This window comes from Styela clava, chromosome 10, assembly GCF_964204865.1.
Source record: "Styela clava chromosome 10, kaStyClav1.hap1.2, whole genome shotgun sequence".
Classification (NCBI taxonomy): domain Eukaryota; kingdom Metazoa; phylum Chordata; class Ascidiacea; order Stolidobranchia; family Styelidae; genus Styela; species Styela clava.
In genome coordinates, this window is record NC_135259.1 from 16577523 (window position 1) to 16649611 (window position 72089).

Genomic DNA, 72089 nt, shown 5'->3' on the forward strand with positions numbered 1-72089 from the left:
CACATTCTATCACTTCACGCTCGTGTTTTTATCTTTTTCTAGCTGTGATGTCCTTATCATACACGCTTGGTCTTATGTTTGAGTGGTGGTATAAGGGTTGTAGATAGTACAATATTGTTCCTGCAAGGTTACTAATTATTGCAACTAGGCGAGCAGTAGAGCTATGTTGGTTTCTCCCCTTCAGATTTTAATTTGCTGTGGGTCATTGTAATTGGATGTGGTTTTTATATCATTTATGTATGCATGCGTTTTATGTTAAGGCATGGTGTTTGAGTTGACTTGTTGGCCAAGGTATAGATAGTAAAATTTTGTGTGTTTTTTGCATGGTGTGATAAATTTTTCTCTGTCCCAAGCAGAATGTCATCATAGATCATCTATCCATCGCTATACAATGACAATACATCCCATTTAATTAAACAATTATTTTTTGCCTGTAATAAATAGTTCAGAGCGTTCCCCTTCACCCAATCATTGAAACATCTACTCGCAGTTTTATTTTTTGTTTTTCAGGTTACTTCAAAGTGATTAAATGAAGTAAAACACATAAGAAAAAAATCAAAAAAAGACTCCGATATCCTGTGAAATTACAACCTTATTCCTATATCCTTGTCTGAAATCAATACCCAAGAATGAAAAACCTCACTTACACCCTTTGTAACCAATTTATTTCCACATCCTACTTTACTTAATTATAGTAATTTTAGTGTTACCGGTAACTTTAATTACTTACTACAATCTGGACTATAATTTGGCAATAATAGGCTCTAATTTGGGGAATGAAATGGTCTCGCCCACCTCTTCATGCACCCAATTCTGGCAACTTTGGTTGGGCAACTTGGCATTTGACTCCAACTATAATCAGCTTGGCAATATGTTTTCAATAGAATCTTCCTTTTATATCTTAATTAACGATTAGAAGATCGATCAATTTGGCAATGGCAATCATTACAAAAATATCAATATGGTGTGGCAGAAAATTTTTTTTTTTTTCTCTTCTTGTATTTATTTATTCATTTTTTTTTGTTTACTGTATAGTATACCCTAAATTTATCGCGTCTTATTCTTACTTAAATAAATTCTCAGTGGTTGTGTGTGTGTGTGTGTGGCTGGTGGGTGCATGTGAGCGTGTGTGAAATAACTTAATAATTTTAGGTGAGTAAACACGTACCACTTCCTCTCGGCAAAACCTTCCATCTTATATTTTGTACGTTATAAACCTTATCTAAGGTTTGGTTTGCTCCCCTGATTTCATAATCAGTTTTTATTTATTTGTTTTTATCTGTCAAATGTATTGTTATGCTGATTATGGAGTCGAAATAAACTTATACTTATATACTTATTTTGTCTCCTGTGACAGATTGGATATCCATACTACTTAGTTTCGGCCTTCTTGTCCGCCCAGAATTTGAAAATTTTGTCTCCTGTGACAGATTGGATACCCATACTACTTAGTTTCGGCCTTCTTGTTTGCCCAGAATTTGAAAATCGTGCTCTTGTTTTATTTCTTATGGTATTGCTTAGGTGGGTATGTTTTTTCGGTAAGATATGCCGAGGAATCGAAAATCGGAATCCATAATTTAGGAATCTGATAAGAATCGAATACTTGTAAGTACTCATACTTGGCATCCTTAGTAATGACAAGAACCTACATTTTAATGTAGATAGATGGCAGGAATAATCACACCAAAAATACTTAAGCCTATATAACATAGTCAAAATTTAAAGCCTGCCTACAAACTTTACAGGACGGGCCGCGGTTGGGCAGCCTTGGTCTATCTCTAAAATTTCTAAATTGGATTCAGACTGTTAGTGTAAAACCAGTCAATGGCTCATCTGAATCCTCAAGAGCAAGGATAACTCAATAATTTTGGAAAGTAGCTTTAATTTACAAAAAAGGGTTTTTTAATAATTGAAATTCTACAAAACATGGAACAAGGTCTTTTTCGCTAGTAACATCTACCATAGATAAGAATGTTATACACAGCAATTAAACGCGGCTCATGATTTCAAGCATAGGAATATCCTAGTATTCAATTCTCCAAACCCATTTTGACAACTTCAAATGGAATCAGTAACCATAATTAAGATGTGCACGAAGTTGATAAGCCTTGGCTTCCTTTAAAGTTTCTTTTTTCAACCAGCAAAACCCCCTGTTTTTTACATAATTTGAATGTGCATGGTTGATTTTTACTGGTTGAAAAAAAATTAAATTGGTCAAAAAAGGGTCGATAACATAATTTAACAAAACCACCTGCAAAACGAATAGGCATGAAACCATGGATAGTTGCATTTCCATGACAGCTCAAGCAGTGAATCAGGTATATATACACACAACGCATCATAGCTGTAATATTTTGCTATTCACTTTCGATGGATACAAAAATAAGACCATAAACTTCAATATGATTTATGCCAAAGAAAAGCATTTGTTTTTTGGGCTTGATCATATCTAAGGACATAGAATCACTTTTCTCTATAAAAAAAAAGATTTCAACTTGGTGCAAGATAAAATTTTGCATCATAGAGACAAGCCACTTCCCTTTGTTTCTCACCATTTAAATCGATGTTCGTTCCCAACCAGTAAAAAGATTAATTTCAATTTCACGCTCAACTGAATTGTACAAATCTCATGTTTACATTTGCACAATCAGAAAATATTTTGTGCCAAGGTTAGGCAGCAATTATTGTCATATTGCCTATCATTGTAGCAAAATATATATGTACGCAATGGCAGTTTAATTTCTTATTTCTTCCTTCCTCCTCTCTCCTTCACTTGTAGATTTATAACTGACCCATTTGTCATGTTATAAAATGCCAGAGAATTTGAGTCTTTAATAAAAAGTCCATCAAGTTGTAGTTTTTGTTTTCCACCTGGCATTCCAGTTGCTTCATGAATCTTCGCTTTTATCACAGACACTTCATCAGTTAATGGGAGTGTGAATGTCAACATTTGGCCCTTTAGGTTCCAGTCAGCTCTATCAGCAGTCGGACATGCGACTCTGAACATAACAGGTCCATGGTTATGTGCAAGGAACTGTCCTTCTGGAATCAGATTAGCTTCAGTGCGTTGCCGTTTTGAAGGTGGTCCCTCAGGTTCTGGTTGGGAGAACTGCTGTTGTGGTTGATGCATTTGTTGCATCATTTGTGGTGGATTCTGCTGAACTAACATCTGTGGAGGGGGTTGCTGGACTACATGTTGGACTGTCATTGGCTGTTGAACAACAAGTACTTGTTGTTGTTGAGGCACCACATTGATCATTGGCCGCACAACAACCGGAGTTAAAACTTGACGTTGAGGCACTTGCTGTATCTGAACCATTTGAACTGGTTGTCGATGCTGCGTAACTTGTACTATACTCGGCTGTGGTTTCGGCACAGGTTTTGGTGCATTGTTTGGTTTTGTTGTTGATGGACCAATCGAAGACTTACTTTCATCCATGATGATTCCCTGTGCTTTTTTAATAGCTTCAATCTGATCATCAACAGTAACGCCTTGAGCAGCTTTTCGTTGTGTACTTTCTGCACTGCCGGAATGTCCATCCCACATGACTCGGTCTTCCGGCGCTGCTTCCTCCTCACCGACCTTCTTACCAATAGCGGTTTCTTCCACGCCAAAAATATCTGTACGCCGCTCGGCAAGGCCTTTCAAAGCGTGCTCAATATCAGTACCACCAGCAAAGACTTCTTCATCCTGTTGCTTTTCAGCAATTTGTCGTTTTCTTTGTTCTTTCCAGTTTGGATCTAGAAGACCGTACCTCATATGCTCCTGGAATTTTTCAGCTGGAACACGTTCTCCAGTAAGAGGTGAAATCATCCATTTTCCATCTGAGGACGTTTCAAGATGATCAGGTTGCCTCTGTTTCGGGTCATAACCTCTGCGAATGATGACATCTCCAGATGTTGGTGGAAGAGGTTGAGGCTTCTCTACATCTTCTTCATCTGAACTCTCTTCCATGTCCATATCAACAAGTTGTGGCTGCTCAGCTTGAGGTTCATCCCGTTTTCTACTCACTGTTTCCATTTCCTCCTCGCTTTCGTCTTCGCTTTCACTCTCATTTTGAGTAGGTTCTCGTTGAGGGGCTGGTTTTTCTTCATCATCTGAAACATCCTTATCTCCCTCCTCCCCATATTTTTCATATCGTTCTTGTTGCAGCAATCGGGCGCCGAGTTCGTTAATTGTGACCGGTGAAGGGAAATTCCCCATTTCTGTTGGTTGAAAATCAACAGTCTCTACCACCACAAAATCATGCCAACCGATTTGTGAATACGCTAAACGTTCTTTTTCAATCGCTTCTTTCTCACGAGCTTTAATTCTGTCTTCATGTTTCGTCCATTCAACACGATATTTGACATCATCCAGAATTTTTTTTGGATTTTCACCCTCAATTTTCAATTTTGCCATCAAATTTTTTGGGGGGATTAAAATTTTTGTGTATTGCTCAACTAGTTTTGTGAAATACTGGAATAAAGCATGTTGAGGACGCAGAAAATCAAACTGATAATTTTTGGTTTCCTTTTGCATGAGCTGGGTTAGAAAACTCCGCCCATTTCGAGCTACAAATTGTGCAGTCAAGCGTACAACATCTAAATCATAGGCAGAAATCGAAGGCGGTTCAGCAATGAATTCAAACGATGCTGGAGGGTCCTTTGGAATGAATTGATCCTGGACGGCAGCAACAGCCGGCTTAACTGTGCCTTTGATAGGTGCTTTAGGCGCAGCTGGTTCCTGCCCTTTGCCTTCTAAAAATTCTTTTACTTTGTGGCGGTAGTACGCATGGTATGGATCAGTGGGGCTCAAGAAATTGAATTTAGAGTTATTAGCCTCATTTTGACGAATTCTTGCTTCAAATTCAGGTCCATTTCTTGCGACAAAACTTGCAGTTTTGTCTACAATGTTTCTAACTTCGGGAGGTGGATATATGATGCCAATGATTGGTTTTGATGCTGTCGCTTCTTCCTCTACTGGCTCAGGAGCATCTCCTTGGATACGAATTCCTTGTTCATCAGCTCCTTTTTGTTGCACTTGCACAATTGGAGCCATTTTTTTAGATTAGAGTTACTTATGTTTGCTGCATTTTGAAATGAAATAGTTGTTGTATTAATGTAATGAAAACATCTAGTTCAGTGGTTCTCAAACTTTGTAAGCCCTTTTTAGAAATGGCCTCGCACCCCACCTCAAAAACAACTAGCTAACAATAAACTACAAATAAAGATAGTAAGGCGAATAACAGTACGTTTCATTCCAAAAACATGTTGAAAATACGGGGACTATTTTTATTTTCAATTACCGGTAGCTCCACGCCCCCTCAAAAAGTTATCTACGGCCCACTGTTCGAGACAACATACTGATCTAGATTATTGCGATTTTTTTGTTTTGTATTCTTCTGAAGCTATCACCAGCAATATACAGATATACAACTAAACTAATATGATAAAAAAAAACAGAAAAGCGGGCAAAATCATGTTTCAACGTAGGCTACCAATACAAAATAGGGTCTAGTATAGTTTAGTAGTCTACCACAAGTACTTCCAGTGGGCGTAGCATAACGATTTTTGCATATGTTATTCCTAACCCTCACCTGACTATGCCATCCAAAAATGATGTCACCATCACGTCATAGGGATTGCCAAAGTATAATTACGATCGCCCGAAATGGCATTTGCGCCGCCGATAAGAACTTGCTAAAGCCGGCGATCTCTCTTCTATTGTGATCGTTGCGACGAGAAAACGAGAGAAATAGCTTGCTCGATTTCGGGTTATCGTCTGCGCGTTTTGGACGACCATCCGCATACTTCGGTGAGTCTTATTACGCCACTGTGACGTCGGAATGACATAATTTTTCGGTGACGTAGTCAGGTGGGGGTTAGGATTGACATATGCAAAAATTGTTGAGCCAGGCCAACTAGAAGTGGATGTGGGTACTAAACTATACCAGACCCTACAAAATACAATTCGCCGCAGTAAATTTCGCCGAATAGAAAAAAGGAATACTGGAATAGGAAAAAGAGCCTTATGTACCCTATCGTAACTCTGCATACTGTTTTTATCAGGAATACTTGTTTTACAGCAAAATGCTCTTGCGGCGATTTTTCATGCTATCACAAATAACTGTTTTAATTCCTCTTGCTGTCTTGCGGCAAATTTTCCTATGTCTGTATATGGAGAAATACGGTACCGTATCTTGCGACGAGATTTCCTATCTGCCTACGGCGAAATTTCAAGCGCAAATTTTCCGTGAAAAATTAATACCGCCTGCCGGTACCGGTACCATACTTCAAAGTCTGAAAGTCAGCTACCAGTACCAAACTAAAATACGACAGAAACGCATTAGAAACGTTTCACATAAAACTTTCAATCAATCGCTAGATGGGACTAGTGAGCAGTAATGTATCACCTGACACGTCAAACCACTCAAGCATAAAGAGTCAATATGATGTAATAATTAATTTACAAATCAGTTTAAAAATTTTGGGACTTCCCCGTTCAAGTGTAAACAAAAACAAACTACTTTACTGTTATTGAGTTGCCATTGAAAAATTCAGTTTTACCATCACACAAAATGCAAGTCCCTTCATTTTCTCGTGCATTGAACCGTAACATTCGTACTAAATCCCAATCACCATGGATCCCACGCGCAATTGAACTTATAATCCATTAGAAGTTAGAATTATTTAGACGCTTAGATTAAAGTTAGAATTTATAATATTTTATGCAATCAAGAGTAATGCTGTACGTTACAGAAATACATTTGTCTGTTTGTGTTAGTGTGCAGCAGTGATATGATCTTATTGTGATCGTATAAATGATGGTGATTATGGAAATCACGGAAAAATGGATGATGACGATAACGAATTATTCCTTGGATGTAGACTATAACTTGTTATTTTTTTATTATGTAACGAAAAAAAGTATTTAGGCACAATATCGCGAAGTAGTCATGATAATACAGTAATATACGGTACTTTTTGTTGCCTAATGGTTGTTCACATACCTGCATATAGTCTGATATAGACATAACTGCTACTTGGTGACGCGGCGGTGTGGCTCATCGTGCTAAGCGTTAGGAATTCACTCGCACCGCACCTCTAATTACTCTGCGTGGGTTCGCAGGTTCGAATCCCATGCGGGATGGTTATGTGCAAGAGGATTGCTGGACTTCTCGCCGCCGTTGGGTGGTTCACGTAACCGCTGGTCGGTTACGGCTTCCTCCACCATCAAGTCCAGGCTTCGGAAAAACAACCAGTGTCCATATGGTTAAGCCGTCAAATCGGCTTTCCTTTCCCTGGGATAAATATGTATCTTATCTTATCCTGGTTACAGCTTCCTCTGCCACCAAGTCCATGCATCTGCAACAAGTAACTGGCTAACTAATACGATTGGGTCGTCCTATCCTCTTTGCTCTTTACTGGGATAAATATTGAAATCCTATCCTGAAAATTTCAAGATGACATTCAGAACATAGCTCATTTGCTAAAACACAAATAATCATGGATAACTTGTTTTTGGTCTCTACATGATGTTAACAGTTTGCTATTTCAAAAACATTTTTGCTTCTATCAACTATTTGTTTACAACTTCCAATATCGGTATTTATTTTGCATTTGAAAATAATTTATAATCTGGCAGCATACTTGACTTTGAATTTTGACATCCAGGTTAATCGTAGTAAAATTGCTGATTTGATACAGTCATTCATAAGACTATGAATAAACAATAGCACTTGCAATCAGCAGTGAAAATCTTTGTGTGATTACTCTTGTAAATTTTTTCACAAATAACTTAATCGTGAGATACAAAATGGGGAATTCACTTCCAAGAACAAAATTTTTTATGAAAAGGCCGACAAATACGGAAGGAGTAGAAGCTGGCAGAAATGTTGATCGGCAAGCTCAAGCCACAGAAGAAATGTACAAGGTAATGAGAAAACTTTAAAAAATTTTCTAATAGCCTACATAGCTGGCCAAAGTGAGATCTCATCTAAAAATAAGGAGAGCCCACTTCCATGCTAAGAGCTCAATATAGATTCATGCTTGCAATAAAATATCTATAGATTTAGGTTAAAATAATATAGTTACTTATATATAACTGACATAGTATAGGAACGTTCTTTTCTTCGGCATTGTACCAGTGTCTTGTACCATTGTACTTTTCTCAGGGGTCTGTCGACCTTGTTGATCTTGAAGTCTTTCCCGCCCCATTCCGATTATATTTCATGATTGATGTTTGTTTATTCTTACTGCAATATGTACTTATATGTAATGAAATATTCGGAAATAAATCATTATCTACAGTATATATCATGAGATCATATCCGAGTAACTGAATCATTGTTTTAGTATTTCACTGATAATCTATGTTGCCCACATTAAAACGTTTTTTATTCTTGTCAAAACAATCATAGAGCTTCATTGTGCGAAAACTTATCATGTATAAAATTTTAATTTTCTTTTGATTTTTGACAAAACATGTAATAACTGAATAAAATAAAACTAATTACTTTTTATTTGAATTCTTAAAATATTTTAGCTTGTGAAGCCTCCTAATGATGCTGCTGGTCAAAAACGTGGAACTCTTGTTGAAGCAACAGCTAAAGCATTTAATGAGAAAAACTTTGAAGATCTTGATAATTTAATCAAGTATGGTTTGATTAATACTTATAATCATATTAAATAGAGCCTAGGATAGGAGGATAGGATGTACATATTGACATGGGGAGAGGGAAGCTTAATCATATATTGTACCATGACCTCTCGTTCGGTTACCAGTCCATGTGGGAATAGTAAGCCAGTTATTTGTTTTCAAATACATAGAATTGATGGTGGAGGAAGTCATAATCGACCAGGGGTAACGTGAACAACCCTATGGCGGCCAGGAGTCCAGCAATCCGCTCGCACTTATATTTAATCTTGCATGAGATTCAAATTTGCGAAATCACGTATGGTAATCAGAGGTGCGATAGCGTGCATATTCCTAACGCTTAGCACGATGATGTGCCACGCCACTGAGCCAAGTATGTAAAATTTTTTTTTTTTAAATTATTAAAAAGTTGGGTGCGATGGCCTGGTGGTAAAATCTTTAGACTTAACTATGTTGGCATTACAGGTTACATGGTTTAAATCCAATGCCCATCACCTCGCCCAAGGTGTGATGAATTGAGTAAGCAATTCTGTAACAAAAAGCTTACTGTACGAAATGGTATCTTCTTACATATCATTCCATATTATTGGATGCTTGTTCAGGGCCTGTTTCAGAGCATGTGCGAATATGCATCATATAAATAAATAGAGGATTGTAACTTCTTTACTGTGCTATGTCATTATGCTTTCATCAAGCAGTCGAGGATGGACTGTCTTATATAGCACCACTTTTTATATATTTGATTCATACCTGGTGATAATATGATATTGTATAATATTGCTATGGTTCTGAAGGGTTTTAAGAGGTTTCAGAATATCGAAATTAAAAAAAAAGTATTGTAAGTCTGAGGTGGCCTCCACTAATTTGTTATAATTTTTTCTACTTTATACAACTCAATGACACATACGCATAGGCTATACAGCTTGCTATTATGTTTCCCTCCATATGGGTTGTAGTTATTTATTTTTATTCATAACCCTCATGTATAGAGAGGAACTAGAAGACTATTTGTATAATGATGGAGAAGGATTTGAATTTCCAATCAGTAGACTTGTGGAAATGCGAAACGCAGAACGAGGGAAACAAATTGTTGCGAAAAAGCAAAAAGAACGACAAATATCATTAAGATCATCTATCAGACAATCAATTACTCACGATGAAGAGGAAGTTAGTAAGGATTTCAAGTCATCAAGTAAGATTTGGTAGATTGAATAAAATTTATATTAATTACCAAAGATAAAAAAATGGACCACGATCGTCACATTCAGTCCTCCATTATAAGTTTGAAATCTTATACTGTTTTTTGCAATATCTTAGGCTCATATATTGTATGTTTGTATGAGGTAGTTTTTCTCAGCATAAAGAACATAATATAAAAGGTGCCATAAGACATTTGGATATTGAAGATAAAAGTTTAGAATTTATTTTGAACCTTCTGCCATGTTACAAAACATACAATACAATTTTCTACTGTTTCGTTTAATGATTTATGTTTGTAGTTTGTACCAATTGGCTGTTTGCATATCACACTAAGTCTTTGAAAAAATATACTCAGGAGCACTCACTCAGGAAGTAAACTGATCTATGTGAGAAATTTTTGATAACCACTTGGTTAGCAAAAGACACAGAGACTTCAAAGAATTATAGCGTTAAATTACATTTTTGTGTCTTAATTTTTAGGCAAGGATACAAGGTTCTGTTGTTGGAGAGTTGACAAGCGGGGTGCAGTTGGTGAAACTATTTTACATTTATGTTTTCTCAACAACACAAGAGTGCATTACATTCTTGCTGAGCATTTAATAAGGATTTATCCCAACTTATGTAAGTTTAATCATTTATAAGGTTTTAAGCTATTTGTCAAAAAAAATACGATTTTATGTTGTGAAACGTCAATCCAAATGAACCTGATTTGAAGGTCAATCATTATCGCTAAAAATGGAAAGAATAAATATATTATTTTGAGACAATATCATATATTTTAAATCTCATAGTTCATTATTGTAAGCATTTGACTTGATTGACCAAACTATTCTGCGTTGCAAAATTTGATTTCTATCAAATTACATTGATTTCTGCAAATTTTAAATATGACTTAATTTTATTCAATATTCTGTTGAATTGGAACATCGGTATTCCAAAACATTTTATCTAAAATATATTCTTAATAGTAAATTATTCATTTTTGTTCATCCCCTTCTTGGAATGTACATTTTGGATTACAACCAACTTAGAAATTTTTTCTTTATTATTCAATTCTTCTTTGGTATAAATGCAATCCTCTTTATATGGCCTATATTGTTATTTTAGTGCATGATATATACCACAGTGAAGAATATTACGGGGAGTCTGTTCTCCACATGGCAATTGCTAATGAGAATATACCAATTCTGAAACTAATGTTGGAATATGGGAAAAAGGTATTTTTTATTGTTTTTGTGTTTAGTATGTTTTTAAGGAATGTTTGACTTTGGTAAGGTTGAATAGGTTAAAATATGATTTATTAATTTTGAGGAAGGAAATCTGGTGATAAACCTGGCTAAACCTGTTGTGAACCTAAGCTTCTCGTTGAACTTACCATTCAAAGATGGGCATGGTAATTTCCATTCAACAGCTAAGATGTGTAGACATGAATTGGGTTGTGGGGCAAGCTGAAACACACCCAGTTAAGGAACGATAAGAACAACCCCTATTTCCACATTATCATTTCAGAGATTCAAACCTTTGATTAGTATTGCGGCGACATTGCATGATTAAGCCATCTTTCCTTTTCCTAGAAAAAATTTACCTTTATGTCAGTAAAAACTGCTTTAGAATAAAATTAATGAGTTGTTTATATGCACATATTGTTTGAGACTGCATAACTGAATTCACTTCTTTAGATGTATAAATTTCGTGAAACCTAGTTTTACAACCAAGTAAAAGTAATATGAATCCTGGGATATACTCTTGCTTTCTGTTTTTTTTTTAAATTTTGGCTTCTTTACAGGTTGGTTTGAATCTGCAAGAACGTTGCTATGGTAACTTCTTTTGTCCTGACGATCAGAAAGCAACTCGATGTGACGATATTAACAGTGAAGTTGTGGTGGTTGATTATGATACGGATTATAAAGGGTATGGAACGTAACTAGGCCTACTGTATGTTTTTAGATTCTATCGTACCTGGTATCTAACTTTGCTCTGAAATCTGAATCACTTTACTAAAACAGTATATTTTGTCAAAGGTTACATTGATATTATACTTGTCTAATGTGGTTAGGATAAAATATTGAAATAATGAAAAGTGAAAATTTGTGGTGTCCTTTTATGATATCATATTTTGTATTTTACACAAAGTGGGAAAATGAAGTGTGATATCATATTGTCGTTCCGAGGAAATGCACTATGACCATAGAATTAATTTTCCCTGTTTTCCAGATATGTATTTTGACATCCTAAATACATCGGCTATAAAAAATATGAATAGGCTATAAAATTGCAGTTGTAAGTGTACTTGGTAATAAATCCTCAATTTAAAACACATTCAGAAGCTCAAAGCTGTAATCGAACTTCACCGTACCAGAAAAATGATATAATACCCATTTCTAGTTCAATAGGCATAACCTTAGTACACTGGGCATTTTTACAAAATAATATCACTAATTTTAATAGAAATCGATTGAACTTTGTTACTCATTGCTTTTGGATCGATCAATCACCTTTAATGCTTTTCAGGCACACATACTGGGGAGAATTGCCCTTATCATTTGCAGCATGTCTTGGTCAGCCTGAAGCAGTCAAACTACTAGTTGAATATGGAGTTGATATATTTGCTTTTGACAGTAATGGAAATAATGTTCTTCATATGCTGGTTATTCATAATAAGAAGGTACTGGGAATGATAAACTTGGATAATGGAAATGGATGTTGACTGGGGCAGTTTCATTTCATTGTTAAGATAGGATTTTATCCCGGGGAAAGCAAAGGTGATAAGAGTAACATGTGGGATTAGTTAGCCAGTTATCAGTTTCAGATGCACAGACTCAATCAATGGTGGAGGAAGATGTAACTGGTCAGCAGTTATGTGAACCCAACAATGTAGTGAAGATTCCAGCAATCCTCTGACACATAATTGTCCTGCGAACCCACACAGGGTAATCAAGGGTGGAATGGTAGGTGTGTTTCTAGCGTTTAGTGCAATGCACCAACTGACAGTGATGAGCAGCCACATAGCCAAGTGCTGGCCGGTGGAACCTCATTACCGGGCCGTATGTTTTTTTCGAGTTAAATATCTTCGAAACATTTTGAAACGTTGGACGAAGTTGTAAAAAAGGACAAAATGTTTAAAGAGGATAGTTTGCTCTAAAAAATTGAAAAAAAAAAATCTTTTTTGAATATATAAAAAAGAAATAATAATGTTGTTTTGTTTTTAATAGAAAAAATGTTTACTTATTCCAATGTTGCTTCTAATAACACATTTTAGTATATGTTACATCTTTTTCATAAAAGTTTAATATGCTCTTTCCCTCTCTAGGACATGTTCAATCTTGCATATCGTCTCAGCAAAGAAAATCCACATTCAGGAAAGAATTTACTAGAGAGCAGAAACAGGTCAGTGTTTTCATTATTTTTTAGAATTTTTGATCAAATTTTCCGCATTCTGTTCAAGCAGTTGAATATTATGTTGGTTGTTTGTTTGAAAGCTGTCAGATATTTATTCTAGAAATTGGTAACTAGTAGCAACAATGATAGGATAGGATTTACATGCTTATCTCAGCATTGAGAAAAGCCTATAAAACACTCCAATTATATGTCTAACAACGGCCTGTCGTCCGGTTACCTATCCATAGGTATTGGAATTCGTATGGGATTCGGAATCCATAACTGACCAGAGGCAGCGATGAGTCCAGCAATCTTCTTGCACATAACTATCCCCACATGGGATTCAAACCCTCAAACCCTCGTAGGGTAATCAGAAGTGCGGTGGCAAGCGCATTCCTAAACGTAGCAGGGCGAGGCTCCACACCGCAAAGAATATGGCTTATGAGCCATAGTCTGTGATGTTGGTTGTTTTTCATTTTATAATATTTTGATATAATAAGTGCCCCTTTGACTAATCACCATTGAGGCCTATTTCTATGATTTTTTATCCTCCACACTGTATTATTATTATTGAACATAATAATACATTTGTGATCATCTTCCAAAATACAATAGAATTGGAATGCTGGCTTCTATTGTCACCATGAATTGGTCAATTTCTCCTTGCTTTTACCGGATAAGAGTGGCTTTATGTGGGCTCCATTAAATTTTGTGGTTTTATGGACTTAAGGAATTATTCTTGGGGATTGGTATTGTGGTTTATAGGGAGTATTATTCCTGTTACAAAGAAAGAATAATTTTAAATTTTTTTAATTGAATTCCTCTTAGATCCTCAGCCACATATATGATTTGTCATAAAATGAATTTTAAATCATCATAATTTGAATAGTTTTGTTAACTTTTTCATTTATTTTGTAATTTGGCTACGAATCCAAGTGAAATGAACTACTGAAACAGATATTAATATAATAAACACTCAGTCATCTTTAACCATAGGCAAGGCTTCACTCCATTAACACTGGCAGCCAAACTTGCAAATAAGGATTTATTTGATCACATATTGGAACTGAAGAGCAGCACACTGTGGGCGTATGGTCCAGTTACTTGCAAAGAATACAATCTATGTGATCTTGATACAGTATGTTACTTGTATTATAGATGGTAGTGTCCCACTTTATGGTGGAAACTAGAAATTTAAAAAATGATCTGCTAATTCAGGCTAAATTAAAAATTTCCGTACTTGTCTGCCAAACTATTTAGGAAAACAGTATTTGAAATAATTTTATTTCAGATTACTTGAAAAAATGTTCATTTGAAAATCAGAACATTGGTGACATCGTTCTTTGGACAGATTATCAGGCTGTAAAAAAATATGAGACATTTTAGTACACACATGGCTGAATAATGTTTGAGAAAACTGATCTTGCTTACTTATTTATTATATGATAATTGGGTTGAACCTATTACTGGAAAAAACTTGAAGAAATTGAAGAATATTTGCCATTGTTTCATATAACACTTATCAAGATGCATTAGCATTGTAAATTAATGAGATAATTCTTCCAAATCTCTTTCATTTCATAATAAATTACAGTGTCTTAGAAGAACACTAATAACTCTTTTAAAAAATTCTGATTTTTTTTGTATGAGATACAGCACAGGTTTAAAAATGTTAATGTCAATCCATTTTTTGTATCATTTCTACTTTTATTTGAAGAGAAAAATTGAAAAAATTTTTTTATTCTGATGTTGGCAAGAAAAAAGTGCTGTATTAACTCCAAGTTGTCCATATAAAGAATATTGTGAACTTTTCCTTTTCAAATAATAAACATTCAGATTGATTCAAAAGATGGCTCAATCAACAGTATGTCAGCTCTGAACATTGTTTTGGCGCAAGATAGCAGGCATCATTTGGATATGTTGGACGGACTACTATATCAGCTGTTGCACGACAAGTGGAAATCCTACGCAAAAATCCGTTTTTATAGAAGGGCTGGTGGATTCTTTATTTACATGGTGTTGTTGATAACAGCAGTGTACCTGCAACCAGGAAATGTCAGTTTCCTTATGTTTTCTGTTTTTCATTGTTCTGTCAGTAAACCTGCCGTACGTTATTCAGCTATTATATTGTATTAAAAAGAGTGCATGCGTCACAAGTTTGTAATGTTTGAAGCTATTCAAAATGTGATCTCCATATGGTTCCTATAATATCAAAGTTCCATAAAGCATGTTTGCTTATATAGTATAAACTGAACTGTTTTCACCATGTGGATTCCTAGTCATTTTCATAGTCTTGATTTTTATTCTCTGTAGCCCTATTTTTCTTTTAAATTGACACTCCATTTCAATTTTTGAGAGGTTTTGTTAAATATGTAATTAGTAATCTGGAATCAGATTTACATGAGTATCTGGGATTGTTATACATGGATTGAATTGATTGAAAGAGGTTCATTTCGATGTTGAATGGCTCTAATTAAACATCTACAAAATTTGCTGGGTTAACAACAAAACACGATTGTTTGAATTCTCGATCTGTAAAAACATACAAATTTACTCAGGTTGTGTCGATCTAATATTCTGGGGATTTATGTATTCTCAGCTGATACCAAAATTTTTAAAAAATATTCAAGTTTATAATCATAGATTATAGATGCAAAGAATATTTCTATATGGAAAGTGGACAATTGTATCAGGGTTACACTTTTTGCATTCCTGATCGGAACCACTCATTTTTATTCCTTCAGGGCAAACTTTATTTTCTTGAGAGTGATGAGATCTTCATTTTTTAAACTTTTCTTTCACAGACTGTGCCCATAACAAGTCCAGGTCTCAATATTTACAACCAGAACTGTTCAATACAAACATTTGCAACAGCAACAGATTATGCAAGGACAGTGATTGAAATCATTGTTTATTTTCTTGCTGGTGTCTTCATCTATTTTGCTATATCAGAAATTAGGTTTCAGGTAGGAAGCTAAATTTAATATCAAAATTGAATATTGGATTTTTGTAATTATCTTGGGGTGAAGAAAGGTGATATGACGAATCAATCATAGGGTGAAGCCTCTCATCCAGTTACCAGTCCATGTTGTGCATGGAAATAGTTGCACTTATTTTTTCCGATATAGATACTATGGCCACCCTGTATAAAATAACCATAATTTTTCCACTTCTGCATTGCCTATCTAATTTCTTACACTCTATGTGAGTTGATTGGTATAGAATTTGGGGTCAATATTTTTTCAACACAGTTAAGTCTATTGTTCAACCACCAAGCAGTCACGTGCTACTTTTGATAATATTTTCAATATTGTGTAAGCCTTCATAATAACGAATTTCTATTTTTTCACAGTTTGTATTATAGTGTCGCTTTCCTCGTTTTGGTGCCCTAGTTTCTGGTTGTATTTGATCCAATATAATGCAATGCATAATGTTTGGCTAAATGTAGGGTTAACATAATATTACTTCTAGCAACATTATTCAAACCAAGTCCATGGATCTTGAACAAATAACTTTTAACTATTCCCAGACCTGACATAGATCGGTAACCGGATGAGACGCTGTGATCTACCATATGATTAAACCATCTTATCAGTTTTCCGCTCACTTGGCATAAATATGAAAATCCTATCTTATGCGTAATAGAAACCCATCTAAATATCTCTTTTGAAATTATATTTTATTAAAGGGTCTCAGGTTATTTGGATGGACATTATACAATGCACCAACAAAAGCAGGATTTCTATTTTCATGTGTCTTGGTTATCATCGTGTTGCCATGCCGACTGACATGCTCTGTTGCTGCCGAAGATATTTTGATATCTTTAGTTATCTGTACTTGCATTCCATATTGTCTCTTCTTCTGCAGGTATGGCATTTTGTTTAGGTGCAATTTTAGGTGATTTTACACTTCCTGTTTGTTTTATAATCCATAGATTTTCAAACTTTTCAAAACCTCCACGTAAATACGACCCGGAGTCAGGGATTATTAAGATCTTACCCATCTAAATATTTTTTCACATTCATAATTTTCTGATACTTTATACGAATAATATATTTATAATCTTCCACCTAATTTTAATTTCTAAAATCAATTCAAAAGTTCAATAATATTAAGTTTAGTTAAATTGTTGGATTTGGGCCTGAAAGTTTTGAGATATGCTTTTGCAAAACAGCATTCGGCCCAATGTTTCATGATATTTTTCAAACTAATAACCTGAATTGCTATGGAGCCGCAGCTGGAGTTGAACGATGATGTAGGAATAAAGATACTCCTTAGATGAAGCTGGGTCCACTGTGATTCCAAACCAGGAAAACACAACTGCTGATTGGTTACTTTTTCTTTCACTATCAAAGTCCAGGCATATTGAGTTTGTCGTATCCAATCTGGATTGGTGACTGTATAACAAACTGGTATCCACCACATGTATAAGCCACCCTATAGGCTTTCCTCATTCTTCACTAACCCAACACCTTATTGGATAGAAATATACTTGCCTTGAGAGGTCTGATCTTGGTTATAAAAAGCCTTACATTGTGTAGCAAAAATGATGCAAAAATGAGTAATGCGAATATTCAAGAAAATTTTGTATTAAGAAATTTACTCATTTTTCCATTTTAGAGGATTCAAGCTTGTTGGACCATTTATTGTGATGATTTATAAGATGATTGTTGGAGATTTGCTTATATTTCTCATCATTTATTCCATATTTTTACTTGGTTTTTCACAAGGTAGGATATGTGAACTGTATAATATGTGTTTGCAGAGCTTGGTTTGTAAAAGGTGCTTCTTTTTGGCTGGGGTGGAGGCTACAGGTCATAGAAAATCCTTGGGATTCACAGCAAATAATTTTTGGTAGCTCAGAACGATGATATTATTAGTGATCTTGACTCTTGATTACCCGCTGCAAATGAATGTTTTTGACATATGCTCAGTATGCTTTCTGATTCATTCTTTGGTGACGGTTTTTTAATGAAACGTTGACAAAACCAGAGTTGTGGAGCCAGAGTCATATTATCAAACTCCCTAGAGTGTTAAATATTAAATTCTCAGGAGTCCAAAGTCGGTATTTTAAACTTTTCATGGTGATAATCGAAGTCTCGATTAAAAAAGTGTTTTTGACAGTCCATTAAAGAAGGTCTGTCTAGCCAAATTAGCACCAAACTGGAGTCAGAAGCTGGAGTCGCTGTCCAAACGTTTTTCAACTTATAGTTGGGAGTTGATTGTAAGTTTTCTCTGACCTCCACACCCTTGGGTAGAAGAACTTCATGAGAAGTATATACTGAATCTCGCTTGCTTGGTTGAATTTACACATACGTCATCAAATACATTTATACTATGCTAATTTTCTTATTCTTGATTTTCTAGCAATGTTTGTTATATTTCGTGGAACTCCGCATGAATTTTTCAGTGACTGGTTTGAGTCTATCATGGTAATGTTTCTGATGACACTGGGCGAATTTCAAGACACTTATGAAACATTTGATACTGCAAGGAACCCGTCAGCGCCGAAGGTCAGCTACATTTTCAAAAAGTGAAAGAATAAAATAGGATTTTAAATTTATACAAAGTAGTATCAAACCGAAATGCGAAACATCAACAATGGAAATAACAGTAATCGAATAGTGAACATTTAAATTCGCTGACATTACAAGTTGTTTTTGAATGCTGAAATACCTTATTTTATTATAATTAATATTATCAAGTCGGCTATTCATGCTTATACATTGAATTATCGATGTAATAAACGAGTCAATCATTTCAGATTGTGCCAATTTTGTTGAGTTATATAATTGTAATCAAGGAAAGGTCTTGTGGTGTGTCTACATGCACCTCATAATCTATAAGATCAAGTGAAAACTCTGCGCCACTTACTTTAGTTTAGATAAATGTTACGCTGTCCTACCTGCAAAAACCACGAAAAAACTTGCAAAACCACCAGAAACTGTGCAAAAACAGTGAAAAATGTAAAAAACTAAGAAAACCCTTGCAAAACCACCAAAAACCCTGCAGAAATGTGCAAAAACACGGAAAAAATGCAAAATTGACCAAAAACTTTGCAAAAACGTGCAAACACAATGAAAAACCGTCATGCTTTCGAAACCATAATAATCAAAAAAAACATACAATGATCTTGATACTTGTGTTTTTTCAGGTTTTGTTCTTGTTCTACATGGTATTGGTTTATATCTTGCTGTTGAACATGTTGATTGCTATGATGGGGAATACATTCAATAGAATTGCAGAAACACAGAAGGAATGGCAGAGACAGTGGGCTAAGATTGTTTTGGTAGGTCTTTTTATAGTCTATATAAAGTTTATTCTAGCCAGGAGTGATACCAGAACCAGAATGATATCGGCCCTTTCAAAATAGAGTAACTCCGAAATATATAAAAATGTTGACGTCTGTAGACGCTGAATTTATTAATGGAAATAATTATTTTTGTGGTGAAAAAATTCATAATTTCAAATATTTTTAGACATTGTTCTCTAGATGATGAGTGAATGAGTCATTCAACATTTCCTAAGATAATAATGTTCCCATACAGTGATACCTCGGTAGTCAAACGAATTGATACTAAAACAATTCATTAGTCGACCAAAAATATCTAGTCAAAAAAGCTGCGGTACTCGAAAAGAAATTCAATGCTCGAATACCCGAGCTCCTTACAGCAACTGATACAAAATTCTCAATAATTTATCTGAGTGTTTGATATTTATTGTGCACATTTGAATAATTATTGTTTTTGTTCACACAAGAACGAAAAAACAATTTATATAAACATTGTTTCTAATGGCAGAAAAGTTTCGGTAGTCGAACATCAATCCTGAACGAATTATGTTCGACTACAGTGGTATCAATGTACCTGATTCTAGGTATTGACACACAACCTGAACATTTCTTTATGCCAAACAAAACATCTGGACAATATTATTTTAAAACTTTCAGAATTTGAGTATTAATTTATTATAGTTTGGAATTTCCGATTAATTTTTTAATTCATTATCATGATAATAAACTATTATGCAGGTGATGGAACAGTCAGTTTCTCCTTCAAAACGTAAAAGTAAGCAACGAAGATATTCACAGCCTACAGGTGAAGATGGAAAAGAAAGAGCCCTAGTGATAAGAACACGAACTAAGGTATTATCAACTATTGGGCGGAAATTTAGTTACTGTTTTCGTTCTTTATTATTTATTTGTTATTTGATTAAGCCGTTTTATTTAGTACATTTACTTTTTACATTTAAATTTTTTTTTTTTTGTTTCATATTTTGGATTTTTTCCTATAAATTTAAATAAAATTTTATACCCATTTTATTTTTTTTTGAAGAAAGAATTTTTTGTATTTGTCGAACACCCTTTCTCTTGATTATCTTTGTCACTTGCTGGTCATTATTTTTTGATTTGTATCTTTGAGTTATAACATATCCAGCCCAAGTGTCTTGTCTTCTGCAGTACTTTTGATGTAACTGGTGATACTCGGTACATTCCCTCAAAGCCCTTTTTTCAAAATTTTCCCCAAAATTGGGTGATATCGTGACTCAAAAATTATTGATCAGATTTTAAAGGTTGTATTTACCGTAATATTGATTTGTTGAAAACACAAAAATACCTTAAAATTTATCGTGGCCGAATATACTTTGTATAATTTAATAAAAATCATTATTTTATTTAATTATTTGAAATGAAAATAACATCGATTACCATACGCCCATCTACATCAGTCGTTTTCAACCGGGATTCCGGGGCATCCGGGGTTCCTACAGTACAGTGCAAGGGTACTGCAAGTCTGCATTCAAATTTGAGTTTCTATATTAATATATGTATGTCACTATTATTAAACTGGCGGCACTGTAAAGCTCGTCCTCCAGGTCCTCTGTATTTTGTTTGTCCGTTTGTTGTTGTTTTGTTTCTTTCAGAGTGACCAAAATGAATTGATTGATTGATATTGTTTTGCCAGTATTAGGTTTTATTTTATATATCTTTATGGTTTATATAATTCAGACAACAAAAGACAATTTAACTTTTGTACAGGGATGCTTCTGGAATGTGCCACTGGGGTCCCGCTGTGCCAAAAAGGTTGAAAACCACTGATCTACATGTTTGGAGTTTTGTGTCAACTTATTTGAAATAGGGGATGGCCATGGATTGGTAGTTTCTTTTGCAAGCCAAGTGTTTCGTCTCAAGTTGAATATGGAAAACCTAAATTATCAATTATCTTTTTATCAGGCAACTGGAGAAGAAGATGAGAATACAATGCGTCAATACATCAATAAATTTCAAAAAAATAAAAAAGTTGTTGAGTCTGAATCGAGTACGCCTTCCCCATCACCAGCGAATGAACAATCGTCAAATATGATTTGAATATTTTGAAACTTCACCCGTCACGTTCATACAAGGTGCAAGTATGCAAGTAATGAAGAAATTTTTAAGATGTTTGGAATCTTGATATTTCCTATTGTTAATTTGGAGACATTATTCATTATTGATAAAAAATGACACTTTCCAGCATAGTTTCTTATCATCCTTGAATCGAGTATTATGACTCCAACTGGAAGATCCAAAATTGAAAAATAGAAATTAGTATTGAATTTCAAATAGAATTGTCATGATTACTGTGATATTGGTCAATTTTTACCAATCAAAGTACAATTTAGGTTTTGTTTATGTTGTAATTATGTACACAATTATATAAAATATTTTAAAAGGGATTTTACGATGACAGTGACTATTCTATGGTCTCCGCATCATTTTAGACCGTATAAGTCACCTGCCCAAAAATCTGTCCTAATATAAGTTTCATTTCATTGATCTAGGCTTCCAAGGTGTTTGGATTTTTGTATTGCACTATTTTATACACCTCATTCTTGCACAAATGTCTGTTAAATGTTTCCTGTTTTGGTTTTTTCTATGTTTACGGCCTGTGATGTGATTCAAACAGATTCTTTTTTGTATCAAACTTACTACAGAAAACTTTCCTCATTTTACAAAACCGTGCCAAACCTACGGTAAATTGCTTTAAGAACAATCAGGTTGGCTGATTATCAAAATATTCCAACAATGCGCTCAAGTGAACCCCCCAGTAAAATACAAATTCCACCTCTTCTGACAACCCACCTGAATAATTGTCTATAGTATTAGTCTATTGCAGTTATTAAAACATCCTAAAATGGTTACACAATTTCCTTTTCAATTTTTTAATGTATTATACTTGACTTATGGTTTTATCAGGCATTGCCTCAATTTCGTTGTAAGGTAAATCAGGTGAAAAAGTATTTCACACTTACTATATTTTTTATAATTATTTTTAATATATTTAGTATATTGCACTTATTAGTTACACATATGCATACACTATATTTGCACTACTTTTAAATTGTTAATGTTAGTACCATATTATGATTACTAGAGCCAGGCAATTAACGATATCTAATAAACCTTAATTCCGGAAAATAATGATTCTTTATGAATGTCATTGACTTATATTAAAGTAAAACTGTATTTCAAGGAAGAATATTTCATATTTAATTGCCAATTATTAAAGTATTTATACATAGTTTATGCTCATTACAAAATTTAATTACCACAATAAAAAAAACCTGCCCTAGAAAATTAAGCTCATATCCTCTTCCTTGATTTATACAGCATTTTTTGAGTCGTCTGCCAATATTTCAATACTCACATATACATCAATCTTCTGTAAAAGTAGACCAGTGGTTCCCAACTTTTTATGACTCGTGGCCACCTTCCCATGGCTTTTAGGACTCATAGCCTTCTGTTTATCATCTCAGTCGTATTTATAGTTTTTTTATGATTGGAGTATTCATAATCTTATTAGAACAATTCATGCTCAACAAAGTGAAAACACCCTGTAAAATAACCTTATCAAGCAATGAAACTAGGAAGAACCGGGAGTTTTCTTGTCAAGAGAAAGGATAAAATCATTGTTGCGCCTAGCATTGTGGACCCCTTCGACCGCGCTGTGGCCCCTTCAGGGGGGTGGGGGCATGGACTCGTGGTTTGAAACCACTGTTTTGAATGTTAAATCTTTGGTCAAACGCAATTTATTAGGATATGATGATCGGTGTTAAATATATAAAATTGTCTAATCTACTGCAATGGAATTGCAATATTGTCAAATTGCACCACAAAGTTGAGTGACCCATTGTGAAATTCTCTGATTATGCTCACACTTACTGACCCATTTATTAAGATCGTGACAAAATGTAAAGTATTATTTGTGAAATTCTATTAATCACGACAGAGAAAGCTCATCTTTTCCAACAAAAACTTTGAAAAATTCCACAAATATTTATCTGTTATACTATTACATATTTCGTAGGCATTATGCACCCTTAACGGACGAGTATTTCTTGTGAATTTTATTATAATGCACCATCTGTTTTACAATAATATAAATTATAGTTCTTGTTCAAAGTTTGTTCGTTTTTTTTTCAACTTTGATTTCGTTGTGAAGTTGTGCATTCGGTTTGGGATATCGCTTTATAAGATTTTCATATCCAAAGCTGTTTAAGAGAATAATCATCACTTCGGTTCAGCGTCACGTCAGGAGAGGTTTAGGATGCGCATTCCTTGTATTTTCTCTTATAATTCCAACTACTCGCTTAAGCAAACATGTTTTGTCAGTATTATGAAAAGGAATCATCGACGAAATTTTGTCCAAATATGAATACTTCTGTAGCTTAGAACATCGTTTACTTATACATGAGGACAATGTGGACAAACACGTATGTGCACATATTTATTTGAGAAACTTGTGTGAATAACAAAATTCTTTAGGAGCAGAGTGGAACCTCAAAATCGTGATTTCGGACGAAACAATAGTAACTTTGCCTTTTTGATAACCGAACAGCACTGACTGAAAAGTCAAATAAAAAAAATTCTGCAGTCCGCTTTTCGGCGACTGAGACCTTCTGGTCTAAACGTTTTAGCGACTTTTCTGTCTCCGCACTAAATATTAGAATATCGAAGCATGTAAATATTCAAATGAACTTCGTTTGTGATCGTATGACAAAGATGTTTGTGTGCAGTGACATTATAATATACAAACGACCGCTCATAAGTAGGGTTACCATATTTTTTTGACTTCAAAGCGGGACACCTCCGAGTCCGAAGACACGACCCCTTAGCTGTGATCTTGTAACTTTACAGTGTCCGTTTTTACTACATATGCCCACATTTAAAGCCATCCCGACTGTCTCCATTGACCATATTGTCATCGAGAGTTCATGCCCATATTATCTGTCTGAATATCGGGTTCAGTTCGAAAAACAGAAAGGAATAGACGCTAACGATACAAATGATCCGAATTTAGATTTTTTTCATGTGCAGCAAAAGGAATGAAGAATAATGAAATAGTCTGCCGTTTTCAAGCATTGAGAATTTACTGATTCGCCCAAGCATGCTTTTCTGTAGATAACACCTTCAAAAAGACATTGTTTAATGTTACATTCACCTGAACGTCCGAACAGGACCAATTAGAAATGATTTTACATTTGATACGTTCGCTAACAATGTTTGCGAGAACGAAACAAACAAAATAACACATTCACCTTCAGTAAGTAGGCTAGCGTTGTGCTACACAGCAACAATAGTAACGAGAACATGTTCGTGTATTAAGCTGGATGGCTGAAAACCAAAGCGGGACTTTTGGCTGACTTGTCGGGACGGCGGGACAAGGCAAAAGCGGGACGTATGGCAAGCCTACTCATAAGCAAAGACGCGATTGCAATTTTGTGTTTTTCTCCGTTCCCCAGTTAAATTTAAAATTCCCAATCTTATGCTCTGCTAATCTATACATTCATATGAAAATAAATGCTGTCCTTGCCACTCAATCCAGAATAAAAGCAAACAGCTGGGTCTAACCGCCCAATTGTCTGATACATTTCTAACCGTATAAGAAAGGACTAGTCAATAAGCTATTTTATTGTTCATTTACTAGCCGAAAAAAAAATTAGATAGTTTCAACCGCAATTACCCAATAAATATTTGAGAAAAAGTAGTAACACCAGAAGACTAGGAAAATAAATCTAAGAAAGATCTGAAAGGATGAGCTTTAGATTGATAGATAAATTTATGGTTTTGTCGAACAAAAACAAATAAATAAAACACAATAAACAAAGACAATATTTTTTAGTAAAGACTGGATGATGCGAAACGACCATAGAGCCATCCAAGTCAGATTTCTCCATAAATGAGATTTGCGTGACGAGGCGGTTCTGACTGAAGCTTAATAAATAATTCAGACCAACAAAATTATAGCTTTGGTGCGGATGTTCACGCATTCAGTAAAATTGAGGCAGACTTTCCACTAGGGACTGCCACAAACTAACATGACACTTAATTTTACCAAGCGTCATCATTATTTACTCCGCTGTGTAGTATTTTTGATCGTAATTTTCTAAGTATACTATCAGTCCTTATTTGCTGAAGTACACGGTTATCATTTTTATAATGCAATGAAATTTGAGGAATTGAGTTTTCAGAAGTCCAACACAACTCCGATTTTGAGTTAAATTTGATTCATTTCGTCGGCATTTAGACAAACACATATCTGCTTAGTCACATTTGTATTCACGGATCATTTGAAGAATAAATCCTCAAAGATTTTCGAATACTGGCATTACGTTACAATTCCAAAATGGTTCAATCTGAACCGAGCTGCTCAATGAGACGCCATAACGTCACCGCCAACGCTATTTTATGATATTTCAAATTTTGAATTTTTTTGCTGGATTGGTGGTTAAGCGTGAATCAGCTTGCTCAACGTCGAATACATTTTGTTCGACTATTTGACATTTTTAATGGTAATATACATAGTATAATACAAGACACAGGAACTAGACTAGGTAGCTTTGAGTGTTTGTTGATAAGATAATTAAACTTCACAAATGGCTTGACGGCGCATATCCTGAAAGTTGAATAGATAGTTGAAGTTGCTGGATGGATCCTTGTTGACGTGTAAGTACACCTGGGTAAATGCCATGTCCAGTCTGGGACTATCTAATCGCCACAGAAATTTGGATTCAGATATAGCTGTTCCATTACGAAGGTAAAGTTGTCGCGCCTAAAATATATTAAAAGATACAAATTAAAACAATCAAAAAGCGGTTGAACGCGACTCTGGAATACTTTTTGGAAACTTTCTCATTACCGCAGGTTTACCACAATATATATATATATATATATATATATATTGCAAAAATGTGGTTAACCCTTTGCTTTAAGTCCGGTGGATCCGCCACTATTGAGTTGAGTGATACAATATCAAAAAAATAAGAAAATATGCCATATCTTTTTGTATTTTTCAAATTTCATAGGAATATATTCAGATATTTACAATTACAAGACACGATTATAAATTACATTCAGGGTCTTAGAACTTAATGAATAAAAAATAGAAATTCGTTTTTTTTTCATTCATCATTCAAGTCCTTATGAATATATAATTAATACATTATATATAAGACTCAATCTCGTCCAAATCTTAAAGGCCTTTTACTCACTGAGATGTCATAGGTCATTCCAAGGTGGAAACGGTATACTTCGTGCAGTCTTGTTGCCTTTTTCCTGATGTATGACATAGTCTCATTCATTTGCGTTTGGTCGTAGATGTTTGCCAATGCTCCTCCTATTTCTTGGCATTTCGCTTGTGCTTCAGCTTTGTATAATAAATTATTGTCGGTTGGCTGTTGATGTATGTATATTAGTGGAATAAATGTCTTGCCGTTGTAGGAAGGTGGGATATCGGCAGTAGTGTCATCTGAGCCTGGAATGTTATGTATGATTAATTGATATATGATGAATCGTCTCTTTTCAGTGAAACTGATTTCTTGGATGATTTCGCGGAATTTAAATACACTTAACAATAGCATATATATATATATATATATATATATATATATCTTAGTGAATACACTGTGGATTAAAAAGATCTTTTTCTTGACTCTAACTAAGATACGAGAAAATACTTTACCATCCGTGGTACCCTGGACGGCTGTACTTGGTTGCAACGCCTTAGTTGTTTCAACGATTACGGTGCTGCTAGTGTTGTCAGAAGTTGGGCCCATTTGTGATGTTTGTTCTATTACTGTTGTTTGCGAGCTGCCATGGGTGCTGAGACTTTCCGCGTTTTAAAAACCCACAAAATAAATATAGTAATAATAACACATTACTAGACGGCTGAGAAGAAGAAATGATGCAAAATGATATTCGCTTTTATAGCCCCAATAAGAACTGAAATAAAATAAAGGGACCTGGGATTGTTGATTTTATCATCGAGGCGGCATATAAAGTACAGAAATAAACTTGCGTATACTAAACAACTCAAATTATTCACTACAATAAAACCTAAAAGGATAGATACTACTTTACACACAAAATAGTTCATACTTTTGTCGGTTGTCGTCTCCAGGGTTTTTGTACTTTTGTCGGATGATTTAGTCGAGATTGTTGGGACGAGAGAAATGGCAATATTCTTGGTATTTTCGCTCCCTGTCGTAGTATGGCCTACAGTATCTGTTTGACAATTAATACAAGATGAGATTGGGTAAACTTTGTACTATGCTATTTTTGATTCAGACATAATGCATTTATACTTCAATAATACGAAAATAGTTTTCGTTCTAAATTATACAGCGCGGGTTATTATTCTATTTCTCTGGCTTGCGTAATCTGCCGGGAAGTGTATACCCACAATTGAATAACATTTAGTGGGCCTAGATTGAATCTGTGTACCATGATACCTGGCCTGGTATTTGTTTACAAAACGAAATAAAATGTAGGTAAAGCGACGCCGCATTTGTAATTAGCTTTCATGCAATAAGCATGAGACACTTACTTGTAACTGCTCCAGTTGCAGACGATGTTGGCGCTCCTTTGAAGCCACCCTCAAGATTTTCTATCAGTTGTGTCAGCCTGGACAAATCGTTCTCAACCTCGTCCACTTTATCTTAAATTGTGGCATATTATATCAGGATTAGAATACGTTAATTCAAATACAAGAGACTGTTAATTCAAAGATAGGTGACTGAAATTTTCAAGATCATATTTAGCATTTTTCAGAGAACCATACGGACTGTATGATTTTGACGGCTGAATGCATCTTTGACAATGCAAATATCAAAAATGCCGCTGATGTCGTCTTTTAGTTTTCAGTATATTACGTTCTATGCTATACCTAAAATATATTTGTTTATCCATATGAAAACAAGGTTTTATGCTTACTTTCCAGGTCTTCAAGTTCCTTCTTCCATTCTTCATCCTAAATTTTATTTGCTTTAATTATTATTAAATAAATAATTGGGTAATTATTGGGTAAATAATTATTTATTTAACAATTTAGGCAATCAGTATTCTATTGAAAGATTATTCTCATTAAGAAAATAATCCTGCTCAACCCTATTTGTTGCCTTATAGCAGGGGTCTCCAACACGCGGCCCGCAAAACTTTTTTAACGGACTAGAGTTTGTATGCTGTACAAAGTCCAGCAAACCAACGCAAAATAAGGCCAAACATCGAGGCTCTCACCGCTACAAAACGGTGCCAAATATCCAACACAAGTAAACGAATATGTTTCATGTCTCGCTTGGTGTGAGATTCAGAGTTGGGTAATTTTAACAAATATATTAGGATTTACTTTGTTAATTTTTGTATAACAATTTTGTATATAATTAGTTAGTTTGCGGTCCGCGTCGTCAATAAATTTTAAAGAGTGGCCCGCGACATATTTTGTGTTGGAGACCCCTGCATTAAAGCGATGTGAAAATGTACGCTTTTTCCGCAAGCTGTAATTTTCTTGAATTAGAAGTGCGATTCCATTAAAGAAATGGTTCACATTTAATCACTTTATCGTAATTGATTTATTTTTAGTTGTTTTGCAGCTCTTATATAGACAGGGCCGAAGACCAAGGGTGCGAATGTATATTTAACCAATTTTGGTTTTCGCGACTCCTTTCACCTCGAATTATCCGTTTTTGCTTCTTTTTACATTCCGTATGCATTTAGTGTATTTCATGTGTGGTGAAAAAATAAACTACTGATTCAATTATTTTCCCAGTATTTTTCTATACACGGAAATATTGGAGAGTCCATATGAGTTTCTGAAACTGAATCCAGATATGTCAATATTTATTAATTTATACAACATCATAAGAATCATTTAGGAGTCTAAATGAATTTAAGGGAAGTTTATTTCACAAGTCAACAAATTCTAGTTTAATTTTGATTCATCAAAGATATAATAGACAGTGGCGTGCCTAGAGGGGGGTGAGAGGGGCGGCCGCCCCGGGCAGCACGTTGTAGGGGGCAGCAGAACCAAGATGTTGAGTCTGCGTTATTACACATATGCATATTTTTTTGTGGTTTTATTAATCGAAAACTGATATTATGTGTTTAGTATTGTGAGACTGACTGTGGTAATAATGAGTCAACAATGGATGTTTCCCCGACCCTCTCTACCTAGATTTTTTAATTGCAACATTTTTGGTGCTCATTTTAAGGGTGGTTTTGCTAGTTTACGCCTTGAACTGTTTAATATATATGTCTCAAACAATCATTTCACTTCCAAATAGGCAACCGTGTTATTAAAAAGAACCGATCTATATCACAGCTATATCTAAACTAACTTTTGATTATTCTATTCAATTCAAGAGTCTTGCTGCACACGAACTCAAATATATTGCTGTAACATTTCGTCGAATCTACAAACATCACAAAAAGGACTTCAACAATTTGAAGAAAGTTACACTGAAAGAAACCAGACTACAACAACCACAAGCGGAGCCTAAAGTGACATCTCCTAAAGGTCTCCAATTTACCTATCGAAACGTTACAGAAATATATTTGTGTTCGTGTGCAGCAAGACTCTTGAATTGAATAGCCATTTACACTCTTGCTACAGCATCCTTGCGTAATACGCATACGGATCCACCTGCGCAAAGGCATATAGAGCAAGGAAAGGTAGTTAAGTTTCACGCAACCTCAACTGGTAGTTAACTTTTGATTACTGTAATTAAATATAACAAAACAGAATAATTAAGTTATATTTCATTCGTACTGAAATTTCCGAAACACAAACAAAAACTAATAAATTGCACGGGAAAACGAGGTCATGTTTACAACCATGCCAGACTGTCAGTTTGACTGGAAAATCGTATACTGTTAATGTTAAGTCGCTTTTCCGAAGTGGAAACAGAGATTTTCCGAAAAAATGCTAAAGATTTGATTTGCTTATTTGATTGAGCTTAGCTGGGATGTTTTTCAACTTTTTGCATTACATATTGTTTATCATTTACAAATTACAATCGAATACTCAATTGCTAGTTGCGAACGATCTTTCTCCAAGTTGAAACAGATAAAAACATATTTGAGGTATTCGATGTCAAATTAGCGCCTGTCCATTTATCTTCGATTATCATCGAAAAGAAATACCTGACGAACGAGGTGGAAGAGGATGTCGTTCACACAATTGTTAACACCTAAGTTGCGATTTGACATAGAAATAAGTGACTTGCTTTTTGTTAATACATGAGTTCAATTGTAAACGTGTTGTTTAGTTTAATGATTAATACAAACATTTCACTCTTACTTGACTTTTAATTTATTTATTTTCATGCATAACGACATCTATATTCTGCTTAACCCCCGAAATATTTTGAGGGATAAGTTAGGGATAAGGGGCAGCACTATCAGAAACTCGCACCGGGCAGCAGAAAGTTTGGCACGCCCCTGGACTTAAGCGACGGATTTTGAGGGTGCACTTTATTTACGTACTTCATCTACGGTATGAACTTTCTTGTAAAAATAGTGTTGTAAAGTCTTCATTTAGCCGCGTTACAACGTAATCTACATTTGTGATAAGTTGATGTACATTATATTCAAATATATAATCGTGTTGCGGTAATTTATCTTACTTATATATTAGTTCGAATTATATATATATATATATTAGTTCGAAAAGATCGCCCTCCGGCCTTCTTATCCTCGACCCACTGCCCTAATTACCTCAACCTTCCTATTTTCGACCCACTACCCCATCACCCCCAATCCTTCTATACTCGATTCACTGCCCTATCTTCTAGCTTCGCCCCACTGTCCTATCTCCCTATCCTCGACCCACTCACTGCCTTACCTTCCTCAGCCTCCCTATCCTCGACCCACTGTCCTATCTCCCTCAGTCTCCCTATCCTCGACCCACTGCCTTACTATCTTTCAGCCTTCCTGTCCTCGACCCACTGTCCTATCTCTCCCAACCTTACCGTCCCCAACCCAATTTCCTATCCCTCTCAACCTTCCTATCCTCGACCCACTGCCCCAACTTCCTCAGCATTTCTATCATCGACCCACTGCCTTCCCTTCCTCAGTCTCCCTATCCTCGACCCACCGCCTTACCCTTTTCAGCCCCCCTGTCCTCGACCCACTGTCCTATCTCTCTCAGCCTCCCTGTCCTCGACTCACTGCTCTATCTCTCTCAGCCTCCCTATCCTCCACCCACTGTCCTATCTCTCTCAATCTTCCTATCCTCGACCCACTGCCCTATCTCTCTCAGCCTCCCTGTCCTCGACCCACTGCCCTATCTCTCTCAACCTTCCTGTCCTCGACCCACTGCCCTACCTTCCTCAGCATTTCTATCCTCGACCACAAGCCTTGCTTACTTGCCATTAAGTAAACACTCGAGCTTTATACGGCTCGAGTATGCCAATATGATAATTGAAGCGTACGTCGACGAATCATGATTATATGATTGACATTTAAATGTATGGTGGAATCCCAAACGGTAATCCATCACCATAATTGGTAGCTCAAATTTGTGCTACTTCCTAGGCCAAAGTTTTCCAAACTAGTTGGCCACGTAACACTTACGCTTTTATCTCGCCTCGCGGAACACCATAAAGTGAAAGGGTAAAATTGATGGAGACAAACGATGTTTATGCGGCGGTTCCCGAAGGGTGCGCTATTATTGCGTCGTGGCGAATTGCCAAAAGTGCCGCAAAAACTAACAGAATTGTGCTCAACATAACTAGAAAATGATTGAATATTTTGCATATTGCATTTATTAAAAAAGATATATTGCTTCTTATTTTAAATGCTGTGTATATGAATCAATAAATTCATTTATATGTCGTTTACATTCTATTACTTAGTATTTGCGTAACAATATTACGTAACAACGGGGATATGAGTACTTATTGCAATTTAACGAAAATTTCACTACCCTCAAAAAGTTAGGCCGACAGTGACGCGATATTTACCGTTCGCCAGTTGGGCGACAACTTCACGATCCTGTGATAGCCATGGCAACCAATTTAGTCGTAATTTTGTTTTCTTTTCTATTAATAGAGAATGTGGAATTAATTCGGCTCTGAATGTTTCCCTCAGAGCGTCCGCTGCTTGGTCTTCCTGATCTTTGTATATCAACTACAGATCCAGTTTCTATAAATTTACGATGAATTGCATAAATTATTCATCATGTAGAAGCCGAATTAATTCCAAATTCTTTGTTGAAGAGGGGCGCTGAGTTTGCCTTACGGATTTATATGCTTCTTGCTAAACAGCAATTTTGCACCTCATTTCTTGGGTTAATCCCCTTGTTATTCTGTGGGTTGTTGAAAAATGCAAACAATACCCAAATTTTACTACTTACCCATACTATGTATTCTGAAAAAATGAACGCTCTATGATGAATACCCAGAAAACAAACATTCAAATATTCAACACAAGCCAAATATTCAACACAAGTAAACGAATATGTTTCATGTCTGACTTGGTGTAAGATTCAAGGGTAATTTCAACAAATATATTCAGATTTACTTTGTTAATTTTTGTATAACAATTTTGTATATAATTTGATAGTTTGTGGCCCGAGTCGTCAATAAATTTCAATAAGTGGACCGCGACATATTTTGAAATGAAGACCCCTGATTATAGGAAGATAACCTTTTGTTTTTTAAGCAAATTTTTACCAAGGCCGAATCAATCCCAAATCAGATCATAAATGTTGCGCAACATTTGGATCATAACGCATCATTCTGTCATTACGCACTACCTTTGCTACACCTCTTTAACCTCATTCAACATTGTGAACTGTTTTACTGGATTTATTTCAATATATCAAATTTCATTGAACAACATCCTTTGATATTTGTGGCACTGGAGGACACACTGAAGGTTAAAGTTGGATTTATCCAGCAATCAAAATGAAATGTTACTTGAAAAAAAAAAAAAAAAATTGAACTAACCGCTGCGCAGCTCTGTTTATTCAACGGAAAATCCATCCATGTCGGTTTACCGTCGCATGTCACGGCTATTCGGCATTTTCCAAATGCTGAAAATCAATAATAATACCCTTAAGTATATTGCAATATATATTAAATCAAATGTTGCAAAATTTAACTTTAAATTACCGTGTTTTACGAACCATATGGCGCACCGGGTTATGAGGCACATGGCCAATAAATTGCTCAGATTGGGCTTTTATTCACACATGAGGCGCACCGGACTATAAGGCGCAACCGGTACTGGTACTGTTTTTTGTGTAGGCAATAAAGCACTACCTGATCCAAACATTTGGGCGCACTGGCTTATAAGACTCTAGATCGATTTATGAGGGGAAAAGCTCGCCTTAAGGTCCTTAAAATACGGTATGCATAGGCCTACTTATATTAATAAAAAGATCTGAAGCCATTAAATAATAATAACCAACCTCTCGCATGCGAAGTCACTTCCACCAGAAGTAAAATAATTTGAACTAGTACTGCAGACAGTAACATTTTCTTCGACGCTATAGATCAAGATTGCAGGAACATAGAATTTTATAATCGCTACAAATTAGAAAAATATAAAGTAACATCGAATCAAATTAAACTGTAATTTTTATAGTGCTTCATCATGAGAAATGAGCAAAAAAACTTTTTTTATTTTGTTATATTATCTCTATCAAAATATACACGCAAATATTTTGTTTCTCTCTTTTTTTTAGAGAGAATATATTTCAAATTATTATTTTTAGATACAGTAATATACTAGGAATGGTGTGAGAGGTTGATTGTATTTGGATATTTCAAAATTACGTCAACAGCTTCCTCTTTAATACTCGATATTCCACATCATATGAAAATATGGTACTCCTGAAGTATGTGAACCAAGATGGCGGACACCGGAACGTATCATGTGTACCAGTTTAAGATTAGGCCATAATTTCAGATACAAATACTACGGTAGTCACCTGGCTAGTCGCCGAACCCGTAATAGAACTCAAATAGGGAAAATTGGAAAAAAATTATGGCCTCACCCTAACCTGGTACACCTACTACGTTCCGGTTTCCGCCATCTTGGTTCACATACATCGGGAGTACCCAATGAATTTAAATAAAAATGATTTTCTCGCTTGCAGACTATTTTGCTAAATTGCTGTCATTATCGCTGTTAGTCATACAATTTAACTAAAGCAAAGGCCACAAACTAATTGATGAGAACGCTCATCAAAACAAAACTGCGATGAGCCTTTGACATATTCAATAAATACCACCGCTAATTTTACACGTAAACAGCTTCGTTAAATAACTTGATTGTCTGTTATTTGAGATCCTCCTATTCATCAGTTAATAATTACCTTTTGTATAATATCATAGGTAACTTGGTCATAAACGCGGACGGAAGAACTCCATACCCGTGCCTCGATATAAAATCAAACAGGCAACGATGTTCGGACCTTGTAAAACAGCTTGTTTCGGAATTGCTATTGGGAAAGCCAACAAAAACTAAAGTTTCAACCACTAATCCTTAGGTGAATGTTGCTTTCCAACAAAAATTCCTGTAAATCGTCCGAAAGCACTTCACTCACATTTGTGCAAACCGATGATTGATGCCATATTTGGGATGACCTTGCGTTTACTGTTTCATATCTTTCCTGGGTAGATGAATTTTTGTTTTTATTTTTTAAAACTTGCATCAGACGTGCAAAATAGTTCTCATTGACAAAATGTGGTTTTCAAAATCGGACTCATGTTTCTCCCAGACTGTCCCCAAGTTGTTCTCTTGGCAATGTCATTTCCAATATCGTGCCAAGCGCTTTCTACCGCTATTTTATCGCTGGAATAAAACCTGAACCCGTCAGTCGCGCTAACAATTAGTATTAGTATTATATCCACTTTTAGTTGAGGACTCGGGACTTTGCTCAGAAAAACTTGAATGATTAAAAAAAGAACCATTAAACTTATTGACAATATGCCTCAAAAACGGGTAACCTTCTTGTCGCGATAGATCAGGGGTGGACTTATTATGGTGGATATATGGTCGCGATGGATTAGGGGTGGATTTATAATATAGGCACCATATTTTACGGACGATAAAGCGCACTTTAAATATTTTTTTTCTCAATAATCGATCGTACCCCGAATTAACAAGAGAAATAAAATTATTAACAATCACGAAAATACTCAACATAATTAGTGGAGTCTACCACGTAATACAGTTTAAAATGAAGGAAAAACAAATAGCAACATGTCTTTGACAAAAACATTTAATACTATGAATTTAATTGATTCAGTCTTGAGTTGCAGAACAAATTTTTCTCCAGTTTGTAATTGTGTTTAGAACAAGGTTTTCACGGAGCTTTTTTTTTATTTGTTTTTACATGGATGTGTGAATAATCATATATTGAGTTATTATGTTTGGTAAATCTGAGGCGAGTCGAAGGAAATTGATAATCATGAGGTCGCTTTGTGACTTTAATTAAATTTTTACAGAATTATGAGATGCCATGCAGATCACGTATATTTATGAAAATAAATTTATCATTTTCAGTATGTATCGTTTAAATGCAATATATTGTATGGGGAATTAGGAAACGATTGTAACAGTGACCAAGCTCATTTATTTTATTCCTATTTTATGAACTAAGCTAGATGGAGCAAAGGTCATATTTATCATTAACGTATCAATATTGTGAGCGAATTTTGATATCATATTCACGCTTCCTTGTTTTTAGGAAGTAATATTAACTTTGGCACAATTTTGAAGCGCCATGATGTTTGCAGTGACGTAAATATATTAGATTTGGACAAAGTAATTTGCGCAAATAGAAATGCGTCACGGATAACGTATGACTCTGACAGATCTAATATCTGCGTTGCAAAATTAAGAATTGTTTTGAACAATCAAATGCATTGCACCTCTGACGTACTCTAATATTTGCTTTTGTTTGGTTATAATATTTGCTATGTCAAACTACACGCAATTTGACTTGTTGGAATATATTTCTCATGAATGTACTTGTCATAATATAGCACGTACGTTTGTATCCACATCATGTAGCCTCCAGAATTTTGCACAAATTTTTGAGTTATTTGCACATACCGTTTGTACCGCTGCATATTGAGTATATAATTTCATGATTATCGTTTAGTCGGGGCGCCCAATGTGAAATTGATTGCATGGGTGTCCCTATCTCGGTAGAGAATAATAAATAAATGAATAAAACAGTTGCTGGTTTTTACATATTACTATGTTCTACCTACAAAATCGTGATTAAAGCACTTTCAATACAAAAGTCTTGCTTGTACAAATGAACGTTATGGCATATCGATGATTGTAATTTATAGTGGTTAAATTTAATAACCTACGCCTAGAATTATAGCGGGACCCATAAAAGTGCTGAGCCAACCGCGGCCTCATTGATTGGCTGCAATTGGTTAGGTTCAAGTATGTGTAGTAATCAGAATCGTAACCCGTTACTAATTTTGAAAACTTATGATAGCTTTTGAATAAAACCATCCGTCTTGTTTATTGCCAGGGATATGATCGATTTAACATTTCGTATACTGACATGGTAAAATAAAACAGTCTGCACTTTCTGCTGCAGTAGAAAACAGAAGACCTGGTCAAGCGTAATTTAGTTTAGTTGAAGCAAAGTATTTAATATTAAGCAGTCAAATACATATTTGTATTTTGGAATGTTACGTGTAAATTAGTTGACTAATTTAATGTATATATATAGTATAATGTGCCAGCAATTGGTTTTCGTTTTTGTTTGTATTTTTCAACACTTCGCAATCATGCTTTGTGCGCTCGATAAAATATTTTACCACGCGAAATAAACTTACTATAGACTATATACTTGTGCGTCACAAAATAAAAATCTTATAATCTATATACTTGTGTAGTGATCCCTTATTCACATAGTGCATAAGGGAAGTATGAAGAAGTGATTGCTCATCTATGGGAAGTTTTCAATATAATTGATAAATAGTAATTCCATTCTAATGCAATGTTGTAATGTAGACTCAAAGATTTTACTATTTTGATAACACGTACAAATTATTAAGGAAGTGATATTACCTCTAGCACAGTTTTTTAGACTAATGAGCAATGTTTACATTAAACCTAAAAATAAAATTAATTAGCACAGCGCTTTTTGTGTAGTAATAAATTTGTCATTGCATATGGGTTGATTTCCGTGTAGGGAAATCAATAATAGCACCATGTACATCTCCATTCAAATCTAGTGATCCAATGTAAAACATTGACAGAATGATATTTTGTAATATTGACACGAACAATTATTTTAGCAGTTATTTATACAGAGCTTGTTTGTACCTTTACGCTACTAAAATAATCATATTTACTTTATCATGTAAGGACATTGACCGTAATGGCAACTCGTATATTTACAAGTTGTGACTCCACAATTTTAATCTGCTAGTTTTTGTGATCATTTACACCGTTCATTCATTATTTTACACAATAATTTAAATAGTCTCACGAATAGGATCTCGAATATTGTTCCACTAAGCTGCTGCTTTGGTATGTAATCTCAACAATGCGTAGTTTGAGTAGTTTTTTCAAAATACGATTAGAGAATTAGTGAGATCAAATTTCGTGGGTGAGGTCAAACATCAAAGTGGTTTTATGGTGCCGAGATGCATAACAAAACAACTAAAGATGAATTTGACCACGGAATGAATGCTAAAGGGGTTTTCATTTCGCTGAAACAAAATGGATTTGATATTAATTAAAGTTGGTTTTGTTGGTTGTGAAATTGAGGACAATTGCAATAGTTCCTTTAATTTATTACCGTTAGTGTAACAATCACTTCTATGGTGGCGCATCGTTGTCACGCGTAAAATTGAAAAAAAAATGAAAACGAAAAAAAAAAAAACTTAAAATAAGAGTAAAATAAAAAAATAGTTCTGAAAAAACATTAAAAAAAAAAAATGAAAAAAAAAATAAATAAAATGCAAAAAAAAAATTAAAAATAAAAACGAAAATAAAATAAAAACGGAATAAGGAAAAGCAAAAAAAAAATTGAAAAAAAAAAAAAACGTGAATGAAAAGAAAAAATAAACGGTTGACAACGATGGGCCGCCTCGTGTCACGCGTTTTTTTTTTGAGAAAATTTGCTTCGGCTTGGGACCAACGTTGTCATGCATAATCCTACGCGCACAAACGGTGTTCCCTGGGTTTCTAACTCATTACAGATTTTCTTGAGCAATATTCAATAAATTTAATATGCAAATGTTCTAAAAATTCTCCATGATACAAGTTCAACTAGAAGTAATATATATATTTAAAATATTAATAAGAGAATATAGAATTGAATACGAAAATTCGAGAAATTTGTTTTTACGTGTAGAAGGTAATTGAATTGGACAATGCTGCTTACATGCTCAGTTGTCCGGACACTCGTGCGATACCGATACCGTCTGATCGTACCCGGTACCCAGCATAAATTCATTCATGAAACGAGTGGGAGATACGGATATTCTAGTAGAATAATATGGTGAATCGAGGGATGGATTGAAATAAATGGTTGAGCCCGCGCGATTTATCATTCGTCTGAATCGGTGCGTTACGGCTGTACGGTATGCCATACCGTATGCACATGCCGACATGCACGTTCCATTGAAATCAGGTCTAACCATAATCGCCTTCCAGCCTCGTGGTTGTACGATCCGACAGTAGTGGCTAGAGCCGACGGACGAGTCTAACTAGGATACTTTATGCACACAGTATTTTTTCTAATAATTGAAGTCTGTGCTTTGTGAATTATTCACATTTTAGTTTTGCAGTTATCACAAATTACGATTACTATACAGGTACTTATTATAATGGCTGAAAAGAGATCTTGCATGGGCACAATAGCGGTCAGACGGTACCGGTATCGTAAGAGTGTCCAGACAACTGAGCAGTTGTGCAGCATTCTCCGATTCAATTACCTTCTACACGTAAAAACAAATTTCCCGGATTTTCGTACTCAATACTATATTCTCTATTCATCATTATAAATATATTACTTCTAGTCGAACTTGTAGCATGGAGAATTTATAGAACATTTTCGTTTTGAATCTATTGAATATTGCTCAAAAAAATCAGTAGTGAGTTAGAAACCCCAAAAAAAATGGTTGGGCGCGTAGGATTATGCATGACAACGTTGGTTTCAAGCAGAATCAAATTTTCTCAAAATAAAAACGCGTGACAACGATGGGCCACGAGGCGGCCCATCGTTGTCAACCTTTCTATTTTCTTTTTATTCACGTTTTTTTTTTTTTTTTTTCTTTGCTTTTTTTTATTCCGTTTTTATTCTATTTTCGTTTTTAATTTTCTTTTTGCATTCTATTTTTATTTTTTTTTCAATTTTTTTTAATTTTCTTAATGTTTTTTCACAATTATTTTTTATTTTACTTTTATTTTTCAATTTTACGCGTGACAACGATGGGCCACCATACACTTCTAACGAGGTATAAAACACTATGATGCCTGGATTAAAAAAAAAAAACTGACGATACGCGAGTTTTGACACTGGAGTTCGGTAGGGTTAGTGGCGTATGTTGAAATGCAACACTTTGATTTGTTTCATGGCTACGTCATTGAGCCAACGTTCGTAGTTTATAATGCCATCGAAGTGACTATAATTTGACAAAAGTTCACAATTATTTTGCTTAAATTCACCAATGGATAAACTAGAATTCGGTTGGAAACCGAAGACTTATCGATCGAAGGTTAGGGGATCCCCCAAAACAGTGGTCTTACTCCATAGTGACACCGTGTGTCCCATCACTAATTAATTGATAACTTGCTAATTATACGACATAATCCATCCAAAATCAATAGGCTTCTGATCCGAACTATGATGAATGTACATGCAAAATCTGCAGCAGATCCAATCTCACTTTCGTGAGATATCGCTTGCATCTAACAAACAGACATACAGACAGACAAATACCTATCAACATACTTGCCGATCAAGATCGATAAGTAAAAATACCTATCAATATACTTACCGATCAAGATCGATAAGTAACAAGATCGACAAGTAATAACGAGCATATATATATATGGATTTCAATTCCGGGGCACAAACGGCTTATTACTACCATTGTAGTCTTGTTCGGCGTGCCTCATCATCTCGAAACCCAATAGAATGTGTATTTCTGCAATTGAACACCCAAAATTGTCATGAGAATAAATTTTATTTACAAATTGCGTCATGCGCCGAGCACTTGACGTCACTCGGGTAAAAAGTTTTGTCATGATCAAGTGAAACATATAGCTGTGGTAATGATAATTCCCCCATTGAACTCTCCGACAATAAATTTCCAGATAGAATCAAGATCAAATTATGGCAACATCAAAATTATTATTCTTTATTCTTTATAATCGTGTATTTGTAAATCAAAATTCCCTTTCGCATGCGTATGGTATCGAATTGTCACAGGGATAGTCATGCACACCCCAACTAGAGATTGCTCCGCAGTCTTCAGCAACATCATTCGGTTCTCCATGGGCCCAAATGGAATCGTAATTTGTAGTGGTTCGTCCATCCGACCAAACCCATGTCCCTTCGCTTCTGATGTCATCAAGTCCTATCCACATATACGAACCACCGCTGCCCCTATGTAGTTTTGGAATTACTACACTAAAAAGAAAAAACGTAATTTTCGTTTGATGTATTTTGATCTTGGAACGGTACTCCCGAAGTATTCGTACCAGGCTGGGGTAAGGTCCTAATTTTATTCCGATTTTCCTTGTTTTACTTCTATTACGAGGTCGGGGACTGTCAATGTTAGCCAAGTAAATATCCCCCTGTGCATAGGTTTCAGTACCTTCGAATTGATGTAAAATATGCCCTTACAATTAGTTACCTCTATATTGATACTCATACTTCAGGAGCGCTCTTGGAACATTACATGGTTACAATGAAATATTCATCTATTCAACTGTGCAAACACAAAAGATTATGAGACTTGGACTGACGCCAAGTTGTTAGAGTGCTATTGAACCTGTGTGAGTTAGACATTGTCAGACTCAGGTAAAGTCGGTTCATTTTCAGCCCCTTAGTTCGTGGAGCATATGGAAAATTGGTAGGCTATACTGAAAAAATGAGGGTACGCTCCTTAGACCTTAGTCTGTTGGTATAAACACAGGGTCGCAGTAAATATGTTAAATAAATCATAAACAAATCAACTTACTTCTTAGTTCTAACTCCAGACGAAATTAAACGCGCCCCAAATTCCATGCATCTGGCCTTCGCAGTTGAGTAGGTTACATAATCAGTAAAACTTTTATACAGGTAGTTATTGCTTGCTTTAATCCATCCAGATGCCAGATACACTCTGTTAGTCTAAATCCAAAATTTGTTCACAATTATCGATTCAAAAAAAAATCTGAAATCTCTTCATGAAACGACTTGTGTTATGTCTACTATTAAACTAAGTAACTGTAGTTTAGACTCCTAATCTGAACTCTTATAATATAATAAATTAATCTAGGCTACGTGTCCGTACTACAATTAAGTGTTAATTCGATAGACCCAAAGGATACTTCTATATTGTTTTATTATCACTGTGAAAAAATATTGTATGTACAAAACAATACATTAAATAGACTTACGCCCACAAACGCAATCCTAAAATGCATGGATTGACGTACCTCACAGATTGTTGTTGATTGATAATTTGAATTATAATGATACCCCATGGTTTCGGGAATTTGTTTTTAGGCCTTCTCTACTCAGTTTAGAGCTTAGCTTTTTATTTATTTATCGAAGAGAAAAATCTTTCGTTATTACGGAGCAGCGCTTGCTTCGGCAAATTATTGCGATTTATTTCACATGAAAAACTCAAATAAAACAAGAGGAAATTATGTATATTACTAATAATCACATTAAGTCAATTTAGTTACATCTTATGGCAAAACCCGCTTTATGATGACGATTTAGCAATATCAATTAAATAACTCGATTTGAGGTTAATTTGTCGGATAATCTGTTACATACAAAAGAAAAAGGTGCAATACACAGTATTTGTGAGCGACAGTGGGTGAGGAACTACTAAAGTTGGCGGGACGTTAATCACCAAATTTTTAAAAGTTGTAAACCAAGTTTTGGTTGTGTGTGCATTGAAACAGTTTGAATATTTGTCCAAGGCAATATTTGAATAATCAAAGATTGATAAAACAGTATGTAAACTTTATATGAATGTACAATGAAGCTTTCGACAGACAATGCCAAAATGAAAAAAATGAGCACCGTTCTTGTCATGAAAAAAATAAAAATAATCACTGTCATTGTCATTTCTTTGGTTGTATTAATCTTCAATCGACTTATTTCATTCCCGTAAAACGTTTTCAAATTCTTTATTTGCAAACCATCTGAAAAGCGAAAGAATAGACTGATTAGGGTTCAAGGTCAATGGATTTTAAGGTAAATTTTTGTTGGCTATCAAATTAATGTTAATAACCAGATTATACAATGAATTTCAACATGTTGATGTCCAAAAACGACTAAATTGTACCCTTGTATGATGTATTTATTAGATTCTATAATAGAAATTTAGATTCCTGTTTTGTATTAGACTTAAATTCATCTTATTGAGCTTAATTTCTGTTTTTAGTTTTCTCAGTATCATTCGAAATTCAGACGAAAGATGAATTTAGCTGTTTTTTCAGTCTTATTGCAACTTCCAAGAATAATGTTTCAGTCAATTTTCGTACTATTGCATATACCAGCGGTTTCCAACCGGGAGCCCTGGGCTTCCTAAAGAGGCCCCAGAGCAGTTGAAGTTGGGCCAATGCGCCAAACTGATTTTACTGTTCCCTTTACTTGAAGCAAAACTGATTTTACTTTCTTCTTTGCGAGAAGAGTATATTTCACATTGTTTAGCATGAATTGTTTGAACAGGAGGGAGGGGGGTTTGGAATCTCTCAAAAAAAGAAAACACTATGAATACCACTGGTATGATGAACAGGGGGCCTCCGTAAGGGGGCCATGAACCGTGGAATGTTGGGAACCACTGGCATATACAGTCTTTCTTACTTAATCTTAAAAATATTCAGATACCGTCACGCTGTTGATTAGCACAAAAGGAAACGCGAAAAAGAGGCTGCAGTTTTACACTCTATCTGGTGAAATTCAAACAACTTACTTCTCCTGGTATCGCCTGATATTCGTGTGTGGGTTGTGCTCATTAGATTTTTCAATCTTACTTCTGAAAGCCTTACCTGGCTCAAAAACTGAAAATTTGGAAGCAGAATATTTTACACCGAGTAAAACTATGGATAGATTCATAGGTGTGGACATATTCTTCAAAATCTTAACTATTGCCCTTGGATTTGTTTCTATTTTCGACCCGGCATTTCGAATGGCTACCGTTTAAAACAACATGTGCGTGAACCCAAACACTGTATTTCGTTGTTTGGAGGTAATATTTAACAAATCGAAAATTGATAAAATAATATGTGAACTTCATAAGGATTTTCAATAAAGTTTGGGTCGGGCAATGCCAAAATAAAAATAAAATAATCACCGTTCTTGTCATTTCCTCGGATGTATTAATCTTTGATTGACTTAGTTCATTCCCGAAATACGTTTTCAAATTCTTTATTTTCAAAGTATCTGAAAAGTGAAACTACAGACTCATTGGCGTCAAAAGTTAAACTGTTTTAATATAAATGGAATGTTTAGTGATTATCAAATTAATCTGAACATCTAGCTTACATAGCGAATTCTAAAATGTTGATCATCAAAAACGACAAAATTTTACACTTGTATGATGCATTCATTTGATTCAATAACAAAAAACCTCCCGATACCAAGACGTTTCAACAGTTAAAATGGGAGGTGTATCCCAACGGATACTACTATTTCAATATTATTAGCATATTTCTGCTTGCCCCTTTTCCACCCCCTATAAGACTGTGTTGTTCAAGGTCGATCGATATTTACACGAATTAAAATGAAACCTGAAACCAATCTTACTTCGTTGCGTTTCTACTGAAATTTTTTCATAGGAACTATTCATCTTGTCCTGCAATTTTGCTTCTGAAAGTTTCAACTTGATTTGAAACAAAAAACAGAAAAAGGTTATATTTATGAAAAACTAGAATTCAATAGACGCAATCGATGAATACATACTGTTCGGAAGCGACAATGGGTTTAATTCTGATTTTGACGTAACGCAAATTACATACCTGTTTTAAGCTATCTAATGGATCTTTTTAATTGAAATTAAGTGATCTAATACACTTTTTATAATATATCTTTTTTGTGTTAATACGGCAAGGATGAAAAAAAGTAACTAGTGTGCTCAATCGCGATAACACCAGCACTTTAAAAGTAGTTCGGGAGGCGCGTGTACCGCAACAGTATAGTTCGTTGTCTAAATCAATATGTACTTGATCGAAGACTGCTAAAACATTGCGTGAACTTTATATGATTTCAAAATAAAATTGCAACGGACAATGTCAAAATTAAAAATTAGTATTCACCGTTCTTATAAATTCTTCAGATGTGTTAATCTTCAATTGAATCAGGTCATTCTCGAAATACTTTTTTAAATTCTCTATTTTCAAAGCATCTGGAAAAGGGAAGGACAGACTCATTGGAGTCGAGGATCAAACTGTTTTAATTTAAATTATTTATTTAGTGATTATCAAGTTAATTTGAACAACTAGCTTACTCTAAAATGTTGATATTTAAAAATGACAAGATTTTACACTTGTATGATGCATTTATTGGAGCCTTTAATAACAGAAAAAGCCCCAAATTCCTGTTAAAAACTTGATTTCTGTTACGTGTTACACTGAACTTCCTTGTTTTAAACCTAAACTATTTGTTCCATCCTTCGGACGACTTTCTTAGCTTTGCATTGACAAACATGGTGACATAACATTTTTCAAAATAATATATAGTTAAGTTTTTTAAGAGTCAGATACCGCCACGTTGGGAATCGGTACAAAAAGAAACGTGAAAAAGAAGCTGCAGTTTTACACTCTATCTGGCAAAATTCAATCAACTTACTTCTCCTCGTATCGCCTGATATTCGTGTGTGGGTTGAGGTCATTAGATTTTTCAATCTTACTTCTGAAAGCTTTACCTGGCTCAAAAGCTGAAAATTTGAAAGCAGAATATTACACACTGAGTAGAAAACTATCGAAAAATTCATAGGTGTGGACATGTTCCTCAAAATGCTATTACCCTTATATTTGTTCCTATTTTCGATGGGGACCCATTTCACCTGAATCGTTGTTGATTTGAATTAATTGCTGTTTATTCCCGTGATTTTGCTATTACACCATCAATAATAGTACGTTATGGTTAGCTGGCCAGAAAATTGTTTGTGTCAATATATATCTGGAAATTTGCTATGGGGAATGAAATGTTTTTATCGGACAAAGTGTTCGGTTGATTTTGTTGTTGAAGTTGAAGCCGATATGGCTGGTGACGTGATATACAACCACACAGACACAAATATGAATATGTAGCCATCCCATATACATATACAGCCAGTTGGGCGATGTATATATACAGTCACTGTCAAATGCATATACAGTCAATTCTACAAAATATGCATTTATTTAGGCAATGTACGTAATTACTCAATGTCATATCTTTATATAGTTAACATATACACATATTGATCCAACCAAAAACATATATACGAACAATTCCATATGCATATACAGGCAAATAATATAGAGATAGAGCCAGCGAAATACACATATACAGCCAAATTATATACATATTTTGGACTAACCAAATATGCATATACAGCCAATTCATATATATGAATTAACATATTGGCTTTGCAATATAAGTTAAGCATATAACATTGGCAGTGAATGTATATTACTCGAATGGTTTAAATGTATATTGAGTTGGATGTATATGCATAAAGTATGGATTTTACATGTTTATATTTTGGCTGTATTTGTATATACGCGTCACAAACGACATTCGTTGGATTCGCTGGAAATCTGTTGCTTATATTACTGCCAGAGCTCAATAATTCACCAAACATTTTGTTGTTTTAGTTTTATTAAAGACAAACACTTTTTATTGTTTCGTGTTTGACCACCTCCATCACACTTGCATCTGCGGCCAATCATTGGAGTTTTCGGCACATATATTTAACCATTACTCTAATTACCGATTTTTTTTCTTCTGATATGTTGATCTGCAGATGATTTCTCGTAACGACAATCAATGTTTCCAAGTCCATTTTTTCATTTGCTGAGTCTGAAAATAATTCAGACTGAGACTAGAGTATTTATTTTATTTATATTTCATTACATGAACGAAAATTAAATCAATCTTACTTTGTTGAGTTTCTATTAAAATTTTCTCATAGGAACTATTCATCTGGTCCTGCAACTTTTCTTCAGAACGCGTCAACTTGATTTGAAACAAAAAAAGGGAATTTTTATGGAAAACTAGAGTTTAATGGATGGAAGCGACAGTTGGCGGAGATTTGATATTGATGTGACACAAATCACACATCCGTTATAAGTTATCTAGAGAAATATTTCAAATTAAAATGAAGTGAGCTAACACATTTTTATATTATATTTGTTTGTGTCAATACTGCACTGTATTTCGTTGTTTAAAGGCAATTTTTAACAAATCGAAAAGTTACAAAACAATATGTAAACTTCATAGGAATTCACATTAAAGTTTGGTCGGACAATGCCAAAATAAATTAAAAATAATCACCGTTTTTGTCATTTCCTCGGATGTATTAATCTTTAATTGACTTAGTTCATTCCCGAAATACGTTTTCAAATTATTTATTTTTAAATTATCTGAAAAGAGAAAAGACAGACCTTAAACTGTTTTAATATAAATGGAATTTTTAGTGATTATAAAACTAATGTGAACACCGAGCTTACATAGCAAACTCTAAAATATTGATCATCATAAACGACAATATTTTACACTTGTATGATGCATTCATTTGATTCAATACCAAAAAAGACTCCCAATCCCAAGACGTGTCCTAACGGATACTACTATTTTAATATTATTAGCATATTTCTGCTTGCCCCATTTCCACCCACCTACGAGACTGTGTTGTTCAAGGTCGATCGATATTTACACCAATAAAAATGAAACCAATCTTACTACGTTGCGTTTCCACTGAAATTTTCTCATAGGAACTGTTCATCTGGTTCTGCAATTTTGCTTCTGAAAGTTTCAACTTGATTTGAATAAAAAAAACATAAAGTTAATTTTTATAAAAAAACTAAAATTTAATGAATGCAATCGATGGAATACAAAGTGTTCGGAAGCGACAGTGGGTGTAATTCTGATTTTGACGTAACCCAAATTACATACCTGTTATAAGCTATCTAATGAATCTTTTAAATTGAAATTAAGTGATCTAATGCACTTTTTATAATATTTTTTGTTTGTTTTAAATTGCAAGGTTAAAAAAAAAGATAACTAGTATTCTTAATCGCGATGTCACCAGTCAGTTTAAAAGAAGTTTGGGTTGCACGTGTACCGCAACAATATAGTTCGTTGTCTAAATCGAAGACTGATAAAACATTATGTAAACTTTATAGAATTTTAAAATAAAATTGCAACGGACAATGCCAAAATTAAAAATTAGTATTCACCGTTCTTCTAAATTCTTCAGATGTATTAATCTTCAATTGACATAGTTCATTCCCAAAATACGTTTTCAAATTCTCTATTTTCAAAGCATCTGAAAAACGAAAGGACAGACTCATTGGAGTCGAGGGTCAAACTGTTTTAATATAAATTGATTATTTAGTGATTATCAAGTTAATGTGAACAACAAACTTACTCTAAAATGTGGATATTTGAAAATGACAATATTTTACACTTGTATGATCCATTTATTTGATTCATTAATAACAGAAAAGCCCCAAATTTCTGTTAAAAACTTGATTCCAGTTACGTGTTACACTAAGCTTCCTCCTATTAAATCTACTTTTCTTTTACTTTATCTCATTCAACTTTTGTGGTTTTGGACAGACAAACATAGATACTCAACATTTTTTGAAATAATATATAGTCTCTCATATAAACTCTTAAGTTTTTAAAAGTTTTTTTTACTTAGTCTTAGACAGTAGTCAGATACAGTCATGCTGGGACTCGGCACAAGGAAGTGAAAAGTAAGCTACAGTTTGTCTTCCAATCTAGCAAAATTCAATCAACTTACTTCTTTTTGTGTTTGCTGATACTTCTGCGTTGTTTGTGCTCATTAAATTTTTCAATTTTTCTTCTGAAACCTTTACCTGGCTCAAGATCTAAAAATTTGAAAGCAGAATATTACATACGAAATATGCATAAATTTAAGGGATGGAAGTGTTCCCAAAAGACTTCATTAGACTTCCACATTTACCATAGTTCCTATTGTCGAATTTATCGCCATTTCACCTGTAATGTTGTTGCTTTTAACAAATGTCTCTTTTTGTTTACCCGTGGTTAATTTTGGCAATCACACGATCAGCGGTTGCATGTTAAACCTGTATTTACCTGAGTGGTAACTTCTTTGTGTCGATATATTTGGCACTTTTGTTATAGGAATTATAAATTATTTATTGGCCACAAAGTGTTCGGTTGATTCTGTTGTTTGAAAAATTGCTTCTTTCAAAAAAGAAACCAATCGATTTCAAAGTATCTGGAGATAATTAAAGTCGCGAGGGTTGGTAACGTGATATACAACCACACAGCCACAAATTGAATAAAGTAGCCGTCTCATATACCTTTACAGCCATATATAAAATCAATGTGATATGCGTATATAGCCAATTCAACATGTTTGCTTTTAATTGGATAATGTATAACATTTTGTTGTTTCAGTTTTATTGAATAAATTTTTTTCATTTTTCCTTGCATGACCACCTCCATGGAGCTTTGTGAACATGTATTTGACCATCAATATCTTATTTACGCTTATAATTATAAATTTTCCAAATCGATAAAAATTTCATGTGATTACCGATTTTTTTTCTTCCGATATGTTGTTCTGCAGATGATTTCTCGTAACGACAATCAATGTTTCCAAGTCCATTTTTTCATTTGCTGAGTCTGCAATTAATTTAGACTGAGACTAGAGTATTTATTTTATTTATATTTCATTACATAAACAAATATCAAATCAATCATACTTTGTTGAGTTTCTTTTAAAATTTTCTCATAGGAACTGTTCATCTGGTCCTTCAACTTTGCTTCAGAAAGTGTCAACTTGATTCGAAACGCAAAAACAAGTTAATTTTTATAAAAAAGCTAGAATTCAATGGATGGAAGCGACAGTGGGTGGATTCTGATATTGATGTGACTCAAATCACACATCCGTTATAAGTTATCTAATACATTTTTTTAAATTGAAACTAAGCGAGCTGATACATTTTTATATTATATTTCTTTGTGTTATTATTCTACTGTGTTTCGTTGTAAAGGTAATATTTAACAAATCGAAAATTGACAAAACAATACGTAAACTTTATAGGAATTTACAACAAAATTTGAGACGGACAATGCCAAAAAAAAAATAAAATCACCGTTCTCGTCATTTCCTCAGATCTATTAATCTTCAATTGACTTAGTTCATTACCGAAATACGTTTTCAAATTATTTATTTTTAAATTATCTGAAAAGTGAAAAGACAGACTTATTGGCGTTAAAGGTTAAACTGTTTAATACAAATAAAATATTTAGTGATTATTAAATTAATGTGAACACCTAGCTTACATAGCGAACTCTAATATATTGATCATAATAAACGACAATATTTTACACTTGTATGATGCATTCATTTGATTCAATACCAAAAAAGACTCTCAATCCCAAGACGTTTTCTAACGGATACTATTATTTCATAATTATTAGCATATTTCTGCTTGCCCCCTTTCCACCCCCTACAAGACTGTGTTGTTCAAGGTCGATCGATATTTACACGAACGAAAATAAAACCAATCTTACTTCGTTGCGTTTTTACTGAAATTTTTTCATAGGAACTGTTCATCTGGTCCTGCAATTTTGCTTCTGAAACTTTCAACTTGATTTGAATAAAAAAAAAAGATAAAGGTAATTTTCATAAAAAACTAAAATTCAAAGGATGCAATCGATGGGATACATAGTGTTTGGAAACGACAGTCGGTTTAATTCTGATTTTGACGTAACGCAAATTACATACCTGTTATAAGCTATCTATTGGATCTTTTAAATTGAAATCAGGTGAGATAATACACTTTTTATAATATTTTTTTTGTGTTGATACAGCAAGGATGAAATAAAAGTAACTAGTATGCTTAATCGCGGTGTCACCAGTCCTTTAAAAGAAGTTCGGTATGTGCGTGTACCGCAACAGTATAGTTCGTTGTCTAAATCAATATGTGATTGATCGAAGTTTGATAAAACATGCAAACTTTTTAGGATTTCAAAATAAAATTGCAAAGGATAATGTCAAAATTAGAAATTATTATTCACCGTTCTTATGAATTCTTCAGATGTATTAATCTTCAATTGACTGAGGTCATTCTCGAAATAACTTTTTAAATTCTTAATTTTCAAAGCGTCTGAAAAAGGAAAGGACACACTCATTGGAGTCGAGGGTCAAACTGTTTTAATATAATTTGATTATTTAGTAATTATCAAGTTAAAGGGAACAACAAGCTTACTCTAAATTTTGATATTTAAAAATGACAATATATCACACTTGTATGATGCATTCATTTGTTTCAATACCAAAAAAGACTCCCAATACCAAGACGTTTTCTAACGGATGCTACTATTTTAATATTATTAGCATATTTCTTCTTGCCCCATTTTCACCCACCTACGAGACTGTGTTGTTCAAGGTCGATCGATATTTACACAAATAAAAATAAAACCAATCTTACTTCGTTGCGTTTCTACTGAAATTTTTTCATAGGAACTGTTCATCTGGTACTGCAATTTTGCTTCTGAAAGTTTCAACTTGATTTGAATAAAAAAAAAAATATAAAGTTAATTTTTATAAAAAACTAAAATTCAATGGATACAATCGATGGAATACATAGTGTTTGAAAACGACAGTCGGTTTAATTCTGATTTTGACGTAACGTAAATCACATACCTTTTATAAGCTATCTAATGGATCTTTTAAATTGAAATTAAGTGAGGTAATACACTTTTTATAATAATTTGTCTGTGTTGATACGACAAGGATGAAAAAAAAAGTGACTAGTATGCTTAATCGCGGTGTCATCAGCCCTTCAAAAGAAGTTCGGGATGTGCGTGTACCGCAACAGTATAGTTCGTTGTCTAAATCAATATGTAATTGATCAAAGTTTGATGAAACATTATGTAAACTTTATAGTATTCAAAAATAAAATTGCAACGGATAATGTCAAAATTAGAAATTATTATTCACCGTTCTTATAAATTCTTCAGATGTGTTAATCTTCAATTGACTTAGGTCATTCCCGAAATACGTTTTCAAATTCTTTATTTTCAAAGCATCTGAAAAAGGGAAGAACAGACTCTTGGCAGTCGAGAGTCAAACTGTTTTAATATAAATTAATTATTTTGTGATTACCAAGTTAATGTGAACAACTAGCTTACTCTAATATGAGGATATTTAAAACTTACAAAATTTGACAATTGTATGATGCATTTGTTGGATTCTTTAAAAACAGAAAAAGCCCCAAATTTCTGTTAAAAACTTGATTTATGTTACGTGTTACACTAAACTTCCTTATTTTGAACCTCATTTATTTGTTCCATCCGTTGAACGAAATTCTTAGCTTTGCATTGACGAACTTAGTGACACAACATCAATCAAATACCGTCACGTTGGTAATCAGTACAAATGAAAAAGTGAGGAAGAAACTGCAGTTTTACACTCTATCTGGCAAAAGTCAATCAACTTACTTCTCCTCGTATCGCCTGATATTCGTGTGTGGGTTGTGCTCATTAGATTTTTCAATCTTACTTCTGAAATCCTTACCTGGCTCAAAAGCTGAAAATTTGAAAGCAGAATAATACACACGAAGTAGAACTATGGATATATTCAAAAGAATGAAGGTATTTTCCAAAAGGCTATTACTTTTACATTTGTTCCTAGTGTCGACGGAGCCCGCCATTTCACTTGGAATGTTGTTGATTTTGTCAATCTCACGATCAGCAGCAGAACGTTCTACCGGTATTTTCTTGAGCGATGACTTCTTTGTTTCCGTATATTTGGCAATTTAGATATGAATAATGAAAAGTATTTATTGGACACAATGTGTGTATTTGTTTGATATTTGGTATTAGAAATAGTCGACTATATGTAAGATTTGGCTGTATATATAAAGTTCCTTAGCTGTATATATGCATATGACATTGACTTTTGTGTGTACATCACATAAATAAATGTATATGTATATCGGGTTGACAATATATGCATAAAGTCGCCGTGTGACTTGACTCATAGTCGCCGACTTGAATGGGTACTTAATATATTGTCTTTGCTGTATAGGTTAAGCATATGACATTAGCAGTGTATGTATATCAATTGAATGAATATATATATACATATATTAAGTTGGCTATATATGCATATGGCATTAGCTACATATGTATCATGTATCTCAGTCGTCTTAATATGCATATTTTTCGCTATATTTGTATACCACGTCACCAACCACTCTTGTTGAATACAACGGAGAGCTATTCCTTTTGTTTCTGTCAGGGCCCAATAATTCACCAAACGTTTTGTTGTTTTAATTTTATAAACGACAAACCTTTTAATTTTTTCGTGCTTGACCATCTCCATCACGCTTGTACCTACGGTTAATTATTGACGTTTTGACCAATATTCTGTTATTCATTCTAATAATTATAAATTTCACCAAACGAATAAAACTTAATGTGATTACCGATTTTTTTTCTTCTGATATGCTGTTCTGCAGATGATTTCTCGTAACGACAATCAATGTTTCCAAGTCCATTTTGTCGTTGGCTAAGTCTGCAATTAGTTTAGACTAATGATGCAAGTCAAAATCAATCACGTGGCACATTGTATACAATACTATGACGTTTCTGCAGTTAAAAATGGGGATGTATCTCAAAGAATACAATTTTATTAATGTTAGCATATTTCTGCTCGTCTCCCAAGCAGTGTTCCCTCTAAGAAACTTTCACACACGCAGCTTAGAGGGAACCTTGCTCCCAGGCAACTGTGTTGATTCAGATGGAGCTGGGCAAAACATTTCACTCCGTATTTGTATTTTACCTCGTCCTAGTATATTCTATCGAAAGTTTCAACTATTTTTCTATTTATGTTTCATTACATTATAAAAATCACACTAAACTTACTTCGTTGCGTTTCTCCTAAAATTTCCTTATAGGAACTATTCATCTGGTCCTGCAATTTTGCTTCAGAAAGTTTCAACTTGATTTGAAAACATGAAGACAATTGTTAAAAAAACTAGAATGCGTGTAGAGCATGAATCACATACCCATTATAGGTTTTCTAATGAATTTTATAAATTGAAATTGAGTGAGCTAATACATACTTATACTATATTTCTTTGTGTTGATATTGCAACATGGGAAAAAAGATACTAATATACTTAATCGCGGTGTCATAAGCCCGTCTAGAAAAAGTTGTAAAACTTGTTTGGGTTGCGCGTGTACCGCAACAGTATAGTTCGTTGTCTGAAAGTGGTAATTAACTAATTGAAGAGTGATAAAACATTAAGCAAACTTTTCAGGAATTTACACTAAAGTTTGGATCCGACAATGCCAAAATGAGAAAATAAATAAATAACTACCGTTCTTGTCATTTCCTCGGATGTATTAATCTTCAGTTGACCTAGTTCATTCCCGAAAAACATTTTCAAATTATTTATTTTCAAAGCATCTGTAAAGCGAAAGGACAGATTCATGTAATTGAAAATTTGACTATTTTCCTATTTTTATCTCATTATATAAATAGAAACTAAATAAATCTTACTTTGCTGCGTTTCCATTAAAATTTTGTCATATGAACTGTTTATCTGGTCCTGCAATTTTGCTTCAGTAAGATTCAACTTTATTTGAAATTTGAAAACAAAAAGAACATTGAAAATTGTGTATGCAGTGCAGTAATGAAAATTCAATGGTACAACCCAATTACCAATTCCTTGTTTTCTTGTGATACGTTATTTTTCATTTCTCCCGTAGAGTTCTCCATTAACATTTTTAGGTTGATCTCACTCTCTAACGTCCCTGAAATCGATAAACATAGTCAGACTCGATTGAAACATGTTATGCACAGCAACTTGGATATAAAAGCGTCATTCTATTTATGTACATACTAGATGAGTAAAAATGAAATAACAAAAAATATTAATTTTTTCCTATTCTTCGGATCCTTTTAATAAAGCATTACATAAATTGGTATGCTGGGCGATGGCATAGTTGTTTAACATTACATCAAGATAACTCACTTTCTCTTGTGATTTTCATCAATTCCTCATAGGAGATATTTAAATGTTTCCTGAATTTTTCCTCTGTCAGATTCAGCTCGCTTTGAAGCTGTGAAAATGAAGTTGGTGTCCTTATTATATACAAACACATTTGTAAAGATAATTGAAGAAACAACCTATAAATGAATTATTTATGAATTAGTTACCAATTTCCTATTTTCTTCTAACACATCAAGCTTTAGTTCACCAGTTACATTCGTAACTAACGTTTTCAAATCACTCTTGATCTTTAATGAATCTATTTAAAAATAAATAATGATAATTGTATTTCAGAAGTTTTTTTTTATAATATTCCATAAGCTCAATGAATTGTGACTAAAACTACACCTCAACAATTATATAGGATCAGAATCTGGCATCTCCACCTTTTATATAACTCCAAATATAACCCATATGGTCCAGCGGATAAAACCTCAAATATGATGGAATTGTGCACTTTTGGATGCAAGCATGAAACTTGGCACACGTGTACAGTAGCATCCCCTGATCAATTTTGGATATGGTGCCATCTATGAAAATACCTCGTCGCCATGGAAACGAGGCATCATTCGTATTGCTATTAAAGGGAAATATACATTACTTTAGGAAAGGATATTTTCAAGATAAGTAAACCGATGTGTATATAAGAAGTGAAGAATATGATCAGAAGTGCATTTTGACAAATTCCCTTGTAAACAGATGATGTCGTAGCTCATTAACCTGAAGGGAAATGAAAAATAATTATCCGAGAGGTAAGTTACTGCTTCTGAAGTTTGTTCAATATCCGAAAAGTCTAAATTATGTTTTGGCTTACCTAGCTGGCACATGTCGATAGATAGAGGTCAAAATGTTGTCGATTCTAGTCATCAATTAGGATTCAACCGTATTTCAACATATATCTAACATCTGGGTAACTGCTAAGCTAACGACATCATCTGTTTACAAAGAAATGGAGAATGCCAGAGAACATCCCCCCTACATCAAATTCTTTGCTGCAACACATACGTAGAGCAATCTTTCAAGGTGTGTTTATTTGGAGCAAAGCAACGAAGGTTTCACAAAATTTACCCGATGCACAGAGATGGGGATGGGAAAAAGTAGGAGACAAATTTTTACCAAGATGGATGACTATCCCTGAAGCAGCAAAAAATTGCACAGAGCTGATTCATTGGGGCTGCAAGAAAGATTATATATCTAAAGAGTATATATCTAAATAGTAAAATTTCCCCCACTAGTTATTGGGGAGTCTTTGTGGAATATATTTTTGAAAAATATAATTATTTCAATCGTTTTTCTATTTATTTCTTTTTGTAGCACTTACATAAGGTGACGTTAGATATAGATTAGAATTATCAACAATTCCAGCCGAGTTTGAGCTGAAATGTAATGCAAGTTTTCCGTTTTTATCTGACTGAGATACTAATGCCAGAGTTAAGAGCATGAATTTATCTTTAATAATATATATGATATGATAGCTGCAAGATAACAGTAATCCGTCAGTTATGAGATATATATTTTATATTTTCACCAGCTTTACGTGGCTATGAGTTTGAAAGTATACCATTGGCGATGGCAGTTGATTGAGTGCAAAAGGAATTACATTTTGAAAGTGAATGTAGCTAACTCCATGACAATTACAGAAAATACAGGTTATGCGACTTATAATCGTGTTTGGTCAATAACGATACCTCGTTTTCATGGTAACAGGTATTCTGTTATCAAGGGAAATTGTCAAAATGCACTTCTGATCATATTCTTTACTTCTTATATACACATCGGTTTACTTATCTTGAAAATATCCTTTCCCCAATTAATGTTTATTTCCCTTTAATAGCAATACGGATGATGCCTCGTTTCCATGACAACGAGGTATATTCTTGGATGGCACCATATCCAAAATTGATCAGGGGAAGCTACTGTACACGTGTGCCAAGTTTCAGGCTTGCATCCAAAAGTGCATGATTTAAACTCTTATCCGCTGGTCTAATAATCATTCAAGAGTGACAGCGAAGAGGATATGTAAATTTTATTAAAAAACAATTTAAAACATTTTGCAACCATTTTCTGCATGTTCTTTAATTATCAAAACAGCTCTTATGATGTTTTGAATAAGTTCAAATCACTGAATAAGGATGGATAAATAAAATTGACTAAAAATGATTGAAAGTTTTTTCCCAACCATTCTCATGTTTTATTATCTTTCAATAACACCTCTGTAATGTTTGTAATAATCTAAAATCACTGAAGCGTAACTGGGGTAGAATGAAAAAATGACTTATAATTAACACGAATTCCCTGTCCTTCATCTCCTAATTATATCTCTCAGATGCCTACAATAATCCAAAATCACTGGAGCGTAAATGGGCAGGATGAAAAATTTGTTTGTAAACATGAAAACGAAAAAATTTACTTTGCTGCGTTTCGTTCAATATTTTCTCATCGGATCTGTTCATCTGGTCCTTTAATTTGGCTTCAGAAAGTTTCCTCTTGATTTGAAACGTGAAAATAAAGAACATTTTTATAGAAAAAAATAGAATTCAGAATAGTAACTGCAAATAACAACTCAATTACCAATTTAATGTTTTCTTGTGATATGTTATTTTTCATTTCTCCTGTTATATTTTCCATCAACAATTTTAGGTCATTCTCACTCTTGAACGTCTCTGTAATCAATAAAAATAGTTAGACTTGATTGAAACTACTTTGATGTGAACTGCAATTTGAACATAAAGTCGCCAATCTATCTATGTAAATACTGAATAAAAACAATGAAATAATATTTATATCCCACTTTAAATATATTATATAATTTGGTAATGAGCACGATGGCTTAGTTATTTATGCATTGCTCGTTAGTAGTATCGCAGGTTAAAATCTCGCGGTAAAAACCGAGGCCAACCACTATAACACAGAGTGTAATAAATTGAATGGCGATACCGATACCTGTAATGCCTGTAAACAGCAATTCGATTTTAAATATTTTCTGAAACTGTTTAATTGTAAAGTTTCATGTCTATATTCCCATGAACTAAAAATAAAACATTTTGATAAACTCACTGCTTTCTGTTTCTTGCAACAATTTTTCATAAGTCAGATTTAACTGTTTCTCAAATTGCTTCCTTGTCAGATTCAATTCGCTATGAAACTGTGATAATTAAGATGGCGCTATTGTCATTTACAAATATATTTGTGTAGATAATTGAATAATAATTGAAAATAATTTATAAAGTTATTTACCAATAGTTTATTTTCTTCTAATACATCAATCTTCAATTGACCAGTCACATTCATAATTATAGTTTCCAAAGCACTCTTGATCTTTAATGAATCTTATTAAAGATAGGATGTGATAATCTTATTTTACAACCATTTTCGATATTTTAAAGGCTCGCTCAAAATTATCTTTGAGTGCCAAATATCGAGTCCATCTGGTGTATTTACTTCGCCGCGGCAATTTACATTTTTGAAATTTCAAAAAAATTGTCGCAATATATGGCGATTTGGTGGGTTTACGTGTTGATATATTTTTACAACGCGTTCTTATTCCATCTGACTGGCCGTTTATACTTTGCTAATGGAAACATATTTATTGTCTGTAAATAATGATTTGGTATAGGGCATTATATTTGGGAATGACACAAGAAACTTTGACAAAAGTTGTATCATATACTTTAACTCGTCCTGGTTTATTCATTTAAAAATTTGACTTTTTTTAAATAAAATTTCATCAAACAAATAAACATTAATTAAATCAATCTCACTTTGTACCGTTTCTTTTGATATGTTCGCATTTGAACTGTCAATCTGGTTCTTCAACTTTGCTTCAGAAAGTTTCAACTTGATTCGAAAAGTGGAAATGAAAAGAGAATTTTTATAAAAAACTTTTAATGTAGTCTAGTAGCTACAAATTACAACTTAATTACCAATTTAATGTTTTCTTGGGATATGTTGTTTTTCGATTCTCCAGTTATATTCACCATTAATAATTTTAGGTCATTTGTACTCTTTAACGTCGCTGAAATGAATACATATAGTTTAACTTGATTGAAACTACACCTTGGTGGGAACTGGAATTTGGAGATTGCAATCTATCTATATAAATACTAAATAAGTAACTTATTTTCAACTTTTCAACCCCACCCATCAGATATATTATATAATTGGGTAAAGAGCGTTATTGTTAAGTTATTTATGCGTTGGACGTTAGTGGTATCGAAAGTTGAAATTTCGCGTTGAATCATGATGCCTACCACCTTAAAACCCTTTTCATGCAATTTTTATTTTTTATTAAATAATCGTATTTGCTACGTCGATTTTATGCATTTGTACCCCCACAACTAATCGATAGACTAATGAAAAACTAATGATCTACTGCTGCCCATTGACGGCTTGTTGGAAAGCCTATTTAAAAAGCTTGCAATTAGCGATTAAAGGAAAAGTTTTCTAAAAAGTGGTGGTCTGAGTCACGAACCGGATAGAAAAAAATGCATTTTTTTTCTTGAGAGTTGAAACTTCAAGCTGTGATGAAAAATAGAGATATTCGCTAAATCCTTTATTGTTACCACTTCTTTATTGGCAAACAATAGCATAATGTTGCTGTAAAAAACTCAAAATATTCTTGTAGATGGAAGGGCTAATACTTCTTGTATTACCACCCAAAAAACGCCAAAATTTGCATAAATTTCAAAACTTTTGTAACGTTTCCAATTGCTTCTTAGACGCTTATAATACGCCACATGAAGATGTCAGAGAGTCACCTACTCAACCAAGAATCTAACTATCACCAGAAATCATACAGCCTTACAGCCTCATCGTGTGCACTCCAATGCTTTTCCCCACCTATATGTTCAACACAAACTTTGGGAAAATGCTGCAAACTTTAATAAAATGGAACAGAAAGGCAAAAAATTAGCGTCGCTTATGTTAATCTCGATGATGACTTCTTATGAATAGACTAAAACCCGGAAAAACTAGACCAACAGTTTGCGACTGAATGCCAAATGAAACGGTGGAGTACATTAACGTACCCGCCGCAATCTAGCGACTTTTGCCCTTGGTACGTTTACGTACCTACCGCATATTGAGGGAATTGGCGATTTCGATACCTGTAATATCTGTAAACAGCAATTCAATTTAAAATATATTCTAAAACTGTTTAATCATAAAGTTTTATGTCTATATTTTTATAAAATGAGAAAATAATACATTTTGATAAACTCACCGCTTTCTGCTTCTTGCAACAATTTTTCGTAGATCATATTTAACTGTTTCTTAAATTGCTTATTCGTCAGATTCAACTCGCTGGCAAGCTATGAAAATTAAGATGACGCTATTGGTATATACAAACACATTTGTGTAGATAATTGAATAAACAACTTTCGAAATATTTATAAAGTTATTTACCAATAGTTTATTTTCTTCTAATACATCGGTCTTTAATTGACCAGTCACATTCATAATTAAAGTTTCAAAAACACTCTTGGTCTTTAATGAAGCTAAATAAAGATGAGTAATGGTAATCTTATTTTACAACCTTCTACTCCATACAAAAGACTCGCTCAAAATTAATTTCGAGTGTCAAATATCGTGTCTGAGTAGTACGTATGACCTAAAATGGACATAACAGTTTTCATTAGGTATTGTTTGTCAGTTTAATCAACCATGATTTTCCCATTAAATCATGAAGTTTATTGCCTATTTTTTGCTCGCTCATGCAAATTATATTTTCCAGATTTGAAAATAATTGTCGCAATATGTGTCGATTGGGTCTACGTGTTTATATATGTTTTGCAACACTTTCTTGTTTATCTTGTTTATAAAGAAATATTTGGTATATGACATTGGATTTGGGAATAGTTTTACAAAAGTTGTTCCATGCTTTTAACTCGTTCGGGTGCATTTTTTTAAAAACTTGACTATTTTTTTTTTTAAATATTATTACACAAATAAATATTGAAACAAACAAACTTACCTCGTTGCGTTTCTTCCAATATTTCCTCATTGGATTTGTTAATCTGGTCCTTTAATTTGGCTTCGACAAGTTCCATCTTGATTTGATACGTATAAATGAAAAGAATTATTTATATAAAAAAAAATTGAATTTAGAATAGTAGCTGCAAATATCAACTCAATTACCAGTTCATTGTTTTCTTGTGATATGTTCTTTTTCATTTCTCCCATTAGATTCTCCATTAACATTGTCAGGTCGGTCTCACTTTCCAACGTCCCTGAAATCGGTAAATATAGTTAAACTTGATTGAAATTGGTCATGAAGAGCAATTTGGATACACCGGTGTGAATAATTTTACGTAAATACTTGATAAGTAAAACTGAATAAACAAAATATTAATATTTTCTTTAACTACACTCATAAAACATGTTATATAAATGGCTAAGAGGCGCGATGACATAGTTGTTTAATAATAGATTAAGATGAACTTACCGCCTTCTGCGACTTGCAACATTTCCTCATAAGACATATTTAATTGTTTCTTGAATTTCTCCTCTGTCAGATTCCGTTCGCTTTGAAGCTGTAACAATTGAGTTGGTGTCATCATAAAATGCAAATACTTTTGTAAAGGTAATTGAAGAAACAACTTCTGAATGAATTATTTATAAATTATTTATGAATTAGTTACCAATTTCTTAGTTTCTTCTAACACATCAATCTTTAGTTGACCAGTCACAGTCATAACTAACGTTTCCAAATCACTCTTGATCATTAATGAACCTAAATAAAGATAAGTAACGGTAATCTTATTTTACCAATTTCTTTTATATCATAAAGACTCGCTCAATATAATCTTCGATTTCTCGAGTTCCTCTGGCCGCCAGTATAGTCAGAGTTTGAGTCTCTTTAGATGTCTCGGGTATTTGAAAAATTCGAGGAGAACGTATGTACCCAAGTAGGCATAACAGTATTTATTAGATTCCATTCAAATTTTATTGCACAAATAAACATTAAAACAAAAAATTACTTTGTTGCGTTTCTTTCAATATTTCCTCATTGGATTTGTTTATATGGTCCTTTAATTTGGCTTCAGAAACTTTCATCTTGATTTGAAACGTAAAAATAAAAAGAATTTATTATATATAAAAACTAGAATTCAAAATATTGGATGCAAATAACAACTCAATTACCATTTCATTGTTTTCTTGTGATATGTTATTTTTTATTTCTCTCGTTAGATTCTCCATTAGCATTTTTAGGTCATTCTCACTCTTCAACGTCCCTGAAATAGACAAATATGGTTAGACATGATTTAAATTTGTACATAAAGGCGTCAATATATTCATTTATGTACAAACTAGATAAACAAAAATAAAATAACAAAAAATATTAATTTTTCTCACTCTTCAACCACACTCAAAAAAACCTTTAATGAATCTAGTTAGAGATAAAGAATTATAACTGCTCTTCACTAGCAATGTATGATTTTCCATAGGCTCGATCGATAATTTTTGTCACAAACTACAACCCGTACCTTTTGTTAAATTTGTAATATAAACTATTTTTATTCAAGAGTGACAGCGAGTAAGATAAATAAATTTTATGAAAACAATTAAAAACATTTCCCAAGCATTTTCATGTTCTTTAATTCTCAATACAGCCATTTTGATGTTTGGAATAAGTTTAAAGTACTAAATATGGAGGGGAAATAAAATTAACTAAAAAGGATTAAAAAATTTTCCCATCCACTTTCATGTTTTCTTAATTCCTAATAACACCTCTGTGATGTTTGTAATTATCTAAAATCACTGGAGGGTAACCGGGAAAGAATGAATTATTTTTTAACGCATTTCCCGTCCTTCATCTCGTAATTATACTTTTCAGAGGCCTACAATAATTCAAAATTACTGTAGCGTGATTGGGGAGAAGGAAAAACAATTTTGTCAAAAAATTATTTAACCCAATATTATATCTCGATATTTTTTATTTATTACTTTAGTTCAATTACATACTACATTTCTTTTACGCATCAAATATGTTACTAACGTATCAACTCACTTTTTTGCGTTTCTTCTGAAAGTTTAGCAAGTGAAACATTCAATTGTTCTCTCAAAGTTTTCTTTGTTACTTTCAAATCTTTTTTGAACTTTAAAAAAATACAAAATTAGAGAAATTTCTAATCATTTTGAAGAATATAATAAGCCACCAATAACTAACCAGTTTGTAGTTTTCGTTAATGTTTCTTTTCATTTGCCTTGTCACATTGACTCTTGTCATTTCCAAACTCTTTTTAATTTGCAAGGATTCTTGAAAACAAACAAAAACACAATACTAGTGAACTATTTAAGTAAATTGTAATATGTAGTAAGCTAATACAATTTGTATTTATCTGACTGTTATCTAATTTTTACAAGTCGGAGTCAAGTTATTTTCAACCAGTAGCCGAATTCGAATGTAATTTTTTTTCGACTTCCAGTCACAACGCAAAACAAATTGCTATTTTTGGATTTAAAATAAAATTTAATTAAGATAGAATCATTGAAATTTTTTTTCTCTTCTATATAAAACACTCAAACCTCAAATTACCTGTTTGTGTATCTTTCAAAACTGTTTTGTAAGCTTCGCTCAACTTATCAAAATTTTCTTGCATAGTCTTTAATTCGACATGAAGCTATAAATGGATATTAAGAAAATAATTCTGCGGATTGATAAGTTGTATTATTTAGGCTTAGGTTGTATCAGTTAGGACCTAAATAAATCAATAAACTATGTCTTTTTTTACCAAAGATATAACTAACGCTGTTCGAATTGGTATCTTATTCAACCTTTCCTGCAACATTTAAAAGTTTCCTGCAACATTTAAATTAATTCTGGACTAAAGGAGGAGAATATTTCTGTTTTTAGTGTGAAGCAGTGGCATCTATAGGATAAAGCAATATGTATATGTTTTATAGTAATATATTAGCTTTTTTCAACAAACAATTTTTAATATGAATATAGTTTACCAGTAGTCACTAATCACCGTATGAAGTTATCGGTTACTAGATGAGAAAGTTATTGAATAGAAAACGAAAGATGTTGTCCACTTGAAATTGTAATTGATAAGCAGAAAATAATGCAAATTGGTTACAATATCCAAGTGAACTCTCAAATTCATCATTCAATACATATAAATATACCTAAATAATATACTATCTGTATTGTTTTGTACCTTTAATGCGTTTTTGTTTTGCTCGTTTATATTTCCCATAATCAGAGTCTTCAAGTCCTGTTTGATTTGTAATGAATCTGGAGATTTAGAGACAAATTATGATTAGTTTGAAAGTTGCCTTTTTAAAATTTGGAAATTTGTTAGGTATTGTAAATCAGTGCAATCAAACCGCTTAGGGCAAGGGGTGCGCAACAGGCGACTATCGGGCCACAGTCCGGTCAGCCAAGCCATTTAGTGTGGCCCGTGTCAACACTCAGATTTTGCCCCAGAAAGCATAATATTCTAATCCAGGCGTCACCAAACTTTTTGACCGCGGGCCGGGTATGACTCAAACTGTGTTGAGACGGGCCGGACAAATATTTTAGTGTGGCCCTTGTCACCACTCAGATTTTGCCCCATCAAGCATAAAATCCGACAGTTTATGTTGAGAAAGAGGATCACATGGATAAAAATACATTTTGATTTTTGCTTTTGTCGCTGCGATACTGTTTTTGCCGATCTTCACGGTTCGTTGTCTTACTGTGAAGGGAAGCGATAATCGCATTCTCTTTTCTTGCCTTTTCCGTAGTGCACTGGTTGTCGCTATTTTTTTTTGTTTGGGTGTGTACGTTTTGTGGGGCCCAGCTTGATTTATGAAGTAGACATATGGCCACCGACGAAAAATGTTGCCCACCTTTGGCTTAAGGTAATTTGATTTAGCTTCATTTACTAATTATTGAACAAACTGAATCATTATTGTAAAATAATTGTCCTGCATGAAAGTTAATTTAAGACTGAGAATTCAAAATAAAAATACTAAAAACTTAAAAGTAAGCACTCAGGTTTAATTAATTTTTCAGGACATCGATTGGCAAGCATGCAAGTATTTTAAACTAAAAAACGAAATTTAACTAGATATAGAGAAAGAGATCTGATATATTCCACTCATATAAAGAAAAAATATGTGTGAGAGATTATTGAGAAACCACGTCATGTATTGCATTTTTAATCATCAGTTTTATCCATTTTAATACCCTACTTCTCTGGTTGTCGCTGAATACTTCTATTCGGGAATTGTTGAACAGATTTTCCAATTTCTCTTCAGTAAGTTTTAATTCACTTTGAATCTTTGAAAGAGTTTAATATTGATTAAAATCGAAAATTTTTGGTATTAATAGATTAAATACTGATGATGGAATGAAAAGATTTGATTAAATAACAAAAACAAAAAATTAAACATACTCGCGGGCCAATGAAAAACCAGCATTGGCCGGTGTCGGTTTGCGGACCGGCGCTTGGGAACCCCTAATCTAGTTAAACTATCACAATGATGATAGTCTTCAAAATACCTTCACCAGGAATTATTTTACACTGGTATGTCATCGACCGAAAACAATCAAGTTGTGTATCTTATCATATCTTATCATATAATGTTTCATCAGTTCTGATTCCCCAAGCGGGTGGCGAATGGAGGGCACCATGCAAAGCACATGTATTTGCTAAAAATTAAAATTGAGCTGCACTTTGGAATATGAAGTTAGAACATATTATCATCATTTTGTTATTGTAGATTTTTGTCAAACATTCTATCTCCATTTACAGAAAAATTAAATGAACCTCTACAGATTGGAGGCTTTGATTTATATAAATGTTATTGCTTTATCAAAACATCTATCAACTCACCATTGCCGTCATGAATTTAGTTATTAAAAACAGTTTTTAAATAAAACCTTATGAAACAACAAATGAAATAAGCATTTTGTGGACGATTGTTTTGCTGAACTCTTCGTTAACTCTAAATTAAAACAAGATTTCTAATTACTCACCTGGTAAATCAGAATAAAAGCAAAAATCAGAGCTATGGAAAAAACCGCTGAAGAAATTACATTGAAAACCAGAAGTTTCTTGCTTGTTACCCGACTTTTACCTGAATAAAATAGCGAGTATATAAAGACAGAAGCAGAAATATTCTAAAGTCAAAATCAGAACATTTGAAATTTTTTGTGAAAATCGTTCAACCGGCTTTAAATTATTAGGGATAACACCATTATGCTTGCAATACTAAAATCTTACATATGAGAATGTGAGTAAGAATTGAAATTTTATACAAGAATAATGTAACAACTGCAAAATGGTTAAATTACCTAAAATCGATATGTTAACAACTATAATACAGATTCAAATAGACCTTAAATCAATTTATTTGCTATATATATATTATGTTCTTTGTCCACGCTGAAATTAATCTTGACGATTTTTTTATGTATCCATATCAATTGGGCAGGGTATGCAATGATGGAAAATAATAACAGGAAAATAATGGGCAATCAACTACAAATTCAAACTTTTTAAGTTTATTTTATTTCAATGACATATTAAGATGTTTTTCTGTACATTCTAATAATAAATACAAACTCAGTTTTGGATTCACTGCAACGAATTTATCCTTCTCAGTATCGGAGCTTTCAACTAATCCAGAACAACTTTCATTTTGAATATTTGAAAAATATTGCATTTCCATTTTGTACTTCTTAACGAATATTCCAATTTTGAATCTTAGTGCAGTGTGCGGTGGCGAGTAACATCAGAGAATTTTTAAATAATATAACGATATATGAACTGTAATTATACAATTTGATGCACTCTCAATACGTGTCGGAATCACATTGACTCCCAAATTAAATTAGTTTCTGTTTCTGATGATAAGCATTGTACGAATATCTTAAAAATATTGGATGTAGTCCTATAATTAATCATATTAAAACACATATCTAGGTAAATATGTACAGTCAATTTGCTAACATAATTAAAATTTTTAGAACTAATCTACAATTGTAGCACCACTCAAATTATTTTGTCGGAATAAAAGTTCTGTCTTATATTTTATTCTGTCAGTAAATGTTAGAATAAATTAGACCTATATTAACAACAGTAACTGTTTTAGACTTTAAGTCAGTTTTATTATCGAAATAAATTTTTACAAAATTAATCTGACACCAATCTGCGATTTGGATTGTGCTTTCCAAATAGCTAATTCAACAGAGCAAGACAGTTTTTAAACCTAAATATAGTCTTATGATCAAGTCTGAATGGTTAAATATTGAATCGTGAATGGGAATCATTTTTTTCCAATTACTTCCTTACCTATGAAATTAAATACTGTTTCGGGCATGGCTCATAGCTTGAATAATCCTATGTTCGTGCTCAATTAAGAAGTATATTTACCATTACTTCCTTTCTATCGAGATTGTGAATTGAGCAATCTATCAATCAATGAAGAAATAGAAGCGATATTCGCATGGGAAGCAATATTCGCATGAGTTTGGTAACAACGGTACGATTAGTTTGTGAATATGATTTACATTCTTTAAAAGACTCGCCCTGGTCTCTCTGCAAGGTAGTCAGATATATCCTTCAAGCTTGAACTGGATTTAATTGCCGATCTCGAAACTTTGTAATAGTCTGCCCGATACTCTGGTGGTCTGACATTAGGGCATTCCAGTTCAAGATACTATTATCAAAATATATTTGTAAACTATTACAGATAGTTAATGAGGTAAAAGGTGATCTCAACATTTTTTCAAGTCTGAAAAAATATACTTGTTTTGAGTCAAAGTCATGCTTATATTTTGATATACGTCTATCTCCATTGATCTGTGAGTCTCATGACAAAAAAATGTATTGTAAGATAGCATGTGCTAAGGGCTTTTTGTACATCACACTTTGGCTGTGGTGAAATTCATTTGAAAGATATAAACATTCATATTTGTTTGGCGCCTGAAAACATGATTCTTATTACGTACCGCTAACCGATTAGCAACTTGAATTGACAGTCTATGTTGGGTAGGACTAAGTAGCAATCTAACAAAAGACGGTTTTGATAATTTTAGTAATCTTGAATAATTGAATTGACAAGAAAGATTTAATGATTTTGCTAGCAGCATACCACGCACGGAGTTTGAAATTCAAAATATTTATGTCCTCGTTTTGACCCGAACCTAACGGGGATTGACGTTTATTGAAGTAATTAAGATTGCATAACAAGTACGTTACATAGTCAACCTGCACACAGACTAAATCGAATTATATTGTATAAAATAACAACAATGAATCTATAATATAAAATGTCGACGTTATTCGTGTTTGTAAGCATGGTATGATATCTAGATCGCGCATGGGTGTTTGTTCTCAATCAAAACTCAGATTTTGCAACCACAGTTCCATTAGTTCGTGAGTATGATTTACATTCTCTAAAAGTCGCGCCCTGGTGTCTCTGCAAGGTAGTCAGATGAGCCCCAAGCTTGAACTAAATTGATCTGTCGATCTCGATTGCGAGATTCTGTAAGGAAGAATAGTCTGCTATTAGGGCATTGCAGTTTAAGTTTATATTGAGGAACTTAAACATGATCTCTTCATTTTTCCAACTCTAAACAAATTCTTGTTGTGAATCAAAGTCATTCTTATATATTGATATACCTAGTCCAACTCAATTGAACTATGAGCTTAAAAATTAATTGATTTCATAGGGTAGCATATGCTACGGTTTTGTTGTAGATGCTTTTGATAATTTTAATAACTTGAATAATCATGCTGACCAGAAAGACTTAATCATTTTACTAGAACTATACCACGCACGGAGAGTGAATACAAAATATCTATTTCTTTGCCGTTACCATAATCTAACGGTGATTGACGTTTATTGAAGTAATTAAGGATTGCATAACAAATATCTTAATTTCTCCAACTACAAACAATTACACTGGTTTTGAATCAAAGCCATACTCATATTTTGTTATACGCTTAGCTTCATTGAACTTTGGGCTTCATGACATAAAAATGTATTGTAAGGTAGCATAAGCTACGGGCTCTTTCGTGCATCACACTTTGGCTTTGATTCATTCGAAACACATAAACGACATAAACGTTCACATTTGTTTGGCGCCTGATTACACTGGTAATGATTCTTAATACGCATCAGTAACCGAAAAGCAACTAGAATTGACAGTCTAGGTTGGGTAGGACTAAGTAGCAATCTATCAAGAGATGGTTTAGATAATTTTAGTAATCTTGAATAACTGAGTTGACCAGAAAGATTTAATGATTTTACTAGCAGTATACCACGCACGGAAAGTGAAATTCAAAATATTTATTTTTTTGCTGTGACCCGAACCTAAAGGTGATTGACGTTTATTGAAGTAATTAAAAATTGCATAACAAGCACGTCATGTCAAGAAAATTGTCATATATTTCATCACTAGTTTTTATGGATTATTGTATAACAGAAATTTAAATTTGATGCCCTAATTATCTGGACTTTTAATTTGAAATCAATTAAGTAGTGTGACATATGTAAGGTCATATAATCTGGGATAAATATTGTTTATCATGGTTTCGAAACCCACTGATAATAATATTACAATTATGATGCGTGTTATTTCACTGAACGTTTAAATGCTAGCTCACATGCTGCTAATTCTCTATAAAATGGTTAATGAAACCAAAACTTTGTGCATCTGAGAAGCGGAACATTCCACAAAGCGTCGATATGGAGATGGTATGTTATGAAAATGTTCAAAGTTCTAACGCATATACAACCGTCCAGGCCGATTCTGGATTACCTACAATTCCTAAAGGTTTGTGCTTCATTTGATTTACTTTAAAATACATAATATGCGATATCACAGTGAGTTAAAAATAAAAAGATATATAGGAAGAGAACAAAACGAATAGCAACACTCCCGAACGTGTACAAAATACGAGTAGCAAATTTAACAGAGAAAGCAGCAATGTATTGAGCATTGGAGTTGAAAATGGGATTGCTTTATTATTGTACAATGAGACACGAGTAGGTTTTTTATTATCTGTGTGTAATATCTTTTTTAAGATGTCCAATACCAATGTTCTACATTTATTCTCTTTTTATAGACAACACTCAAGACAAGAACAAGAAAACTCTGATTGTTCCCGCGATACCTTTAGGAATCTGCTTCTTAGTGTCTGTTGCTGCATTTATCCTGACCATGCAAGTTAGTTTCAATATAATATATTATTGATTTATTTCTAGGAATTAAATTTAGCCTAATGTACTACATAATAAAATAACTAGATAGCGATCGGAGACTGACGACTTATCGATCTGCGGTTTCGATTCCTTCGCTCTGACATCGCGTGTCCCATCACTAATTAAATAAAAACTCGCTAATTATTTGACATAATTCATCCAAAATCAATAGGCTTCTGGTCCGAGATATAATGAATGCACATGCAATTTGGAGCGGATTCGACCTCGCTTTCGTGAGATATCGCGTAACATACGAAACAAACAAACAAAGAGACAAACAGACAAATATCGATCAAGATCGATAAGTATTAATAAAAACATATCTTATGTAAGAAACTGTTTGTTTACTGTTTAAGTATTTCTTTAATTAAATTTTATTTCAAGCTTCCAAACGAGATCAAACATCTGAGGCAAAAATTGAAAAGAATGAGTGAGATTAATTTCATCTTTCGTCAAAATAATAAACGACACTCAAAAACGTGCGATATTTTATTATTTTTCAAAACGTGCCTGTTGTAGATATATAAAGTTTGATGTTTGTTTTAAAACTTTGGAAAAAGTAGAAATAACTGAAAAAGATAGTTAATACTGAACTTATTGTGTAGCTTCGTAGAAAACCTCATTACATCAAATCTAGAATTCTTACTCTTTTGCCTTCAGTTACCTAAGTTTAAGCAATATGTACACTTCTAGTCTTCTTGAGAATGAAACATGATTTGAGAGCTATCAGAAAGGATGTACGTCAACTTGAATCTAAAATCTTCATGGCGAATAACAAATTGGTGAGTATATGCATAGTAAAGGATTACCGAAATGTTTTCCTTGTCCGGATGGTTCAGAGCAAGCAATGATCTCACTTACAAACGTTTCACTGATTCTGTCAACTACGCAACTGCAAAGGCTCGGTGTGAAGTAATGGGAGCTCGCCTGGTTTCGACTGTAATTAGGAACAACCAAGTGAAAAAGTACGTTAGTTGGTCGCGTTTTTTATTGTTGAAAAAAGCTAAATATGTTTGTTATTCGGACCTATGAAAGACCCTTCCGAAAGCTATTATTTTTTGATTTTAAAATATCACGGCACAATGACAGTTTCCGCTAATTTTGACGAGCGTTAACAGACACAAGTTCAAGTTAATCTGTGTTTCTGTTTCTTGGTTAAAGAAAATTGTAATTTATAGAAGATGCGGTTTATGATTATTAAATGTTTTCATTTAGTGAAATATTCCCGGAACATTTCCTGACCGGATCTCGAGCATGTATATGATTGGATGACATCAGCAATGAAGGAATTTGGGTTTGGTCGGACGGAATGAATGATTCATCAAGCGCAATATGGGGAACGGGAGAACCGAACGGCGGTAGAAACGAAAACTGCGCAATGATCAGAATCTATAATTCAAAAATTGGTGTTGGTGATGTTCTCTGTTCCCAACTTCTTCGATTTGTCTGCGAAAAAAATTTGAATGATGTTGCCGACCTTTCGTTTTACTAAGACATTGTTTGATTTGATTTCTAAGATCGTGTTCAGTTTTGCTATTCGATTTATTGACTGTTCAGGAATGAAGTAAAAAAATAAATATGGATTGCTGTTTGAGTTGTATAATGCCCCCTTTGAAATATTTTATAATTGTTCTTCAATTTTTTTTATTTTCAGTATCGACATTCAAAATCGAAATTCTATATTGCATATTTAAAGTATTATAGAAATTGTTATCATTTAGTACAAAGCTAATATGAGTGAAATAAACCTCCGTTTTTCTTTCTGAATTGGATAATATGTTTTATCCTATTTAAAGGTATTTCATTACCGAACAAACATTGATTTTGAATTCGAATAACGATGAACCAATTTTTTTTTGCGTCGACATTCTTGAACATTCGTTCCACAAAAATATCGTTCGATTTGACCTGTTGTTTCCATATTCTCAA

General features: G+C 33.6%; 4 protein-coding genes and 1 long non-coding RNA gene across 5 annotated transcripts; 2 read left to right on the plus strand and 3 right to left on the minus strand.

The window, feature by feature from the left end:
• Positions 1 to 1632: 1632 nt before the first annotated feature.
• LOC120338343 (splicing factor 3A subunit 1-like) lies at positions 1633 to 5090 on the minus strand. The gene has a single exon (XM_039406328.2). The coding sequence runs from the start codon at positions 5039 to 5041 to the stop codon at positions 2744 to 2746; it is 2298 nt and encodes a 765-aa protein (XP_039262262.2). The 5' UTR covers positions 5042 to 5090; the 3' UTR covers positions 1633 to 2743.
• Positions 5091 to 7673: 2583 nt separating this feature from the next.
• Positions 7674 to 23651, plus strand: LOC120338341 (transient receptor potential cation channel subfamily V member 5-like). Its single transcript, XM_039406326.2, has 17 exons — positions 7674 to 7915; positions 8528 to 8637; positions 9628 to 9830; positions 10319 to 10459; positions 10946 to 11055; positions 11625 to 11749; positions 12350 to 12503; positions 13149 to 13225; positions 14213 to 14354; positions 15053 to 15271; positions 16021 to 16182; positions 16905 to 17083; positions 17837 to 17946; positions 18584 to 18729; positions 19371 to 19505; positions 20247 to 20360; positions 21450 to 23651. The coding sequence occupies exons 1-17, from the start codon at positions 7799 to 7801 to the stop codon at positions 21582 to 21584; spliced, it is 2379 nt and encodes a 792-aa protein (XP_039262260.2). The 5' UTR covers positions 7674 to 7798; the 3' UTR covers positions 21585 to 23651.
• A 1497-nt stretch (positions 23652 to 25148) lies between these two features.
• Positions 25149 to 34078, minus strand: LOC120338362 (uncharacterized). Its single transcript, XM_039406350.2, has 8 exons — positions 33943 to 34078; positions 33479 to 33564; positions 28467 to 28503; positions 28081 to 28191; positions 27633 to 27758; positions 27217 to 27372; positions 26747 to 27009; positions 25149 to 26307 (listed from the first exon to the last, which is right to left on the minus strand). The coding sequence occupies exons 1-8, from the start codon at positions 34007 to 34009 to the stop codon at positions 26119 to 26121; spliced, it is 1035 nt and encodes a 344-aa protein (XP_039262284.2). The 5' UTR covers positions 34010 to 34078; the 3' UTR covers positions 25149 to 26118.
• A 6664-nt stretch (positions 34079 to 40742) lies between these two features.
• Positions 40743 to 66714, minus strand: LOC120338345 (uncharacterized). The gene is made up of 50 exons (XM_078116674.1): positions 66515 to 66714; positions 65926 to 66026; positions 65139 to 65226; positions 64121 to 64197; positions 63496 to 63580; positions 63127 to 63215; positions 62968 to 63055; positions 62100 to 62191; positions 61937 to 62012; positions 61598 to 61689; positions 61402 to 61489; positions 61095 to 61186; positions 60931 to 61006; positions 60363 to 60454; positions 60181 to 60268; positions 58883 to 58974; positions 58721 to 58796; positions 58197 to 58288; positions 58017 to 58104; positions 57531 to 57622; positions 57370 to 57445; positions 55127 to 55218; positions 54942 to 55029; positions 54629 to 54720; positions 54467 to 54542; positions 54285 to 54373; positions 53827 to 53902; positions 53388 to 53476; positions 52399 to 52486; positions 51899 to 51987; positions 51387 to 51462; positions 50974 to 51062; positions 50467 to 50542; positions 50046 to 50134; positions 49653 to 49728; positions 49484 to 49572; positions 48701 to 48788; positions 48132 to 48220; positions 47635 to 47710; positions 47227 to 47315; positions 46833 to 46908; positions 46664 to 46752; positions 45535 to 45622; positions 45003 to 45091; positions 44494 to 44569; positions 44042 to 44130; positions 43661 to 43748; positions 42799 to 42887; positions 41708 to 41859; positions 40743 to 41154 (listed from the first exon to the last, which is right to left on the minus strand). The coding sequence occupies exons 1-50, from the start codon at positions 66618 to 66620 to the stop codon at positions 40911 to 40913; spliced, it is 4542 nt and encodes a 1513-aa protein (XP_077972800.1). The 5' UTR covers positions 66621 to 66714; the 3' UTR covers positions 40743 to 40910.
• A 2896-nt stretch (positions 66715 to 69610) lies between these two features.
• LOC120338366 (uncharacterized) lies at positions 69611 to 70828 on the plus strand. Its single transcript, XR_013478016.1, has 3 exons — positions 69611 to 69732; positions 70025 to 70125; positions 70766 to 70828. It is a non-coding gene; the product is annotated as an uncharacterized LOC120338366 (long non-coding RNA).
• Positions 70829 to 72089: the final 1261 nt, after the last annotated feature.

What these genes read in the sequence shown, in the direction of transcription:
- LOC120338343 (XM_039406328.2), bottom strand. Translation starts at nt 5,041, where the DNA reads ATGGCTCCAATTGTGCAAGTGCAACAAAAAGGAGCTGATGAACAAGGA.
- LOC120338341 (XM_039406326.2), top strand. Translation starts at nt 7,799, where the DNA reads ATGGGGAATTCACTTCCAAGAACAAAATTTTTTATGAAAAGGCCGACA. An exon ending in TAAGGATTTCAAGTCATCAA is followed by an intron (nt 9,831 to 10,318) that starts GTAAGATTTGGT and finishes CTTAATTTTTAG; the next exon opens with GCAAGGATACAAGGTTCTGT. An exon ending in AAGGATTTATCCCAACTTAT is followed by an intron (nt 10,460 to 10,945) that starts GTAAGTTTAATC and finishes TTGTTATTTTAG; the next exon opens with TGCATGATATATACCACAGT.
- LOC120338362 (XM_039406350.2), bottom strand. Translation starts at nt 34,009, where the DNA reads ATGTTACTGTCTGCAGTACTAGTTCAAATTATTTTACTTCTGGTGGAA. An exon ending in GGAACTTGAAGACCTGGAAA is followed by an intron (nt 28,192 to 28,466) that starts GTAAGCATAAAA and finishes CCACAATTTAAG; the next exon opens with ATAAAGTGGACGAGGTTGAG. An exon ending in GGAGACGACAACCGACAAAA is followed by an intron (nt 27,373 to 27,632) that starts GTATGAACTATT and finishes TGGGTTTTTAAA; the next exon opens with ACGCGGAAAGTCTCAGCACC.
- LOC120338345 (XM_078116674.1), bottom strand. Translation starts at nt 66,620, where the DNA reads ATGGAAATGCAATATTTTTCAAATATTCAAAATGAAAGTTGTTCTGGA. An exon ending in ATCAGGCGATACGAGGAGAA is followed by an intron (nt 51,988 to 52,398) that starts GTAAGTTGATTG and finishes TCCCTTTTTCAG; the next exon opens with ATGCTTTGAAAATAAAGAAT. An exon ending in ATCAGCAAACACAAAAAGAA is followed by an intron (nt 48,221 to 48,700) that starts GTAAGTTGATTG and finishes TTCGTTTTTCAG; the next exon opens with ATGCTTTGAAAATAGAGAAT.